The sequence below is a fragment of the Trichomycterus rosablanca genome, chromosome 17 (genome assembly GCF_030014385.1).
Source record: "Trichomycterus rosablanca isolate fTriRos1 chromosome 17, fTriRos1.hap1, whole genome shotgun sequence".
Classification (NCBI taxonomy): Eukaryota; Metazoa; Chordata; class Actinopteri; order Siluriformes; family Trichomycteridae; genus Trichomycterus; species Trichomycterus rosablanca.
Genome location: NC_086004.1, coordinates 29,622,338 through 29,694,426, shown reverse-complemented (window position 1 = coordinate 29,694,426; position 72,089 = coordinate 29,622,338). Strand labels below are relative to the sequence as shown.

General features: G+C 44.1%; 1 protein-coding gene and 1 pseudogene across 3 annotated transcripts in view; one reads left to right on the top strand and one right to left on the bottom strand.

Moving 5' to 3' along the window:
• LOC134331328 (AP-2 complex subunit alpha-2-like) overlaps positions 1-5,412 on the bottom strand; it is a 26,200-nt gene extending 20,788 nt beyond the window's left edge. For all 3 annotated transcript variants that reach the window (XM_063012689.1, XM_063012687.1, XM_063012688.1), the window contains exons 1-3: positions 5,053-5,412; positions 1,579-1,647; positions 1,247-1,389 (exon numbers count right to left, since the gene is read on the bottom strand). In XM_063012689.1, the coding sequence (XP_062868759.1) occupies positions 1,247-1,389; positions 1,579-1,647; positions 5,053-5,119 (279 nt within the window). In that variant the 5' untranslated portion in view covers positions 5,120-5,412. The remainder of the gene's footprint in view (positions 1-1,246; positions 1,390-1,578; positions 1,648-5,052) is intronic.
• Positions 5,413-13,470: 8,058 nt separating this feature from the next.
• Positions 13,471-61,756, top strand: LOC134331204 (mucin-5AC-like; annotated as a pseudogene).
• The last annotated feature ends 10,333 nt before the right edge of the window (positions 61,757-72,089 follow it).

The following is a 72,089-nucleotide window of genomic DNA, read 5'->3' as shown; positions in this document are numbered from 1 at the left end:
CCACCGTGCCACCTTAAACACAATTTAAAGCTAAAAACAAAGAGAAAAACTACAGGGCAGCAGTGGCTCAGCAGTTAAGGCCCTGAACTGGTAATCAGAAGGTCTCTGGTTTAAACCCCACCACTAACAGACTGACCCTATTGGGCTCTTGAGAAAAGCCCTTAAAACACCCACAAAGCTGCATTTGAACTCTTAAAACGTGTCTTAAAACATGCTATCCTGCTAGTGCTGAGATCTCAAACTCTGAAGCTTGAATCTGAGTTGTGCTATCAGCCAGCCGGGCGCCTGCACGCTGACTGCTGATTGGCTGGGAGTCTGTAGGGGGGAGGGGGGATGGCTCAAACAGGGATCCTCATCCTCGCTGGTCATTAAGCATCATTAAGTCGATACGCAGGTATACAGGCGTTCCTAATAAAGTGGCCAGTCAGGGTTAAACGCGGTATGCTTCATTAAAAGTCGCTTCATTACGTGTATCAGACTGTAGCCTGTGGGAATTTGTGCCCGTTCAGTCAAAACATGGCAGCATTTGTACGACTGAGCTCTGATCGACAGCTGGAACAGTTGGTGTTCCAGTTCATCCCAGAGCTGTGGAGTGAGGCTGAGGCCAAATTCATACACTGGAACAGAACAGAACAGAATAAGGACCTTCCCTTAACTGTTGCTGTCCTTAATATGATTGATTTATTACACCTGTTAGCTATTTCGTCCATATAGTGTAAAAATAACGCCAAACAATTTCAAAATAAAGGAAGTCGAGCACAAAAAAATATAATATTCATGTATTCATATGAATATTTGTGGAAGAACAGATGAAGGAAGCAGAAGTTCATCTGAACACTTCCACATTTCTACTCTCATGCTGAACTCTGATCTAAAATAAACCCTGTTTTAATTTTCTTCTATTTATAATAAATCTTCTATTTATAATCGGCGCTTATAGAACACTCTGTATAGCGGGTTTCAGCCTCGTCTCGCATCCACGCCCATATTTACCCAGTCATTTTTAAGCATGGCGCTATTTCTGCCTGGCAACACCCGCCCGACAGGCTGAAAATAAAGTTCATCACCACCTTCACAGGGTCGTTTACTGTCTGCACTGCTAACAGATCGATTCAGTGAATCTGCAACCGCTTCCTATCACCTGTCACTGTTGGGCTCCCACATAGAGCCGTATCGCGTACAGAGAGCCGCTCTAAGCTCCTAAACACCTAAACTGTGTTAAAACTCTGGGAGTGAAAGCACGTACGATCTGTTTCTCGGTGTACTTGTTGGAGCTGAGCAGGTTGACGGCCTCCATGTGGCCGAAATCGATGTCGTGACCCAGCAGGAAGATGAAGAGCAGCTTACACACGTATTTCTTCTTACTGTAACCGTCCAGAGCTTTATCTCCTGTAACACCACAACAAACAAAACAACACACGTTAATGCGCCTGTGTGTGTGTGTGTGTGTGTGTGTGCGTGTGAGAGTTCTTTTCTAATCATTACACAAATGAAAACACACTTCACACACTTCACACACTTCACACACTTCACACACTTCACACACTTCACACACTTCACACACTTCACACGCGTTACCTTTAAATTTGGAGCGAATGTTGGCCAGCTCTTTGTTTATTCGTTTGATCTCGGCCTCTTTACTTTTACCTGGTAAAAAAAAAAAGAGAAAAAAAGCACAATTAGGACCCAAAACAATCCAAGCAGAGTTAGGGGCCTTGCTCAAGGGTCCCTATCACAGTTTTACTGTCTGATGATAAAAAAATAATAATAACAAGAATTATAATAATGGTAATATTACCAATAACAATAATAATAATAATGTTTTATTAATATAGCACCTTTCACACTTTCAAGGTCACTTTAAAAGTAAAAAATAATAATAATAAAATTTTGTAAAAACTACAAAAAGCAAGGAAATACTAATTTAAAAAAGATAATAATAACAACAAAAATTATAATAATAATATTAACAATAATAATAACAAAAAGAATTATAATAATAACAAAAAGAATAATATAAATAATATTATTGTTAATAATAAGAACTAATAAGAACTATAATAATAATATTAACAATAATAATAATAATAATAATAATAATAATACTTTCAATTTATATAGCGCCTTTCAAGATACCCAAGGTCGCTTTACATCAAACAATAAACAGTTCAGTGAGGTACAAAAAGAAAGCATAGTTAATTGAAGAGATGGGTTTTTAACAGAGATTTAAATTGTGGAAGTGAAGAGACAGAAGAGTAAATAATAATAATATTAACAATAATGTAATAAGAAAAATTATTATAATAATAATAATAACAAAAATAATAATAATAATAAAAATAATAATAATATTAACAATAATAATAATAATAACAATAAAAATAATAATAATGATAATAATAATAACAAAAATAATAATAATAATAACAATAAAAATAATAATAATAATAAAAATAATAATAATATTAACAATAATAATAATAATAACAATAATAATAATGATAATAATAATAACAATAAAAATAATAATAATAATGATAATAATAATAACAAAAATAATAATAATATTAACAATAAAAAAAAAAATAATAAAAAAATAATTAGTTTAATTAATATAAAGCCTTTTACAATTTTAAGGTCACTTTAAAAGTAAAGATATAAATAAAAACTAATAATGCAAATTTAAAAAAAAATTAAATAAAGAAGCAAAGAAATAGTGATTAAAAAGGAGTGTCATCAATAGAGACTTAAGAGAGGAAATGTATCATCTTATTAAATCATTTTACTTTATTTTTTATGTCTTCCTGCACTTGATTTATTTAACCTGGACCAGATTATTCAAGAACAATCTCTGAAATCCAGCAGCGTACCAGTGGAGTCCATTCAGTACTGGTTGGTCTTTTCTCCACATGGATATTTAACATGATGCTATTTTTATTGCTCACTCGGTTTACGCTCACGTTACAGCAGCGGCGAGCAAGCGAGCACAGATTCTCAGACCGAGGAGATACACGGTGTGCAGATCGTGGTACTGACTGATAAGAAGCTTCTAGAAGAGTGGATGATATTAAAACCACAAAGGAAAGAGGGAGCAAATCGATATGAATGCAGACGGTTTGGAATGAGAAGCTCATGGTCAGACGTCCCTATACTTTTGACCGTATAGTGTACGGCCTTGTTTCAGAACTGGGCTGTTTAAGCCTGTGTGGCTCGGAATAGACGGTTTGAAGAATTAGGATAAAGTATGACAGTGATTTTTTTTTTACATGGTCAGGGTGGCAGCAAGTCCTTCTCCCTGGGGGCAAGAACGAAAACACCTTGGAGAGGGTACCGACCCCCCCCCCCCCCCCCCCCCTTTCCAGAAATGACCAATCGTGTGTATGTAAACATGAATTTAATAATTAGAAGGGGTGATCCAATACTTTAGTCTATTAATGTATTGTAAAACCAATTTTAGAGACTTTTCTGGAACATTCCGGGTTCATTCAGTTTTACACTGTTTTTAAATTCCATCAGGTTATTTATGACCGTTCGCTCCTGGATCCGAGCTGCTTCTTACCCTGCAACCACCGGAGCCAAAATTCTGCCCCTATTTACCGTTAAACAGTCCTGGTATTTATTCCACCACACTGCACAAACCTCCAACAACTCGGAACAGACTGCTTTGGCACAGAGCAACAGATTATGTGGGTGCCACACAACACATGGACCTGGGTAGGGTACGAAACAAGCCTGTGGTCACGGTCTGTGAGGAGTTCCTATTGCCCCTAGGTGTGAACGAGTGAAGGGGCAAATTTAAAGTGCCCTGCAATGCACTGGCGCTGGGTGTATTACAGCTTGAACATAAGAGTTGAGAAGGTGAAAACAGGCCCTTCCTAATCATGTTGAAGCAGGATGACAGGGTTGCTCAGGGGTCCAAGAGTGAGATCACTAGTCCAGTAGATGCAGTACAGTAACTGCCCTCCAGTGCCCTCCCTCAGACACAGCCAATCAATATAATGTCTGTTTAGATGAGCAGACAACCAATCCAATCCGGATTTGAATCTCAAAAGTGGAACTACTCGCTTAACCGACCGCTGTGCCATCTCCGGGGGTGACTTTGCATGAATAACTAGTCCTGGTCTCTACGTTTACACCTCCCACAGGGGTTAACAGTGTACGTGTTTCAAAAAAAGAAGCCAATAAATATAAATAGTATTAAAATCCTAACAACACTGCTGCACCTGATACACTCGGTACCTTTTTATTACTATTTTAGTGCCTTGCAGTGCTGATTATGGTCGATCGATCACCCAAACATCATCTGGTCAGTATGGGTCCTGGCAAAGTGTACAGGGCAACAGCTGTGCTACAGTCAGTAATTGTATACCCAGAAGGTTTATCTATATCAAGTACTTGATATTAAGACCTTAAAGATTGTAATAAATGTAGGAACAATGTTAAAATAGAAGCAGATTTGAGGTCTGAGACTTTTGATCCTCGTTGTAATTTATACTGCACAATTACACTGCACAGATTTAGTTTTTTGATGAGGTCACTTGCACCCCCAGTTCTTATTTATCAGTTATTCATTGTATATCTTTTAATAAATGTGACATTTCTGTGTGTTGCTTTAAAATCTCAGGAACTTGAACCTCTAAACGTCTGAGATCTCAGACATGTGCCACACCCATCAGATCCGCTCCACTATCACACCCAGCTAACAGCACAGCCAAAAGTATTCACACCCTCATTAATACACACTTCTGCTCCAGCACTCCAACACCATCCCATTATTCAGCTGGAACTGAAACACTACCGTGTTCCAAACTCATGATCAACAACAGCAGCGAAAAACACAACCGACTAACCAGACTGAATCACTTCAACCTTAAATCCAACCCTGTTTAAAAGAGTGACATGTTTATGTTTGTATTTGTATCTGTGCTGTTGTTATTACAGAACTGTACTGTACTGAACTTCTGCAGTTAGCAGGAATGCTAACCGACAACCAAGTTCCCTCATTAGTTAAGCCGAAGCTAATGAACAGTTAGTTCCACTCAATAAACTCACAGTTTCTGATATCGGAGATAAAAACAGCCAGTCCCCGCATCCCGTCTCCTTTAGAAACCGCCGGCATCTTCCTCTTTTATTACTTCTTTTATTAGTTCAGTCCGTTTATGTATATTTAAATATGTATAAAAACAAGCTAAGCTAACTTAGCTCCGGTCTGTGCTCTTCTCTCCCTACTGCTTTCCGGTGCTGCATAGTAAACTGTAGTTCAATCAGTCACCCAGCGGGGGCGCTGCTGTAACCGCTACAAATCACAACAACGAGCTTTATTTCTCTTTTCTTTTGTTTTCTTTAATTTGTTTTGTCTTTCTTTCTTTTTTCTTTTGTTTATTCTTTCTTTGTATTCATAAATTCATTCATTCCCCCTTCCTTCCTGCCTTTTTTCTCTTTTCTCTCTTTCATAGTTTTCTTTCTTTCTTTCTTTCTTTCTTTCTTTCTTTCTTTCTTTCTTTCTTTCTTTCTTTCTTTCTTTCTTTCTTTCTTTCTTTCTTTAATTCTTTCTTTCTTTCTCTTTTCTCTCTTTCACTCTTTTATTTAATTATTTTCTTCTTTTATTTCCCCCTTTTTAGTTATTCCTTTCTTTTGTTCTTTTTTCTTCCTTCTTTTCTTTTTTTCTTTTGTTCTTTCTTTCTATTTTTTTTATTCTTTCTTTTTTTCTTTCTTTCTTTCTGTCTGGCTGTCTGTCTTTTTTCCTATCTGTCTTTTTTTGCTTTTATTTTTTATGTTTTATTTGATTTATTTTTCTCTTTATTTTCTTACTTTTTCATTTCATTTGTTTCTTCTTTTTCTTCTTTCTATTTTTTCAATTTTTACATTAAATTTTTTTCTTTTCTTCCTCTCTTGTTTTTTTTATTTTAAAAAAATATTATTTGATTTATTTTCCAATTAAAAAAAAAAAAAATAGGTTCTTTAATTATTTCTTTTTTCATTTTTCTTTTTCTTTCTTTCTGTTTATTCTTTCTCTCTTTTCTTTATTTCTTTATTTTTTTCTCTCTTTAATTTTTTCTGTAATTCTTCCTTTTTTATATTATTTTCCCCTCTTTCTTTCTTTATTTCTTTTTTATTCTTTCTTTCTGACTTGTTTGCTTTTTCTTTTGTTTTTTACTTCTTTCTTTTTATTCCTCATTGTACTTGTTCCCTATTTTTTCTATTCTTCTATTTCTATTTTTTATTCTTATACAATTCACCTTTCTCTTCTCTTTTCTTTACTTTTGTTTATTTTTGTAATATTTACTTGATTTATTTACAATTTTTCCTTTTTAAAATAGGTTCTTATTACATGTGTTGAACTGCTGGGTTGAGTAATGAAGCTGTGTTGACATTATTACAGGGTGATTTGTGTTAAAGCAGCTGAATTGATGTTTTACAGGTCAGCAGTTACCGATGTTTGATAATTATTGATTGATTCATTTATAAATGTACTGAAGGGATTAAACCCGAGCGGCGTGAGAGGTCACCTGTGGATGCCCTGATATTGATTTTTGGTGTATTTGCTCAGGTCCAGCCCAGTGGCCGAATTCTTCTCTGAGTCATAGCCGCTCCCTTTTACCAAACACCAAAAATCCTTCGTACAATCAGCTCTGCTGCGCTGCTATCAGCTCCTGATAGGCGTGAAAAGCTTCCAATTAACTTTATTCATGAGGGAGAGAAAGATAAAACGAGAAATAATGAAACACTGTTTTCCTTATTACACCAGTAGTGTGACATCATTATGATTGTACATGCACTTCTTTATCTTTAAAGATCAGGGTCACAGTGGGTTCAGTGCCACTTAAACACCATAGATGTGAAGACCAAAGAAATCTTTATTAACCGGTTCATGTAGTGTTGGTAGGTCCAGAGTACACAGCGCTAGAACATCTCAGCAGATCACACAATCACCCGTCAATATTTCTAATTCTTAAAACAATAACTTTTCATTCTAAAGGTGACGTTAGATCGATTTTTTACTTGGTTCAGGAGCTGGTACTGGAACTGAGTGTTACCAACGCCTGCTCTTTAAAATCAGGATGTAGTAAGCCTGTGTTTCCTGCTTTTTGGCTAAAGGGTAAGAATTACACCCCAAACAGGGTGCCAGTCCATCACAGGGAATCACACACTCACTTCTTAACCGCTTATCAGATCAGGGTCATGGTGTGTTTGTGTGTGTGTGTGGGGGGGGGAAGGGGTGGACTGTGGGAGGAAACCGGAGCTCCTGGAGGAAACCCATGCAAACTCCACACAGAAAGGACCCGGACCGCCCCGCCTGGGGATTGAACACAGGACCTTCTTGCTGTGAGGCGACAGTGCTACCCACTTAGCCACTGTGCCATCCATCACACATTTGTGGACAAACTGGAGATCCTCTAATCATCTTTGCTTATCAGAGACTCCCAGCCTTTCCTGGATGCTGCTTTTGTACCAAACCATGATTACAATCACCTGTTGAAGTCACATCATTATTTAGTTTCTTCACCTCATTACTAGCCCTAAATTGCCCCCGTCACAACTTTTTTTGGAATGTGTTGCAGGCCTGAAATGCAGGAATGGATGTTTATTAATAAAGGAAATGAATAAAGCATGAAATATCTCAGGTTCATCCTGTCTGACATCAAATAAAAGTCAAAGTAAATGTAAGAAACTCTGGGTTTTATTTTATTTGCATTTTCCATACTGCACCAACTTTTTCTGATTTGGGGTTGTAGTTTCTCATTTTTATTGTCATTGCTCAAATGTTGCAAAGCAAAATGCGTAAATAAGCTAAAGAAAGATGTTTTGTAAGGATGAAAAAACTGAGTGATTTTAAAGAAGTCTAAAGGTTTTAATTTCAGTTGAATCGACGACTCTAAATATTTGTTTCTTCGAAGGATTCAATGTGAACGGAGGCAGAAACAACAATCCAACCTGCTGTTATCAAAATAAAAGTTACAGTCTGATAAATAAAGAGGACGTTCTGTTTGGTTTTCTCTGTTGGATTTGGAGCTATGGAGATATGTGCGCAGCTCTAATATTTGCTGTGTGTAAATATTATGCCGTTGGCAGCCACAAGCAAGCTGGCACAGTGTGAATGCCAGACTTTAAGTGGGCACGGCTAGCCGATGCAAACTGACGATGCTTTTTCTGCTTATTTTACAGAATGCATTTTATTGTTATGTACACATGCACACGTTTATTCATCACCCAGGTGGGAAAACACTGGGCACTGGGTGCCAATCCATCAACCATCGCAGGGCTTCGGCCATCGCAGACATAGCCAGTCGTGACTGTGGCCGTCCGAAAGCACAGCTGAGATTCGAACCCGGGTCTCAGTAATGCTTAAGGACTGCTCAGTGCTGGGTGTCATAACTGTTTATAGAAAATACATTAAAATAAGTAATTGACCATGTTGGCATGAACATGGGTGAGAAATGTGTGTGTGTGTGTGTGTGTGTGTACTCAGTAATGGGTGAGAGTGTGTACTCAGGCATGTTTGCCCACGCATCTTCGTAATATCACCACGCTTGGTTCCCACAGTGGGTGCAGTAATTATGTTCCCAGACCTTTTGATGCTTTAAATCATAATGGACCTAGTACAGAACCTTGTGGCACACCGATCAGCCATAACATTAAAACCACCTCCTTGTTTCTACACTCACTGTCCATTTTATCAGCTCCACTCACCATATAGAAGCACTTTGTAGTTCTACAATTACTGACTGTAGTCCATCTGTTTCTCTACATGCTTTGTTACCTCCTTTCATGCTGTTCTTCAATGGTCAGGACCCCCACAGGACCACCACAGAGCAGGTATTATTTAGGTGGTGGATGATTCTCAGCACTGCAGTGACACTGACATGGTGGTGGTGTGTTAGTGTGTGTTGTGCTGGTATGAGTGGATCAGACACAGCAGCGCTGCTGGAGTTTTTAAATACCGTGTCCACTCACTGTCCACTTTATTAGACACTCCTACCTAGTCGGTCCACCTTGTAGATGTAAAGTCAGAGACGATCGCTCATCTATTGCTGAGTCGCTCATCTTCTAGACCTTCATCAGTGGTCACAGGACGCTGCCCACAGGGCGCTGTTGGCTGAATATTTTTGGTTGGTGGACTATTCTCAGTCCAGCAGTGACAGTGAGGTGTTTAAAAACTCCAGCAGCACTGCTGTGTCTGATCCACTTATACCAGCACAACACACACTAACACACCACCACCATGTCAGTGCAGTGCTGAGAATCATCCACCACCTTAATAATAGCTGCTCTGTGGGGGTCCTGTGAGGGTCCTGACCATTGAAGAACAGCATGAAAGCGGACTAACAAAGCATGTAGAGAAACAGATGGACTACAGTCAGTAATTGTAGAGCTACAAAGTGCTTCTATACGGTAAGTGGAGCTGATAAAATGGACAGTGAGTGTAGAAACAAGGAGGTGACAGAGAAAAAGATTCTGAATCATTTTAAAAATAAATTCTACTGTTTTTAATCTTAAACCAATAAATGAAAGCTGGAAAACCCATAATGACATTATAATGTGATTATCTGTAGGCCGGGCGTGAGTGTGTGCGTGTGCGTGTGTGTGTGCGTGTTAGATATTAAATGTGTAACTGGTGACAAATATTGGAACACGCCCTGATCTAACGTGTGCCAGTGTGCTATGATTCAACAAACAAACAATTTAATTCAAATTAAATCACCGTATAAATAATATCAGACTGATATAATACGACATGGTCGAAAGTATGTGGACGCCTGACCGTGAGCTTGCCGCACGTCCTTAGCCTAGTGGTTAAGGTCCTGGACTAGTAATTAGAAGGTCGCTGGTTCAAGCCCCACCACTACCCTTAACCCTCATTTGCTCAGACTGTATACTGTAACAGTACTGTAAGTCGCTTTGGATGAAGGCATCTGCTAAATGCCAAGAATGTATGTCTGTGTATGGGAATTTGTGCCCATTCAGTTACACAGAAGGCCTCATTTGATGTCCAACCATAGCAAGACCCTTAACCCCTAATTGCTTGGATACTGTTTGGTCACAGTTGTAATTTGCTTTGGATACAAATTGCTGGTGCTCTCATGTTGTCGGATTTGCTGGCACTGCCCCCGGGTTCTGACCTCTAGGACCGGAGCTGCCCGCTCTGCCCATTCTGGGTGATAGAAACTCATGGTGATCAGGGATGTTGGGTTGCTGTCTTTCTGCCTCTCTCGTCCGATCACTCAGGTTTGTTGACTGTGAGGGAGGTGGATGCTGACGTCCTGTGAAAGCCCTCATGACCGTGTTACCTGCTCGCTCTCCCTTTTAGTTATGATGTCATAATTAGGGGTTCTGACTCTTAATGATTTCACATCGCAGTTTAACTCACCCGAGGTTCAAACCTGCAGGTCGAGACTGCCGTGCCAACGATGCTGCTCCCGCTAGATGTGTCACTATGGACCCTATCACAGACTAGAGTGAATAATAAAAAACTCACATTATTTTTGTGTGTGTTTGATTTAATCGTGTGTGTGTGTGTGTGTGTGTGTGTGTGTAATATGTGTAAATTTTATTCCATTTAAAGTATCCTCCCGGCCACCTGAGGAGGACGGAGCTTCCTGCTGAGTCTGGTTCCTCTCAAGGTTCCTTCCTGTATTTTTAAGGGAGTTTTTCCTGCCTCTGTCACCCTTGGCTGCTCAGCAGGGGTTTTTGGGATTCTATAAAGCTGCTTTGAGATGATGTGTATTGTAAAAAGTCCTATAAATAAACATGACTTGACTTAAGGAAGTATAAAGTTGTTCTTTATGTACACTATATGGACAAAAGTCTTGGGATGTCCCTTATAATGACTGAATTCATGTGTTCATGTGAATTCAAGCACAATGATCACTAAAAGGAGTTATAAATCAATTATATAAAGGAAATATATGCTTTTAACCTTGCATTAACAGTTTAGGGAAGGTCCTTTCCTGTTCCAGCATGAGCGAGCTTTATGAACTCATGAAGAGAAGCTCGATTTAAATGAAAGAGCCCTGACCTTAGCCTGAATCAACAGCTCTGGAATGAACCAGAACATCGACTGAGCATCAGTGCCCAGTCATACAAATACATGTGCTGTCATCTTTTTAATAAATGGGCACAAATTCCCATACATAGACACGCCGTACTTTATAGTCTTGTGAGAAGCTTCTCATTCGTTTTTGAAATGGGACGTCCGAGCAAACTCAGGGTCAGGTGTCCAAATACTTTTGGCCACATAGCATATGCTCTCATACTGTATATAAAATATAATTAATTTCAGGCCAGCACTGTCGCCTCACATCGGGTTTGATCCCTAGGCGGGACACACACACACACACACACACACTCACACACACACACACACACACAAATTAGAACAATTGGGTTTCAATCATTTAATCCAGGGCGGCACGGTGGCTCGGTGGGTAGCACTGTCGCCTCACAGCAAGAAAGTCCTGTGTTCGATCCCCAGGTGGGGCGGTCCGGGTCCTATCTGTGTGGAGTTTGCATGTACTCCCCGTGTCTGTGTGGGTTTCCTCCGGGAGCTCCGGTTTCCTCCCACAGTCCAAAAACATGCAGTCAGGTTAATTGGAGACATTGAATTGCCCTATAGGTGAATGTGTGTGTGTGTGTGTCTGCCCTGCGATGGACTGGCGGCCCGCCCAGGGTGTTACTGTGTGCCTTGCGCCCATTGAAAGATGGGATACCCCAGCTGGCACCCCCACCCGGGACCCTAATTGGATAAGTGCTTAAGAAAGTGAGTGAGTAACTTCAGGTTAAATAAGAGTCCCGTCCACTCTGTGCGGTTCCTCTCAGCTCTGGACGGCTGTACCCTTCCCTTGGTGGAGCCGTCCTGTTAAAATCATCTCAATAACGGTCCTGACAAGTTCCTGATAGCCGAATACTTTCAGTGTGACGGAGCGAGGACCTGCGCTTCGGTTCGCTGGTTTTACCTTTGTGTGCCTTTACTGTTCACAGATAAGAAACACAAAAGCGATCGGGAGCTGATTAGTGATTAATGTGGTGCGCAAACGTCCACGCCTGCAAGAGGCTTTACACTCAGAGTGAGTCAAAATGAGATAAAGTTCTCATACACGCCAAAACCTGCGAATATGGAAATTATAGCATGTTAATATTATTAAATTTTAGTAATTTTTATAATGTCCAAGCTGAATTAAACAGCAATCTGGGAACATGATCAAATCCTGTAAGCAGATGATGGTATCAGCGTTTGTTAATAATATTATATTAATAAATAATAAGCATGGTTGTGATTTCTAACAGCTCTAAATTCATTAATTAATTCATTTCCTCATTCTAATCACAAACCCTGAACCCTGGAGTAAAATAAATCAGAATTCAGAATCCAATGAATCAAAATGAGAATCCCGTCAGGACCAGGCTGTCCGGCGTATCCCTGAATGGGCCGGGTTTGGCCCCTCCTTGACCTCTATACAATATCAGCTGGTATAAAAGCTAAACCTGAGATAAGGACCTTCACTTACACCACTGTGGTTCTTCAAGGAAGCTACAGATCCACCATGGGGAGTTACGGAGACCCTTGGAGGTGGCCGTTCGCCTGGATCCTACTGGCTGTCGGAATAATCTGCACATCCACAGGTACCATTACAAAATAATGATCACTAATGTAAGGTACAGGACTAGTAATCAGAAGGTTGCTGGTTTAAGACACACTAACGCTTCCCTTGTCCTTGACGCTCGCTCTGGCTGCACGCTTTCTGTCTGCTCTCCGCTTGCTTTTAGTTTTTAGTTATTTTAGTTACTTTTTATCTTTTATTTCTAAAATATAGAGCTCAATCAGCAGACACTGACAATAGATTGACAAAAAAGGCACAGAATTACAGAACTACATTAAACTAGACGCTTAGTTAACAGAGTTTTCCACCAGCCGTCAGACTGAACTCGGGCACAGTTATCAGGACTACCATGGCTCCTATCACTACAGCGGGTTCTTCGTGCTGCTCCAACTGCTACAGACTCCTACGGAAAATCGCTGTACTGGAGACAAAAATGCTCACAATCCTACCTGGAATGGATAGGAGAAATGGTTCCAGATCACTCGAGGGTGAGTCAAAATCTAATACAGAACAACCAGCTAAGCTAAGACTAGAAAGCTTAACAGATTTCCCGAAGCTTGACAGAATTCAGTCAAAACAGGGGAACAGAAATGAGCCATGTGAGAGAACAAGTCGGTGGCACAAACTTGGAGCAAAACCAAAACAAAAAGCACAAAAGCAGCAGGTGGCTGTTTTAATGTCTTCCACACCAGACTGTTCATCATGGGCTCGGAAAGCTAAGATTACTCCAAAAGCTAGCAAAATTGCACCCCGTGGGAAAATAGCAGAGTCGCAACAAAAACCGATCCCTTTGCTGAATCGTTTTGAACCACTCAGAAATTTCATCGAGGTTACCCCCAGTGGTAATGGTAATGAAACAAAACCAGTGAAGATGACTTTAAAAGGGGACTCAAAGCGGGCTAGCAAAAACAGGAGGCTGAACAAGCAGAGGCCCTTGCCTGATGCAGAGACCACTACGAAAACCCTGATCGTCGGTGACTCGGCCATCAAGAATATAGGCAGCAGATCAATCCTAACATGCTGTCTCCCGAACGTGACTGTCTCAGAATTAAATGAGGAACTTCCCAACATTCTCTCCCAGCATGGAGTGATCGACCGAATTATTCTGCATGTGGGCAGAAATGACATTCGCAAAGAGGAGTCAGAAATCTTAAAGAACAACTTCACTGAACTGTTCAATACACTTGAGAAGCTGAATGCTCAGAAGTTCATCAGTGGGCCTCTCCCTCAACACATGGCTAAGCAGAACCTGCAGTTTGAAAGGTATGGATTATATTGACAATTTTAATCTATTCTGGGGGCGCAAAGAATTATTTTACCCAGATGGCACCCACCTAAGCAGGACTGGAGTAAAGGCACTAAAGGACAACCTCCATTTTGCTCTTCGACACCCATCTGCTCCTTGGACTGACTCGGTACAATACGTGCCTTCTCAACCTCCCTCACCTGCTTTGAACCATGAAGGACCATCAAACATACAATCCCCATCACTAGAAAACACAGCTCAGGCTGAGTTTCTGACTCTTGATGAAAGCTATTACGACCTTCATCATCAGACAGTGACACAGCAGTCAACAGCAGCGACATCACAGTCATCCTCCAACTTCTCTATCTCATCAACATCACCCCCACATATGGATTTCACAGAGAAAATGGAGAAACTGGTGTGTGCTGGGACTAAATTCTCACACTCCATCTCAGCCAGTCCACAGGTTTCACCCAAAAAATCCAGGGCACCCCCTCCCCCCATTCCCCCCCGCGCTCTGAGGCCACTTCAACATCGTCAACAGCAGCCTTGTACTTCATCTCCTCTGGCTGTACAGAGTTCAGAATGTTCAGCGAGTGCTACTGATAGCGGCTTCAGAATACAAAACAATAATAACACGTTGTGATGTGTTCAGGGTCCTTGCTATAGCAGATATGATACTGACAACAGTTCGGAGAGTAAGCTTGGACCCAGTATGCCTGAAATGTTTTCTATTCCTGTGTTGATTAGAAATAGAAAGAATAGAACGCATTCAGCATATCAAGTCAACCAGTCTAACCTCTTACCTGTACCACCACAACCTCGGGCTGCCCCAGGGGCTCCTGTGGTTCCTTTAAAACTAGCTCTGCTTAATATTAGATCTCTAGCCAACAAATCATTTTTAGTGAATGACATAATTCTATCCTGTGGTTTAGATTTTCTGTTTCTAACTGAAACATGGTTAGCAGAAGGCAGCAGTGCTACTGTTCTTAATGAAACAGCACCAGCAAACTTCAGTTCTATGAATGTGTGTCGAAGTGGTAGGAAAGGTGGAGGAGTAGCTGCCTTATTTAAAGATGTATTCCAGTGCAAAAAGACTGTACTTGGCAATTTTATGTCGTTTGAATACCTCTGTTTTATTTTAAAGGGTACTCCCAAAATTTTATTTTTAACCATTTATAAACCTCCAAGATACTCTGCACATTTTATAGATGAATTTGCTGAACTACTGTCACTTATCTCCACTGAGTACAGCTTCTTCATCATAACTGGGGATTTTAACATCCACTTAGATAATAACAAGGACAACAACACCAAAGAACTTTTTGGACTTTTTGACACATTTGGTCTATTGCAACATGTGAAAGGGCCTACACATACTCGAGGGCACACTCTGGATCTAGTTATTTCTAAAGGTCTTAACATTTCCTCTGTTTTGGTCAAGGACCTGGCCCTCTCTGATCATTTTTGTGTCTTCTTTGAAATGCTGATCACTCCAGATGCTCAAACTAGCTCTGTTTCTGTTAAGAAAAGGAATATAAATGAAAGTACAAGTTCTCGGTTTATGGAGGCCATAGCTATATCACCAACTTTAATTGCAGAGTCAGTTGATGAACTCCTGGATAACTTTAACGTGAAAATATTGACTGTCATGGACGTGGTTGCTCCGGTAAAAGTCATGAAAACGTTGAGCAAACAGAAAGCACCATGGCGTAACACAATGATGGTAATGGCTATGAAAAAAGATTGCAGGAGAGCTGAACGTAAGTGGAGGAAAACTAAACTTCAAATCCACTATGATCTCTATAAGCAAAGCCTTTGTAGTTTTAACTCAGAGTTATGCAGGGCTAGACAGCTGCACTTCTCTAAGATCATTAACAGGAACATCAACAACACCCACACTCTATTCAACGTGGTCGACAAGCTTACAAATCCTTCAAAACAGATCACGCCAGAACTTCTGTCCACAGAGAAATGTAATGAGTTTGCTCATTTCTTCTGTGAAAAAATCTAAACTATTAGACTGACCATTAACGCCACTCAGTCAAACAATAAAACCATGCTGCCCCTACAGACACCTAAAAATAACATGACTATTATGTCACAATTTAATACAATAGACCAAAAAACTCTGGAGAAAACAGTTCAGCATCTTAAATCATCGACATGTTGTCTCGACATGCTGCCATCTGAATTTTTTTAAACTATTTTTAACTCTGTAAAAACTGATTTGCAACAAATAGTTAATGGCTCACTATCATCAGGCGTTTTCCCAAAATCACTTAAAACAGCTGCCATTAAACCACTCCTAAAAAAGAGAACTCTGGATGCGTCTGTGTTAAACAACTACAGGCCGATCTCAAATCTTCCTTTCACAGCTAAGATCATTGAGAAAGTTGTTTACAATCAAGTCAGCAGTTTTTTGAATTCCAGTGGTTCTTTTGACAAATTTCAGTCAGGCTTTCGAGCTCACCACAGCACTGAAACGGCTCTCATAAAAGTGGTAAATGATCTACGGCTGAATAGTGACTCAGGTAAAATATCAGTTCTGGTTTTACTGGATCTTAGTGCAGCCTTCGACACTGTAGATCATAGAATATTGCTGGATAGGTTGGAAAACTGGGTTGGACTTTCCGGAACAGTCCTTAATTGGTTCAGGTCTTACTTAAAAGACCGCAGTTACTTTGTCACTATTGGCAGCTATGAATCTGACAGAATGGCTATGACATGTGGAATCCCCCAGGGATCAGTTCTTGGACCTCTCCTGTTCAATCTTTATATGCTGCCATTAGGCCAAATGCTACAGGCTAACAACATTAATTACCATAGTTATGCAGATGACACACAGATATATCTGGCTCTCTCACCAGATGATTACAGCCCAATAGATTCACTGTGTCAGTGTCTGGAGGACATCAATAACTGGATGAGCCAGAATTTTTTACAGTTAAATAAGGACAAAACAGAGATTGTCGTGTTTGGCAACAAAGAAAAGAGGTCTAGTGTCATTGAACACCTCAGTTCCCGGGCTCTAAAAACCAAAGACCAAGTCCGAAATCTTGGCGTTCTAATAGACTCAGATCTTACATTCACCAGCCATATTAAAACCATCACCAAAACAGCCTTCTACCATCTTAGAAATATAGCCAAAATCAAGGGTCTAGTGTGCCAACAAGACCTAGAGAAGCTGATCCATGCTTTTATCTCCAGTAGGGTGGACTATTGTAATGGTCTCTTAACTGGACTTCCCAAAAAGACCATTAAACAGTTACAGCTCATTCAGAACGCTGCTGCTAGAGTTTTAACCAAGACAAAGAGAACTGAGCACATCACTCCAGTTCTAAAATCTCTACACTGGCTTCCGGTTAGTTACAGAATAGAATTTAAGGTGCTGCTACTGGTCTACAAATCACTGAATGGGTTCGGCCCAGAATACATCTCAGAAATGTTTAGAGAATATAAACCCAGTAGATCTCTTAGATCCATGGACTCAGGTCAGCTAGTAGAGCCCAGAGTCCAAACTAAACATGGTGAAGCAGCATTTAGTTGTTGGGCTGCATATAACTGGAACAGACTGCCAGAATATATTAGATGTTCCTCAAACATAGAAATCTTTAAATCCAGGTTAAAAACTTTTCTTTTTTCTTGTGCCTATGATTGAGCTCGATATTTTTACTATCATCCTCATTTTACCATATTTCTTTTAGTCTTGTTTTAATTCCATATTCTCTAAACTGTAAGGTATATTTTACTATATTTTCTTTTCGTTTTTATGTTTTAATTGCTTATTTCTCTTGTTTTAATTTCGTATTTAGCAAATTGTAGGGTATATTTTACAATATTTTCTTTTAATTTTTCATGTTCTTAATTTTTATCTCTCTTGTTTGAATTTCATGTTTTTAATTGTAACTAAATGTTTGCAAGAAGTCTTTCTGAGGTTCTAGATCTCAGGAATGTTTTAATGCTTTTAATTTTTAATTTTTCCTTATGTAAAGCACTTTGAATTGCCACTGTGTATGAAAGGTGCTATACAAATAAACTTGCCTTGCCTTGCCTTGCCTAACACCAGGTTGGCACTGTTGGGCCCCTGAGCAAGGCCTTTAAACCTCAGATTTTAGGATTTATAGGATTAAAGCGTTTGTTAAATGCTGCAAATGTAAATATTCAACAGGTTCTGAATATTCTGAACCGATTCCACTCTAACCTTTAAATAACATTCCTACTACATTCAAAAAACGTTTTCATTAATTATCGTTTGCTCCTGGTTACCAGTTGGGGTTAAAATTTGACATCCGCTCGTTTTTGGACTGAATTACTCACTTACTCACTTTCTTACTTACGTTCTTAACCGCTTATCCAGTCAGGGTCGCGGGGGTGCTGGAGCCTATCCCAGCTTACACAGTAACACCCTGGACGGGGCGCCAGTCCATCGCAGGGCACGCACACACACATTCACCTATAAGGCAATTCAGTGTCTCCAGTTAACCTGACTGCATGTTTTTGGACTGTGGGAGGAAACCGGAGTTCCCGGAGGAAACCCACACAGACACGGGGAGAACATGCAAATTCCACACAGAAAGGACCCGGACCGCCCCGCCTGGGGATCGAACCCAGGACTTTCTTGCTGTGAGGCGACAGTGCTACCCACCGAGCCACTGTGCCACCCTGGATTAAATGATTGAAATCCAATTGTTCTAATTTGTGTGTGTGTGTGTGTGTGTGTGTGTGTGTGAGTGTGAGTGTGTGAGTGTGTGTGTGAGTGTGTCTGAGTGTGTGTGTGAGTGTGTGTGTGAGTGTGTGTGTGTGTGATGATTGATTTAATGCTGCAGAAAGTTCTAGAATATCATCAGACTTTGTGTCATTCATTCATCATCTGTTTTACCACCGTTTTATCCTGGTCAGGGTCTCAGTGGGTCTGATACATTGGACAGAAAAAACACTGGACAGGTCACTAGTCTATCACAGGGCACACACACACACTTAGGGTAATTTCCAGTAGCTCCAGTTGACCTGATGAGTCTTTGGACTGTGGGAGGAAACCGGAGCACCCGGAGGAAACCCACATGGACAAGGAGAACATGCAAATGTTGTGAGGCATTAGCGCTATGCATAACTCCACTGTACCGTCCCTGACTTTGTGTCATGACATCATAATTCCACATTAGTAATGATGATTAACCAGAGCTGGTGACTTCTCTGTGTTCATATAAATAGAGATAGTTCAGCTCGACCCGTTACATGTACATGGAGCAGTGCTGTCTGTTTAGTCCTGCTGGACGTATTTCTAACCAAAGAACCACCAAAACCAAACGTACCATGAATGAGAAGCTGCTAAAACACTGACCCTGTCCACAGTCAAGCAAGCTTCACATCTCGATGGGTTTGGAGGCATGAGAGGATGTTTCTTTCTCCCTGTGATCAGCCTCACACTTCAGCTGAGCTCATGAGTGCTGAATCCTGTGTGCTAGTCTCTCAGCCTGTGATAATAAAGCTTGCTTGACTGCGGACGGTGACACTCATGCTCCAGCAGTGGGCACAAATTCCCACAGACGTCTTGTAAGAATGATAGAAATGACCTTTTATTAATACGATACAGAGGATCAAACAGCCGTGCGATGGGTTGCAGTTCTGTCCAGGGTTTTCCTTCCTCGCGGCCAGTGTCGCCACACTGAAACCGGACCCGCTGAGACCCTGACCAGGATGAAGCGATACATTTGTGTGAAATTACTGCTAACAATAGCTAATGGTTTTATTTCTTCTCTGCAGCAGCAGAACCAGGAAAAGCTGCTTCACCTCTGACCAAAACTGTATCAGGTGAGTTTCAGCAACACCCACACCTACATCCACATCCACCACAGTACAGCCGTGCTATCCACCGGTCAGGCACCCGCATGGACATGATTAGCTGTGTCCAAACAGACTAGACATTGAGAGGTGTGCTTGTCAGTGCACTGGTCCCACGCCCGGTTAGAAATGGGAAGGTTGAGGACCAGATCTGATGTGGTGACGCCTAAATACGGGAGCAGCCAAAAGAAAAAGTCCAAAAAGAGTCTTTAATTCGAGGCTTATTCTATTTATTATTTATTTGATTTTTTATTAATTTTTATTTAATAAATTATTAAGATTTTTTCGATATTTTTACATTTTTAATATACATATATTTAAATGTATTAATATTTTTTTTATTAATTATTATTATTAATTTATTTTTCTATTTATTTTTATTCTACTTCTATAATTCAGCTCCTAAATCCACCCACAAGTCCTGGTCAGGGTCACAGTGGGTACAATTCACTGGGTAAACACTTTGATCAGGTCGCCAGTCCATCACAGGGCACACACACACACACAGACACACACACACACTTATTAACCTGACTGCATGTTTTTGGACTGTGGGAGGAAACCGGAGCTCCCGGAGGAAACCCACACAGACACGGGGAGAACATGCAAACTCCACACAGGTGTTCCATCTGGGATTTGAACCCAGGCCCTTCTCGCTGTGAAGGGACAGTGCTACCCACCTAGACCCCCCCCCCACACACACACACATAAACCATCAGACAATAAAGCTGCTTTGATGCTGCTGAAGCTGCCGAGGTTAAACAGTAGAAATAAGCAGTTCACTCTGGAGCTGGTATCAAACGGTGCCTCCATGATGCGTCTAATAATAATATTCACGTTATTTATTGCTGTGTTATTATATATGTAGATTAATATAGCAGATATACAATCTTCACTGATCCCAGCCCTGCACCTACATCCACACCGCGGTATCGTATTTATTTATCTTCTCCCGTATGTTCCACCGACAGAACCGAACCCGGTCCATAACGAACGAGTCTGTAGCACGTGGGGGAATTTCAACTTCAAGACCTTCGATGGCGACGTCTTCAGTCTCCCGTCCACCTGCAACTACATCCTGACGTCTCAGTGCAGGAGCGCCTACGAGGATTTTAACATCCAGCTGAGGCGAGAGGTCCTGAACGGCGAACCCACCATCGGCAGGATCGTCATGAAGCTCGACGGCACGGAGGTGGAGCTCGACGGCGGGGTCGTCACCGTGGACGGACAGCGGTGAGTAAAGCCTGACCTATGCTTGTGTGTTCTAAATTAACCACTGGACAGGACAACAATCCATCACAGGGCCTCAGAGATCCCCCCCTCAGGCACATGATATACGGCCACAAGTATTTGGACGCCTGACCGTATGTTTGCTGGACGTCCCTAGAACAACAACTGCTCTTCTGAGAAGCTTCTCACAAGACTTTGAAGACTTCTGTGTATGGGAATTTATCCCCGTTTAGTCAAAAGAGCATTAATATGCTCAAAGAAAGTCTCAGTTGACGTTCCAGTTCATTCCAAACCTGTTTATGCTACTGGGGTGTATCATGACACATTAGCACAGTCATGCTGGAACAGAACAGGATAGGACCTTCCCTAAACTGTTGCTGCAGTTGGAAGCATATCTTTTCTTTTATATGATTGTGGCTGAAACACAAGAAATCAAAAATTATAAAAGGCGTCCTGATACTTTTGGGTTCTCACACAGAGAGCCGTATAGCGTACGGACAGCCACGCTAAGCTCCAGAGGTAGGTGTATATAGATGCCCAATCGGCCTTCAACACTGCTGGAGCTTGGCATGGCTCTCCGTACGCTATACGGCTCTCTGTGTCGGAACCCAAAACTAACAAGTGGCCACTGAGAAGTGTAGTGAGAAGTGGAAACGACTAAATCCAGAATAATCCAGTAAACAGTGCAATACTAAGTAGTAAATGTTTGTTTTTTTGGCAGGGCGACTCTCCCGTTCAGCCACTCTGGGATCCTGATCGAAAGCAGCACGGTTTACATTAAAGTCACCGCCAAACTGGGACTGGTGGCCATGTGGAACAGGAAGGATGCCTTCATGGTGAGTTTGCCTTTATAATTCGACATTTTATGCCCCCTTTTAAATCCACGTACAAGTCAAAAGTTTATGGTCATGGAAGGACAGTTCATATTTTATCGGAGGGTGGCACGGTGGCTCGGTGGGTAGCACTGTCACCTCACAGTGAGAAGGTCCTGGGTTTGCTTTCCAGGTTGTTTTAGAAGATTCAAAGCCAGTATTCAAGATTTAGGTAACATCAATGCACTAGGTCAACCAAGTGGCTTAATACTACAATCGGGCAGTGGTGGCTTAATGGTAAGGTTAATGGTTCAAGCCCTAATACAGCCAAGTTGCCACTGTTGGGCTCCGGTCAGCTGGGCGCCCACTACTCTGCAGGATGGGAAAAGACGTGACTAAAAACTGGGCGGGGTCTTGGGCGCTGTGTAAGGACCCTGGTTAGTAGCTCGAGGCGCTCGAGGTGACTCTCCATGAGCGAGACCGACCTCTCGCGTTCGGAGGGAGGGCGTGTCTGGAGAATCTACCCTCCTCGTACGCCATCTGGGTCTCCAGCAGAGGAAAAGGAACTGGCTACGACTAAACTGAGAGAAAACAGGAGAAACAGCAGAAATAAAATAGAAACGTGTCTGAAAGTGATGTTAATGTATGTAATGGCAGTAGGTACAGGATTGTTAGGATTAAATGCCTCACATTTTTACACTTCTACACTTTTTGGCGCTAATCTCAATTTGTTTTTTTGTTGTTGTTTTTAGGTGGGACTGGATGGAAAATACCAGAATCAGACCTGCGGACTGTGCGGAGACTTCAACGGAATCCAGCTGTACGACGAGTTCATCCAGAACGGTCAGAGATTCATACATTTATAAACAATTCATGTATTTATTTTAGTTAAACCAAATTTAATCCATTTAATCGCTTTCTGTCTTTTCCTTCTTTAATGCAGGACATGAAATTTCTGCAGCTGATTACGGACAGTTTGCTAAGATGAACGATCCCACCGAGAGCTGCAGTGAGTTACCGACTCCATCAGACCAGACCTGCACCAAACAGGTACAAATAATAAAAAAAAATAAAGAAACAAATCAATAAATCTGTTTATAAATACTTTATAGTGTTTAAAAGTGCTTTTATTTAACATCATTTGGGTAAAAACACAAGTTTGTTTATACCTACAGTATTTTTTACTTCTTATTTACCTTTTACCCTCGCTTGATCCTGGTCAGGATCACAGTGGGTCTGGTTTTCACACACTGGGTGAATGCAATAACACGCCCCCGGACTGGACATGGTCTGTTTGTAGATGCCCGACTGGCAGATAGCAACACAGGGGATTCGAACCCTGGATCCCAGCAGGAGTGGGAAAGCGTAATTTACCACTGTACCACCCGAGCACCGTATATACAAATTCTTATATAATTTTAATTTTTTATTACTTATATAAATTAAATGTTAGTTCTTTAAATGTGGATATTAATGTGGGTGGCTAAGTGGGTAGCACTGTCACCTCACAGCAAGAAGGTCCTGCGTTCGATCCCCAGGCACGGCGGTCCGGGTCCTTTCTGTGCAGAGTTTGCATGTTCTGTCTGTGTGGGTTTCCTCCGGGAGCTCCGGTTTCCTCTCACAGTCCAAAAACATGCAGTCAGGTTAATTGGAGACACTGAATTGCCCTACAGGTCATTGGGTGTGTGCCCTGTGATAAACTGGCGCCCCATCCAGGGTGTTACTGCGTGCCTTGTGGCCATTGAAAAGCTGGGATAGGCTCCAGCAAGGCACTTGTAGTTTGGCCAGAAGTCAAAAGTATTGGGACACACCTGACCGTGAGCTTGTCGAACATCAAATTCCAAACCGGCTGCATTTATACTCAATCGTTCCGTCCTTCCTTCATAGCTTTAATATCATCCACTCCTCTGGGAAGCCTTTCTACAAGACCTGGGAATTTGTGCTCATTCAGTCAATAGAGACAGTCAGGTCAGGCACTGATGTAGAACAAGGTGGCTTTCCAACATCCATAGAGCAACTGGAGCTCCTTTACACACGACTAGTTAAACCGCGTCTTTATGGAGTTCGCTGTGTGCTCGGGGTGTAATCATGCTGAAAGAGAAAGAATGAGGACTTCCCTAAAGTGTTGCCCCAATGTTAAAAGCATTTTTATATGATGATTTTTTGGCTGATTTTGTGTGTGTGTGTGTGTGTGTGTGTGTGTGTCCTGCACAGACGACAGTGTGTGAGGAGAAGCTCACGGCTCCAGAGTTCAGCAGCTGTCTGAACCTCGTCTCCTTGGATGATTTTATTAAAACCTGCGAGGCGGATCTGTGCCACTGCGCCGCCAACTCCACCGAATTCTGCCTGTGCAGCACCGTCTCCGAATTCTCCCGCCAGTGCACTCACGCCGGGGGCAAACCGGGCCAGTGGAGGACTCCGAGCTTCTGCCGTGAGTCTAATTAAAATCAATCGACCCCACCGAACCCCTCCTGTGTTCATGTCTGACGTTCTACTGTCTTGTCCTCTATAGCTAAAACCTGCCCGACCAGCATGGTGTACCAGGAGTGTGGGAACCCCTGCATCAACACCTGCTCGAACCCGGACCGAACTCACGTCTGTGAGGAACACTGCATCGACGGCTGCTTCTGCCCTCCAGGTACCTTTTATTATTGATTCTGATCACGCAACACGGTCTCACGTCTGTCTAATTAAACAGCAATAAGATGGTGCTGGAGCCTGTCCCAGCTTTTCAATGGGCGTAAGGCACACAGTAACACCCTGGACGGGGCGCCAGTTCATCGCAGAGCACACACATACACACACACACATTCACCTACAGGGCAATTCAGTGTCTCCAATTAACCTGACTGCATGTTTTTGGACTGTGGGAGGAAAATATATTTACTAATTTATTTCTATATATTTTTATTATCGCAGGGACGATGTGGGACGATCTGACCGGACGAGGGTGCATCGTACAGGACGAGTGCTCCTGCATCCACGACGGCAAAGTCTACCAGGCTGGTCAGAACTTCTCCACCAACTGCAAAGAATGGTGAGAAGAACCGGCTTCCTAAAATCTGGACACACTAGAACAAAGAACGAAGAGGAACGTTAGCCAATCACAAACGTCTACGAGACAGACGGGGGCAGCTGGTTCCCTCCTCCAAAAGTCTTGACCTGCTCAACTTGGGTGAAAACTGGACACATGTTCTCAGTTATGTGGGCAAAAGTGTTGGGACACCCGACCATAAGCTTGTCCATGAGCATTTATACTGAATCGCTGCATCTTTCCTCTGTAGCTTTACTATCATCCACACTTTTGGAGTGTGGCTGTGGGAATCTGTGCCCATTTAGTCAATACAGTTAGTGAGGTCAGGCAATGATGTTGGAAGAGAAGTGTTGAGTTGGGTTGAGCGTTTACCTTTGGGAACTCCTTTGGACACAACTAGTCAAACCGTGTCTTCATGGAGCTCAGTTTGTGCTCGGGGTGTACTCATGCCGAAAGTGTTAAGAGCTCCTCCTGAGCTGCTGTTCTCTGTGGCCGCTCCTCTGGTGGTTTTGGTGACATCTAGCGGTGGCTGAAGGTACTTCTCCTCCCATTCCAGCCAATAGATCTCTCCCCTGCCTAATTTGACTCACCTGGCCCTAATTACCTTCTCATCAGCCTCCTGGTTATAAGCCCATGCCTTCCTCTCAGTCAGGACCAGATTGTCAGTTGTTGTTTGCTATGCACACTGTCTGGTTTCCCTTGCGCCTGCTATCTGTTCCTGTGTTCCTGACTTCTCTGCCTGGTTCCTGGATCCCTCGCCGGCTCTCTGTTCCTGTGTTCCTGCCTTCTCTGCCTGGTACCTGGATCCCTCGCCGGCTCTCTGTTCCTGTGTTCCTGCCTTCTCTGCCTGGTACCTGGATCCCTCGCCGGCTCTCTGTTCCTGTGTTCCTGACTTCTCTGCCTAGGTACCTGGATCCCTCGCCGACTCTCAGTTCCTGTGTTCCTGCCTTCTCTGCCTGGTTCCTGGATCCCTCACCGGCTCTCTGTTCCTGTGTTCCTGCCTTCCCTGCCTGGTCCCTGGATCTCTCATCCACCTGCCACCTGCGGTTCCTGTCAGCCTCCTACCCCCAAGCATAGCCACTCGTACCCTCGCCTTCACCCTCGTTCCCTGGTTCTCTTTCTGGACTATTATTCTTAATAAATCACTTAAACCCTGCTCCTGTCTCTGTGGTTGTGTTCGCATCGTGGTTCCAATTCCAAACCCCTCTTAACAGTACAATCTGGTCATCACTATGGAACCCGCGAACCCTTCCACAGATGGACAGGGAACCCTGGAGTCCCTGCTGAGCCACCAGGCCACTCAGCTGGTTCAGCACGACCAATTGCTCAGGTCTCTCATTGAGAGCAACCGCCAGCTTGTGCAGCAATTAGGGCAGGTCTCCCGGCAGGTTGAAGCCCTTACCTCCGCCCAACCTATCTCGTCCCTGAACCCCAGCACCGCGCCACACGTACCTGTTTCCGAGTTTGGTTCCCCAGCCCCGTCCCTGGCTGAGGGTCTCACCACCCATCCGGAGCCTTACCATGGTGAGTTGGATAAATGCCGGGGTTTCCTGTACCAGTGCGGCCTGGTCTTTAGCCAGCGACCCACCACCTTCTCCAACGACGCTAGCAAGATAGCCTATGTGATTGGACTCCTCAGGGGAAGAGCCCTAACTTGGGCCGAGGCCGCCCAGTCATCTGTGGGTCCACATGTGGGTTCTTATGAAGATTTCCTCTGTCGGTTTCAGGCGGTGTTCGATCACCCGAATCATGCCGGAGATGCGGCCAGTCGTCTTTTGGGGCTACACCAGGGCTCCCGGTCTGTTGCTGATTATGCCGTTGAGTTCTGGACGCTTGCGGCTGATGCCGGCTGGAATGACGCCGCCCTCCGGGGAGCTTTCCGCCGTGGCCTAGAAGAGCGTCTTAAAGATGAGTTGGCAGCCCGGGATGAGCCTTCTAGTCTTCAGGGTCTCATTGACCTGGCTATTCGTCTGGACGGCCGGCTCCGGGAGCGCCGCCGGGAGCGGTCGTCACGTCCTGCTCTGACCCCGAGGCCAGTTCTTCCTAGATCCTCCCTTCATGAAACGCCTGTTCCTTTTCCAGCTTCCCCCACTGCTGAGGGGGACGAACCCATGCAGCTTGGACGAGCCCGGCTCGCCCCAGAGGAACGTCTAAAAAGATTGCGTTCGGGCGAATGCCTCTATTGTGGCCAAACCGGGCACCTTCTCGCTTCGTGCCCCATACGCCCAAAAGGGGGAGCTCGCCAGTAGGAGTGGGGATTCTGACGAGCTCAAGAACCACAACCCCACCTCTTCGTCCTCGCCTCCAGGTCCCTGCTACCCTATGCTTCCCCGGGAATCCAGTGTCCCTCCTTGCACTCGTCGACTCCGGATCGGAGGACAATCTTATCGATGAAAGTCTTGTTACCCAGAAAGGGTGCGTCTTGGAGGTTCTCGACACCCCTGTAACCGCTTTTGCTCTGGATGGGCGCATGCTCGCTCGTATTACTCACCGTACGGCCCCGGTAACCCTAGTCCTTTCGGGCAATCATCGCGAGTCCATCCGTTTCTCGGTAGTCAAGACTCCCAAGTCCCCTCTGGTTTTGGGATTCCCATGGCTCTCAACACATAATCCTCAACTTGATTGGCAGCAGGGTAAGATCACTGCTTGGAGCGATCTCTGCCACTCCCGGTGTTTACAGTCAGCAGTCCATCCTTCTAGCCCTCGTACCGACCCCCCTCCTTTCATCGATGATGTTGACCTCTCCCAGGTCCCCTCCAAGTATCATGATCTTCGGGAAGTATTTAGTAAGGACCGAGCTCGATCTCTTCCTCCCCACCGGCCCTACGACTGCGCTATCGATCTCCTCTCCGGAGCCACACTTCCCACCAGTCGTCTTTACCACCTGTCTCATCCGGAGCGTGAAGCCATGGAGAATTACATCTCTGAGTGTCTCGAAACTGGTCTCATCCGTCCTTCCTCCTCTCCCCTCGGTGCAGGGTTCTTCTTTGTGGAGAAGAAGGATAAGTCATTGAGGCCTTGCATAGACTATCGGGCGCTGAACCAGATCACGGTCAGGAACAAGTATCCCCTTCCACTTTCATCCTCTGTTTTCGAATCTCTGCAGGGTGCTGTCATTTTTAGTAAACTTGACCTCCGGAACGCCTACCACCTGGTGCGTATTCGGGAAGGTGATGAGTGGAAGACGGCCTTTAACACCCCCCTCGGCCATTTCGAATACTTGGTGATGCCCTTTGGACTGACCAACGCCCCCGCGGTTTTCCAGGCCCTGGTAAATGACGTCCTACGCGATTTCCTGTACCGGTTCGTGTTTGTTTATTTGGACGACATATTGATTTTTTCCCGGTCCCCTGAGGAGCACATCATTCACGTCCGGCGGGTCCTGTCTCGCCTGTTGGAGAACAGGTTATTCATCAAGGCTGAGAAATGCGAGTTCCACACGAATTCCATCGCCTTCCTCGGCTTTGTCATCCAGCCAGGACGAATTAGGGCTGACCCCGAAAAGATCCGTGCCGTTACTGAGTGGCCTGTTCCTTCCTGCCGTAAGGCCTTGCAACGCTTCCTAGGATTCGCAAACTTTTATAGGAGGTTCATCCGCGACTACAGCAGGGTAGCGGCCCCCCTAACTCGCTTGACCTCCACCAAAGTCCCCTTCTCCTGGCCCCTGGAAGCTCAGGCCGCCTTTGACCGTCTCAAGGTTCTGTTCACCTCTGCTCCCGTTCTTTCTCAACCAGATCCCTCGAAGCAATTCCTTGTGGAGGTTGACGCATCTTCTTGTGGAGTTGGAGCGGTCCTTTCCCAACGCTCTAGCCCGGACAACAAGTTTCATCCCTGTGCATTCTTCTCCAAACGGCTCACCCCCTCGGAGGTCAATTACGATGTGGGTAATCGCGAGCTCCTGGCAGTCAAACTCGCCCTGGAAGAGTGGAGGCACTTGCTGGAGGGAGCAAGACAGCCTTTTGTGGTCTGCACGGATCATAAGAATCTTTCTTATGTCCAGACAGCAAAACGGCTGAACTCCCGCCAAGCCAGATGGGCTCTATTCTTTAGTCGTTTCGACTTTACCCTGACTTACCGCCCAGGCTCCCGCAACACCAAACCTGACGCGCTCTCGCGCCAGTTCATTTCCGAGGACACTCCACCCTCCGACGACTCCATCTTGCCTCCCAATTGCGTCCTAGCCGGTGTCACCTGGGATATCCAGGAAGCTATTAAAGAGGCCCTAGAACAGGAACCCGACCCTGGAGATGGGCCTTCCAACCGCCTGTTTGTCCCGACTGCTGTACGACCGGCTGTCCTCAGATGGGGCCACGGCTCCAATTTCGCCAGCCATCCTGGAGCTAATCGCACTGAGTCCCTCCTTAAGTGCCATTTCTGGTGGCCTTCCCTGGAAGCAGACACCAGGCAGTTTGTGGCTGCCTGCGCCACCTGCGCCCGCAGTAAGTCCTCCCACACACCCCCTGCGGGTCTGCTCCAGCCTCTTTCTGTCCCTGGACGTCCCTGGTCTCACATCGCCCTGGATTTCGTCACTGGCCTTCCGGAGTCTCAGGGAATGACGACCATTTTGACGGTAGTGGACCGTTTCTCCAAGGCGGTTCGGCTGGTAGCCTTACCCAAGCTCCCTTCAGCCCTTGAAATGGCTCAGCTCTTATTTGACCAAGTCTTCAAGATCCACGGTATTCCCCTGGACATTGTATCCGACCGGGGTCCCCAATTCGTGTCCCAGGTCTGGCGTGCTTTTTGTAAAGCCCTGGGAGCCACAGTCAGCCTCTCGTCCGGTTTCCACCCCCAATCCAACGGGCAAGCGGAAAGAGCTAACCAGGAGGTGGAAGCCGCCCTGCGTTGTATGTCGGCCAACAGCCCCTCTCTCTGGAGCACCCACCTCGCCTGGGCCGAATATGCCCATAATACCCTCATCTGCTCTGCCACCGGCCGATCCCCGTTTGAGGCCTCCCTTGGCTACCAGCCACCACTATTCTCTGAACAAGAGGCAGAGGTGGCAGTTCCCTCAGTTGAGCACCACTTACGGCGCTGCAGGAAGATCTGGAGGTCCGTACGAGCTACCCTGCTTAAGTCCCAGACCGTCACCCAGCGTTCGGCCAACCGCCACAGAAGACCCAGTCCGCAGTATCTCCCGGGCCAGTCTGTTTGGTTGTCCTCCAGAAACATACCCCTACACTCTGAGTCCAGGAAGCTGGCGCCTCGTTTTATTGGACCTTATACCATCCAAAGGATCATTAACCCCACTGCTGTCCGGCTCACGTTGCCCAAACATATGCGGATTCATCCTACTTTCCACGTCTCGCAGTTGAAACCGGTCAAACAGTCCAATCTGTGCCCTCCGTCCAAACCCCCTCCACCCGCCCGACTTATTGATGGGCACCCGGCCTACACAGTCCGCCGCCTCCTGGATTCCAGACGCCGCGGCCGGGGCCTCCAATATCTGGTGGACTGGGAAGGCTATGGTCCAGAGGAACGCTCCTGGATTCCCCGCTCTGCCATTTTGGACCCTCACCTTATTCGGGAATTTCACCGGGACAACCCCGACAAGCCTGGTAGGTCGCCTAGAGGCGCCGTTAAAGGGGAGGGTACTGTTAAGAGCTCCTCCTGAGCTGCTGTTCTCTGTGGCCGCTCCTCTGGTGGTTTTGGTGACATCTAGCGGTGGCTGAAGGTACTTCTCCTCCCATTCCAGCCAATAGATCTCTCCCCTGCCTAATTTGACTCACCTGGCCCTAATTACCTTCTCATCAGCCTCCTGGTTATAAGCCCATGCCTTCCTCTCAGTCAGGACCAGATTGTCAGTTGTTGTTTGCTATGCACACTGTCTGGTTTCCCTTGCGCCTGCTATCTGTTCCTGTGTTCCTGACTTCTCTGCCTGGTTCCTGGATCCCTCGCCGGCTCTCTGTTCCTGTGTTCCTGCCTTCTCTGCCTGGTACCTGGATCCCTCGCCGGCTCTCTGTTCCTGTGTTCCTGCCTTCTCTGCCTGGTACCTGGATCCCTCGCCGGCTCTCTGTTCCTGTGTTCCTGACTTCTCTGCCTAGGTACCTGGATCCCTCGCCGACTCTCAGTTCCTGTGTTCCTGCCTTCTCTGCCTGGTTCCTGGATCCCTCACCGGCTCTCTGTTCCTGTGTTCCTGCCTTCCCTGCCTGGTCCCTGGATCTCTCATCCACCTGCCACCTGCGGTTCCTGTCAGCCTCCTACCCCCAAGCATAGCCACTCGTACCCTCGCCTTCACCCTCGTTCCCTGGTTCTCTTTCTGGACTATTATTCTTAATAAATCACTTAAACCCTGCTCCTGTCTCTGTGGTTGTGTTCGCATCGTGGTTCCAATTCCAAACCCCTCTTAACAGAAAGAGAAGGAAAGAGGACTTCCCCAAACTGTTGGCAAAATGTTAAAATCATATCACTTACCTTATATCAGTTTTATATATTCAGAGGAGCGTCTACATACTTTTGTCCATACAGTCTATGTAACGATGCTCTTCGTCCTCTGTGTTTTTAGCACCTGTACGTCCAGCCGGTGGAGCTGCGTGCAGAAGGACTGCCCGAGTACCTGCTCCGTGGAGGGGGGGTCTCACATCACCACCTTCGACGCAAAGTCGTACGACTTCCATGGCGACTGTACCTACATTCTCACTGAGGTCAGGAGACATTATCACAGCACCATCTCTATCTAATTCTGTTCCATTCTACCGCTTTACACCATCACACATCAGCTTCAACTCATGGACAGATGACCTTACACCTTCCCAGAGCTTAGCGTTTCTTATAACGGCAAGTCATTAAAACTGGTTATGTGAATTTTATTCATGTTTTTATTTTTATTCACAGCAAACTGGAGGAGCAGATTTTGTGGTTGTGGGAGAACTGGTACGATGTGGTTTAACCACCACTGAGACGTGCCTGAAGGCCGTAACGCTGTCTCTGCACGCCGGAACCACCGTACGTACCAACCACACCACACCATCACAATACATCACGTCGACTTAACACATTTATAAACATCTGTATTAGACTTCCACACACGTTAAATAAAGCATAACGTTTGTGTTTAGGTCTTTAACATCCTGCCTGATGGGAAGGTCTTCATCAACAGAATCTTTTCTCAGCTGCCGCTTTCCACAGGTGGGTCGTCATTAACGTACAACATCCAGACTGACCGAGGAGAGCCGTGACTACCACGTGCATGTGCACTACAGACCGCTTTTATTCACCTGCTCCAGGCGGGTTCATACAGAGGGTCACACACCAATCTTCATTATCCCCAGTCTGTGTAGTGCCATCAATCAGCCAGCAGAGGGAGTAACTGCAGCAGTTGTTGAGGAACCCATACAGGCGTTCCTCCCTCCCTCAGACGAGTCAGTTGTTGTCCTTGTCCTTGCAAGCTGAGATTCAAACTCGCAAGCTCAAGATGTCGCACCTGAGAAAATGATCCACATAGTCTCTGCTGTAAAGATTCTCTGGCTTTAATGAATACGGCATTAACAAACGTGTTTATATACAGTAGAGTGATATGCGAGATGTGGTAATCAGATCGAGGGTTGTGCAGCCTGCAGCCGATTCACAATAGGGAACTGGAAATGACTCGGAGAGAAAATCCAGAAAAAAATGCAGATAAAAATCACTTACTTTCTTTACCGCTTATCCAATAACGGTCGCGGGAACGGGTGCTGGAGCCTGTCCCAGCTTTTCAATGGGTGCAAAGCACACAGTAACACCCTGGATGGGGCACACACACACATACTCATTCACCTATAGGGTAATTCAGTGTCTCCAATTAACCTGACTGCATGTTTTTGGACTGTGGGAGGAAACCAGAGCTCCCGGAGGAAACCCAGGAGAGAACATCAGGATAAAAATGATGTTGTGTTTAATGAAAACAAAAAGCATGTTGTTAATGTTGTCAGTATCACATAAAGTAAATAAAACCGTGTGTTTCTCCTCGTCCAGCGGGCGTGAATATTTTCAGACCGACCACTTTTTACATCATCGTCCAGACGTCTTTCGGACTTCAGATGGAGATCCAGCTGGTGCCCATAATGCAGGTCTATATAACTGTGGATGTGACGCACAAGCAGAAATTACTGGGTGAGTTCCTCAGGGTTCCTGAACGTATAACGAGTCTTCCTGACCGTCCACTAAATTACGTGGTGTTTTATCATCCGTGGTCAGCCTGGGTTACGTCAGATGATCTAACGAAGAGTCTTTAATGACTCTGGAATCTTCTGTGATCAGGTCTGTGTGGGAACTTCAACGACGTCCAGAACGACGACTTCACCACCATGAGCGGGTCGCACGAGGGAACCGGCGTCGGGTTTGCGAACAGCTGGAGGACCAGAGCGAACTGTCCAGAGGTGAAGAACACCTTCGAGAACCCCTGCAGTCTCAGCTCGGAGAACGGTACGTGTGCTTCTGGCCCACCGTAAACCTGATCGGTCTATATACCGTACAAACACTCCATGTGGACAGAGGTTAATGAATTTATGCATTACATTTGCTAACAGAAGGAAATGATATGCTTCTGAACTTGCAGCAACAGTTTAGGGAAGGGCCTTTAAAGCTCTTTAAAGACATGAATCGAATAGAACGCCCTTATCTGTCATATATACATATACAGGTGTGAGAACAGGGTCAGCCATTGTACGGCGCCCCGGAGCAGAGAGGGTTAAGGGCCTTGATCAAGGGCCCGACAGTGACTCTCAGCCTTTCAGTTGGTAGCCCAAAGCTCAACCCACTGGGCTCCCACCGTCCCAAGAAGCCCAACTGAACATCAAATCAATCAGTGCTCAGCTACACAAGTGCTCCTCTGACTGAACGTGCACAAATTCCCACAGACACACTTCAAAGTCTTGTGAGAAGCCGTCGCAGGTCACACCGAAGTCACTCTGTTTTAACACCATTTGCTTTCGAAACAGGATGTCCAACAAGCTCAGGATCAGACGTCCAAATATTTGTGGTCATATTTGTGTATCTATATAAACTTTACAGTTTATATAGACTTTATAGATATACTGTATAGACATATACAGTGTATCACAAAAGTGAGTACACCCCTCACATTTCTGCAGATATTTAAGTATATCTTTTCATGGGACAACACTGACAAAATGACACTTTAACACAATGAAAAGTAGTCTGTGTGCAGCTTATATAACAGTGTAAATTTATTCTTCCCTAAAAACAACTCAATATACAGCCATTAATGTCTAAACCACCAGCAACAAAAGTGAGTACACCCCTAAGAGACTACACCCCTAAATGTCCAAACTGAGCACTGCTTGTCATTTTCCCTCCAAAATGTCATGTGACTCGTTAGTGTTACTAGGTCTCAGGTGTGCATAGGGAGCAGGTGTGTTCAATTTAGTAGTACAGCTCTCACACTCTCTCATACTGGTCACTGAAAGTTCCAACATGGCACCTCATGGCAAAGAACTCTCTGAGGATCTTAAAAGACGAATTGTTGCGCTACATGAAGATGGCCAAGGCTAAAAGAAGATTGCCAACACCCTGAAACTGAGCTGCAGCACAGTGGCCAAGATCATCCAGCGTTTTAAAAGAGCAGGGTCCACTCAGAACAGACCTCGCGTTGGTCGTCCAAAGAAGCTGAGTGCACGTGCTCAGCGTCACATCCAACTGCTGTCTTTGAAAGATAGGCGCAGGAGTGCTGTCAGCATTGCTGCAGAGATTGAAAAGGTGGGGGGTCAGCCTGTCAGTGCTCAGACCATACGCCGAACACTACATCAAATTGGTCTGCATGGCTGTCACCCCAGAAGGAAGCCTCTTCTGAAGTCTCTACACAAGAAAGCCCGCAAACAGTTTGCTGAAGACATGTCAACAAAGGACATGGATTACTGGAACCATGTCCTATGGTCTGATGAGACCAAGATTAATTTGTTTGGTTCAGATGGTCTCAAGCATGTGTGGCGGCAATCAGGTGAGGAGTACAAAGATAAGTGTGTCATGCCTACAGTCAAGCATGGTGGTGGGAATGCCATGTTCTGGGGCTGCATGAGTGCAGCAGGTGTTGGGGAGTTACATTTCATTGAGGGACACATGAACTCCAATATGTACTGTGAAATACTGAAGCAGAGCATGATCCCCTCCCTCCGGAAACTGGGTCGCAGGGCAGTGTTCCAGCATGATAATGACCCCAAACACACCTCTAAGACGACCACTGCTTTATTGAAGAGGCTGAGGGTAAAGGTGATGGACTGGCCAAGCATGTCTCCAGACCTAAACCCAATAGAACATCTTTGGGGCATCCTCAAGCGGAAGGTGGAGGAGCGCAAAGTCTCGAATATCCGCCAGCTCCGTGATGTCGTCATGGAGGAGTGGAAAAGCATTCCAGTGGCAACCTGTGAAGCTCTGGTAAACTCCATGCCCAGGAGAGTTAAGGCAGTTCTGGGAAATAATGGTGGCCACTCAAAATATTGACACTTCAGGAACTTTCACTAAGGGGTGTACTCACTTTTGTTGTCGGTGGTTTAGACATTAATGGCTGTATATTGAGTTATTTTGAGGGAAGAATAAATTTACACTGTTATATAAGCTGCACACAGACTACTTTTCATTGTGTCAAAGTGTCATTTTGTCAGTGTTGTCCCATGAAAAGATATACTTAAATATCTGCAGAAATGTGAGGGGTGTACTCACTTTTGTGATACACTGTATATTTATATAGTTATATAGACAACTTTAAAGTCAACACGAGATATTATCCGAACATTACGGCTAGTCGTCAAAGAAATATCCACTATTTACGATTCTGTTCCTTGTCCCTACAGAGAAGTACGCTCAGCGCTGGTGCTCCCTGCTGATGGATCCCCACGGCGTCTTCGCTCCGTGCCACTCCGTCATCAGTCCGGATATTTATGAGAAGGTAGAGCGCTCTGCACCACCACGATTCTGTTCTCATATCGAAGCTAAAGCTGAAGGTTTTAACCCGAGCGTGTGTGTTTATCCGGACAGAACTGCATGTACGACACGTGTAACTGTGAGAACAGCGAGAGCTGCATGTGTGCTGCGCTGTCGGCGTACGTCCACGCCTGCGCGTCGAGAGGAATCAACCTCGGCGGCTGGAGGAACCAAACCTGCAGTAAGTTTCCGTCCCAGTTCAGTGACGCCAGATTTATAATCATATTTAACTCACTAGCTCTGTGTAATGTTAGGATCCAGCAGTTCATCCCAGATGTGTTTAACGGGGCTGGGATCAGGGACACAGATGTTAGCAGTGGGTGTAGCTGAAACATCTAAACTTAATAACAGAACAGAAGGGCGTCTACATACTTTTGTCTATATGGTGTATCTCACTAATATAACATGCACCTGTTATGCTCTGTTACTGACAGGTATATACAGCAGCAGCTGCCCGAGCACCATGGTTTATTCCTACGACGTTCGTACCAGCGCTCAGTCCTGCCGCTGCCACAGTGACCCTGACTTCACCTGCGCCGTGACCTTTGAACCGGTGGATGGTTGCGTCTGCGCCGAGGGGGCGTATCTCGACGACGACGGGAAATGCGTCACGGCGGATCAGTGTTCCTGCCACTACAAAGGATCGGTGATACTTCCTGCAGAGGTCGTCAGCAAGGACGGCACCGTGTGGTGCGTTTACTACAAACATAAAGATTTATTTACATTTATTTACATTTATTTACATTTATTGTAAACAAACATAACATGTTAACATTTGAACTTTTTCAGCACCTGTAAGAACGGCAAACTGAGCTGCATTGGAACCCCCAGTGACGAGCCCTGTGAGTCCATCGTTTATTATTAATAATTCAAATTAAATGTGTTTTAAAAGGTTTTACACTGGGCACTCGGGTGGAACAGTGGTCTAACGCACTAGTGCACAGAGGAGAGTTCACACTCTCAGGTTCGAATCTCGGCAGAGCTGCCTGATTTGGGCATCTGTGTGGGAACCCATCACTGCCGGGTGAAAAGAAGCGGTTGCAGATTGGACGCATGTTGAAAGGGATGTCTGGTGATCAAGCTTTATCCATCCTTACAATCCATCATCCATCCATTCCTTTAATCATCCATCTTTACAATCATCCATCCATCCCCACATTTATCCATTCCTACAATCATCAATTAGTCTGTCCCTCCATCATCCACCCATCTTACAGTCATCCATCCATTTTTACAGTCTTCCATCCATTTTTACAGTCATCCATTCATCTGTCTCTCCACTTATCCGTCAATCGGTCCTTGCAATCATCCATCCATCCGTCCTTACAGTCATCCATCCATCCCTACATTTATCCATTATCATTTCTACAATCATCCATTATTCTGTCCCTCCATCCATCCATCCTCACAGTCATCCATCCATCCTTACAGTCATCCATCCATCCATTCTTTTATTCACCCACCTTTACAACCATCCATCCATCCATCCATCCTTATAGTCATCCATTCATTCCTACAACCACCCCTCCATCCTTACATCCATCCTTCCTTACATCCATCCATCCTGTCATCCACCCATCCTTACAATCATCCATTTATTTCTACAACCACCCATCCATCCTTACAATCATCCATCCATCCATCCATCCATTCTTACAATCATCCATCCTTACAATCATCCATCCTTACAATCATCCATCCTTACAATCATCCATCCTTACAGTCATCCATTCATTCATCCTTATAATCACCCATCCATCCATCCTTACATTCATTCATCCATCTGTCTCGAGGGGACGTCAACGGTGCAAGCGGCAGTGGATTCACGATGGGGAGTAGGAAATGACTAAATTGGAAGACAGTGTGGGAAAATGGGAATTGGGACTATATTTATGTATTTTCTATTTATTTAAGAAGTGTATCTGTTCTAATAATGCTCCAGAGTTTGTACCAGGAGACTAAAACATGTTCCGCTTGGGTTTTCAGCGTGTACTTCACCAATGACGTTCTTTAACTGCTCCAGCGCCACAGCAGGATCCTCCGGATCAGAATGTCAGAAGAGCTGTAACACCCTCGACATGAGCTGTGTACGTAACCCAAATAATACCAGTCTGATCTTATAGCTTAATAAAACAGACGTGTTAATACCACGCTCATTACTGTGTATAACAGATCAGTACCGAGTGCATCTCGGGCTGCGTGTGCCCCTCCGGACTGGTGTCTGATGGGAAGGGCGGCTGTATCAAGGAGGATCTCTGTCCTTGTGTCCATAACAGTAAAATGTACCAACCAGGAGAGAAAATCAAGGTCGACTGCAACGACTGGTAACCACATATCACCTCTTTATCCTAATGTTGGTATGGACACGGTGTGTGTGTGTGAGTGTGTGGTCTGTGATGGCCTGCTGACCCATCCAGAGTGTTTTCTACCTTTCGGCAAATGAAATGGACCCACTGCAACCCTGTTTCTGTTCTCTCTTCTTTCAAAACAGCGTCTGCAAGGACAGGAAGTGGCAGTGTAGCGCCGACCTGTGCCACGGGACCTGCACGGTTTACGGTGACGGTCACTACATCACGTTCGACGGGAGGAGATACACTTTCGACGGAGACTGTGCTTACACTCTGGTCAGGGTACGTATCAAAAAACTGCTCCTCGATGCAACAAGTAGTCCAACTGATACTGGATTTTATAAGAATAAGAAGAATTTGAGAATTATTGGGACGATCATGGGTTCTTACAGCAGCGTATTAGCTGAAGAACAAGGAACAGAACTGTGGGCCTTCCTTTATACTGCTCTAGTCACGTTACAGGTTCAGCACTTCCTCTAAAGCTTGGGTGTGAGCCGTTCTGTTGTAACCTGTTGTTCCTTATCTGCTTACAACATCCTGCAACCTTTGTACTTCCCACTCCAGCCGTGCTTCCTCAAGAAATTTAGGAGCCTATTTATGCTAATAGGCAAAGCAAGGTCGCCTTCCCATAATTCCTTTAACAACAGGAGAATATCTGCACGTGACTTCAGGAGCGAATCCTGAACGTTTCTGTGTCTCTCTGATGGTTTTCAGGATAACTGCGGCCACAGCGGCACCAACGGCACCTTCCAGGTCATCACCGAGAACATTCCCTGTGGAACGACCGGCACCACCTGCTCCAAGGGCATCAAACTCTTCCTCGGGGTACGAGATCCTATTTCCTCTGATCAGAAGTGTTTGGGTTCTTTCTATTTACTGTACGTTGTGTACACAAGAGTTCAGGTTCAGCATGGAACAGTGGGGGGCAATTACATGACAAACTGGGACTGTTGTGGAGGGTCCAGACCAACAGGCTGAAGTTCATTGTGCTAAATATTAATTGTAATTCTTTATAAATAAGAGTTTATTGCACCGTTAGCTTTGTTCTAGTTTGATATTCTTGTTGGATACTTGTTGGTCTTGACTGCTCCAGTCCTGGACGTATAAAAGTTTATAATAAAAGTCCTTGTTGGACGCTAGCACACCAGAGCTGGGATCTTGAATACATTGCATCGTATCTCAGTTGTAGCCTAGTGGTTAAGGTACTGAACTAGTAAGCAGAAGGTTGCCGGTTCAAACCCCACCACTGCAAGGTTGCCACTGTTTAGCCCTAGACCAAGACCCTTAACCCTCAGTTGCTTAAACTGTATACTGTCACAGTACTGAAAGTTGCTTTGGATAAAAGCGTCTGCTATATGCCAAAAATGTAAATGTAAATCTCAGCTCTGCCATCCGGCTGGACTGGGCAGCCACATGAACAACGATTGGCTGTTGTTCAGGGTGGTTCCTCATAACTGGTGCAATTATGGCCTCATGCAGGTGAAAAGAGGCAGTTGGTACTGAGCACGTGTCGGAGGGGGGCGTGTCAGTTGCGAAGCTCTTCAGTCGGCCGTGGAGGGTTGTATCGGTAGAGGTGAAGCGTCTGCATTTATTCTGAATCGCTGAATCATCCACTCTTCTGAGACTTCTTCTGGAGTGTGTCTGTGGGAATTTGTGCCTATTAAGTCAATAGAGACAGTGAATTCAGGCAATCATGTTGGGAGAGAAGTGTTGAGTTGGGTTGAGTGTTCACCAAGAATCATTTTTATACACCTGTCAGGAACGGATGTCATAACGAGGGGCGTCCAGATACTTTTGACAATACAGTGTATTAAACCCCCTGATTGATTTGTTTGTTTGTTTGTTGTTCAGAATAACGAGCTGGTTTTAAGTGATGGAGGATACGAGGTCATCCAGAGAGACTCAGGAGAGGAAATCCCTTACCAGATCAGAATCATGGGTCTGTACATGGTGGTGGAGGCTAAAAACGGCCTGATTCTCATGTGGGACCAGAGGACCAGCATCTTCATCAAGCTCAGTCCAGACTTCAAGGTGATCAAAGCACGTCCATCACTCCTTTGATCATGAAATCGAACAGACTTGATAAGGTATGATCATAACGTCGTACCTCTGTGTGATCTTCTCGGACAGGGCGACGTCTGCGGTCTGTGTGGAAACTACGACGGCAACACCAACAACGACTTCACTCTGAGGAACCAGGCGGTGGTGAACAACCCTCTGGATTTCGGGAACAGCTGGAAGGACTCGTCCAGCTGCCCCAACGCTGGACAGATCAAGAACCCCTGCGTGTTAAACCCCTACCGACAAGCCTGGGCTCAGAAACACTGTTCCATCATCATGAGCGAGACCTTCACGACCTGTCACGTATACGTACGTTACAACTTTACTACCACTCATTTATTTATTTTCCCCAGATTTTCCTCCCAATTCAGTCATATCCAATTACCCAGCTTACGTTGCAGACCTCCACTCTTTTCACTTGCACCAGGCGGGGTCATATGGAGATCCGTATTGCGCATGAAGAGTCACGCACTGATCCCTGTTATCACCCGTCTCTGTGCAGCACCCATTGATCAGCCAGCAGAAGGCGTAATTGCAGCAGTTATGAGGAATCCCTATAGTGCTCCCTCCTAGATTTACCCCTGCACCAATCAAGCGCCTTGACAGAAGGGCCTGGGTTCGATTCCCTGGCCAGGCAGTCAGTGTCCTTTCTGTATGTAGTTTGCATCTTTTCTCCGTGTCCGTGTGGGTTTCCTGCAGACGCTCCGGTTTCAAAGTCCAAAGTGTGTGTGTGTGTGTTTATGATGGACCGGCGACCTGTCTAGGATGTTTCAAGCCTTTCCCCCAATAAATCAGACCCACCGCAACTCTGACCAGGATGAAGCGGTGGCAAAACAGATAATAAATAAATGAATGAATGATCTGGTGCCCCCTCTGGCCGAAATATGTAAGTGCACGCAGGTCAATCTCAATGTCAGTGTCCTTCCTGTATGTAGTTTGCATGTTCCCCCTGAGTATGTGTGGGTTTCCTACGGGCGCTCCGGTTTACAAGTTCAAAGACGTGTGTGTTTATAAATCAGACCCACTGCAACCCTGACCAGGATAAAGCTGTGGTAAAACAGATAATAAATAAATGAATGAATGAATGATCTGGCGCCCCCTCTGGTCGAAATATGTTATTGCATGCAGGCTCATGTTGCAATACAGCTTCGTGTTTGTTTTATATATCAGTCCGCATGATGCCACAATTTTAGCCTTTAAAAGTCACGTGTAGCAGCGTTGTTGGCATTTTTAAACCAGTGTTGACGTTTTGTATGACTGTGTTGGTATACTGTAGGTGGACCCCATGCCATACTACACGGCCTGCGTTCGAGACGCCTGCGCTTGTGATAGCGGAGGAGACTGTGAGTGTTTCTGTACGGCCGTCGCCGCCTACACCCAGGCCTGTAACGAGGACGGAGTGTTCGTCTCATGGAGGATGCCCAAAATCTGCCGTGAGTCACCCGCCATACCTCTGCCTTGTGATCTATAACTATAAGTGTCTTCTTCATGCTCAAACCGTGTCCTTGTTGTTGTTGCAGCGGTGTTCTGTGATTACTACAACCCTCCCGACGAGTGTGAGTGGCACTACAAACCTCACGGATCCTCCTGCATGAAGACCTGCACGAACCCGGACGGAAAGTGTTCCCCTCAGATCCCACCACTGGAAGGTACGAAAAATGACTGGCATGAGATAGTAGGACGTACCATTTCAAAAATATGAGGACAGCACAGCCAAGGCAATAAAGGCAAATGTATCTCTATAGTGCTTTTTACAGTAGACATCGTCTCAAAGAACCACTCACTTTCTTAACCGCTTATCCAATCAGGAGCCTATCCCAGCTTTTCAATGGCCGCAAGGCACACATTAACACCCTGGAATGGGGCGCCAGTCCATTGAAGGACACACACACACATACAGTGTATCACAAAAGTGAGTACACCCCTCACATTTCTGCAAATATTTTATTATATCTTTTCATGGGACAACACTATAGACATGAAACTTGGATATAACTTAGAGTAGTCAGTGTACAACTTGTATAGCAGTGTAGATTTACTGTCTTCTGAAAATAACTCAACACACAGCCATTAATGTCTAAATGGCTGGCAACATAAGTGAGTACACCCCACAGTGAACATGTCCAAATTGTGTCCAAAGTGTCAATATTTTGTGTGACCACCATTATTATCCAGCACTGCCTTAACCCTCCTGGGCATGGAATTCACCAGAGCTGCACAGGTCGCTACTGGAATCCTCTTCCACTCCTCCATGATGACATCACGGAGCTGGTGGATGTTAGACACCTTGAACTCCTCCACCTTCCACTTGAGGATGCGCCACAGGTGCTCAATTGGGTTTAGTCCATCACCTTTACCTTCAGCTTCCTCAGCAAGGCAGTTGTCATCTTGGAGGTTGTGTTTGGGGTCGTTATCCTGTTGGAAAACTGCCATGAGGCCCAGTTTTCGAAGGGAGGGGATCATGCTCTGTTTCAGAATGTCACAGTACATGTTGGAATTCATGTTTCCCTCAATGAACTGCGGCTCCCCAGTGCCAGCAACACTCATGCAGCCCAAGACCATGATGCTACCACCACCATGCTTGACTGTAGGCAAGATACAGTTGTCTTGGTACTTCTCACCAGGGCGCCGCCACACATGCTGGACACCATCTGAGCCTAACAAGTTTATCTTGGTCTCGTCAGACCACAGGGCATTCCAGTAATCCATGTTCTTGGACTGCTTGTCTTCAGCAAACTGTTTGCGGGCTTTCTTGTGCGTCAGCTTCCTTCTGGGATGACGACCATGCAGACCGAGTTGATGCAGTGTGCGGCGTATGGTCTGAGCACTGACAGGCTGACCTCCCACGTCTTCAACCTCTGCAGCAATGCTGGCAGCACTCATGTGTCTATTTTTTAAAGCCAACCTCTGGATATGACGCCGAACACGTGGACTCAACTTCTTTGGTCGACCCTGGCGAAGCCTGTTCCGAGTGGAACCTGTCCTGGAAAACCGCTGTATGACCTTGGCCACCATGCTGTAGCTCAGTTTCAGGGTGTTAGCAATCTTCTTATAGCCCAGGCCATCTTTGTGGAGAGCAATAATTCTATTTCTCACATCCTCAGAGAGGTCTTTGCCATGAGGTGCCATGTTGAATATCCAGTGTCCAGTATGAGAGAATTGTACCCAAAACACCAAATTTAACAGCCCTGCTCCCCATTTACACCTGGGACCTTGACACATGACACCAGGGAGGGACAACGACACATTTGGGCACAATTTGGACATGTTCACTGTGGGGTGTACTCACTTATGTTGCCAGCCATTTAGACATTAATGGCTGTGTGTTGAGTTATTTTCAGAAGACAGTAAATCTACACTGCTATACAAGCTGTACACTGACTACTCTAAGTTATATCCAAGTTTCATGTCTATAGTGTTGTCCCATGAAAAGATATAATGAAATATTTGCAGAAATGTGAGGGGTGTACTCACTTTTGTGATACACTGTACATACACACCTATTCACCTATAGGGCAATTCAGTCTCCAATTAACCTGACTGAATGTTTTTGGACTGTGGGAGGAAACCAAACTCCACACAGAAAGGACCCGGACCGCCCCGCCTGGGAATCAAATCCAGGATCTTCTTGCTGTGAGGCGACTGCTACCCACCGAGCCACCGTGCCGCCCAGAATCTAGAACCAACAGACCAAAAACACCTGTGGAGTGGCCGAGGGCGACAGCGTTGAGGAATAAAAACTCTCTTGTTAATGCTGCAGATTTGCTGGCTTCAGTTGGCGATACGAAAAATACAACGTCTTAATTATTGTGATAAAAAATCAACGGTACGACATTCGCTGAGTTGAACGATCCATGTTTTTTTTAGGATGCTACCCGAACTGTCCCCCCGATCGTCCGTACTTCGACGAGGACACGATGAAGTGTGTGAAGAAGGAAAACTGCGGCTGCTACTACAGATGGAAGCATTACAGCAACGGGCAGGAAGTTCCCAGCACGGAAAACTGTCAGATATGGTAACGACACCTCCGCTGGATTACAGCTTTCGACTGTACTGCGATATTTTACCGTTATTAAATGTGTGTGTTTATTTTTACAGCCGGTGTGATGCTTCAGAAATCAAATGCCAGCATGATGAAACCGGTAAGCAGTCTTGTTCTGTGTACTCACTGAGCACTTTATTAGGTACACCTGTCTGGTACATACTTCAATTCAATACAGATGAATTTTGGGGTATACAACTACTGACTGGGGTATACAACTACAACCCGCAGCCCTGACTGACTTTGTCTCGTTTCTTCCTCCAGCGTGCTCCTGTACGTACAATAACCAAACATATAAACCCAACGAGATCATCTACCACAGCAGTAATGAGCACGGCATGTGCATCACGCTCACCTGTGGGGCGAACGGTAATATAGAGCGGAACCATTACGTGTGCTCTACAACCGCGCCCATGACGACGACAACACCACCTTCATCTACAACAGAAACCACCACATCTACAACATCTACAACAGAAACCACAAGACCTCCTCCAACAACACCACCACCTTCATCTACAACAGTAACCACAACACCTACTCCAACATCTACAACAGTAACCACAACACCTACTCCAACATCTACAACAGTAACCACAACACCTACTCCAACACCAGCACCAACACATTCATCTACAACTGTGCCCACGACCGTCTTCAACTACACGACGACGACGACACCAGGTTAGTCTCAAAAAACGAAATATACGTCATTAATGAAAAATGATGCCAATCTGGTCCCACTGTGGTTTACAAGATGTATCGTAAAACCTCCACAAGGGGGCGTTTGTGTACAAGTTAATTTCATGTTCATGCATCTGCTTGTTGAAAGTCGTTTATTTACTAATAAATAATTGTCTCTGTGACCCATTTTTCTTGGGTCGCGACCAAAACCGAACATTTATAAACATGTAGCGTATTCAGTAGAGCACTGACTTGCTATTAGCACGTCGATACGTGCCAAAAAGAGCTAAAGGCTTCTAGAAATTGCACAAATGGAAGAACTTGAATCGGAACAACCACCGACTGTAATGAAAGTGAAAACTCTGGTCTGGAACGCCCACTGGATATAGATCAGAGCAGTTGAATTTGAGAAGGGCTACTGGCCAGTCGGACGTCTTTACAGACATGATTGGCTATGTCTGAGGGGGGGAGTGACGTCGGGTGGCGTGACGTTGGGTCACCGAACAGCCTAGCCATCGGTCCTATTGGGACGTGCACTTATCAGTGCCAGTCCCAAGCCTGAATAAATAGGAGGGTTGCATGGCCGGAAGTCCCAGAGAACATAAACCGATCAGGCATAACATTATGACCACCTTCCTAATATTGTGTTGGTCCCGCTTTTGCTGCCAAAACAGCCCTGCGACTGTGATGCACCTTTCTATCAGAACCAGCATGAACTTCTTCAGCCTTCGCTCCCCACGTGCATCAATTCACTTGTCAGTGGTCATAATGTTATGCCTCGTGGTGTTAGTGCCCCTCATGTTTATATGAACATGATTCCATTTCTGTCAAGTGACGTGACGGTCTTTGATTATTATTAATATAATTGTATATGATGTTATAATATTTATTTTCTATTACAGTGAAAACTCCCCACACAGCAACATTCACAACATGGACGACGACTCAACCACCACATCAGTGTGAAGTCTGTACCTGGACACCCTGGATGAACGTGGATTATCCTAAATACGGACCAAATGGAGGCGACAACGAAACGATAAAGAATATTATCAAGTCTGGGAAGTATAAAGTCTGTGAGAAACCGGTTGAAGTTAAGTGCCAGGCGGTGCTCTACCCCGACGTCCCCCTCAGAGAGCTACACCAGAACGTTACGTGTAATGACCAGGGCCTGCTATGTGAAAACAAATATCAAGAGCTGGTTTGTCTGGATTATGAGGTGAAAGCTAATTGTTGTGAGCTTGTAGACTGTTCAACAACAACGCCAAAACCAGAGACTCCAAAACCCTCAACTAAAACTCTACCACCATCACCTACAACAGAAACCACCAAATCTCCCACAACACCAGTAATACCTTCAACTACAACAGTAACCACTACACTTCCTCCAACATCTACAACAGTAACCACTACACCTCCTCCAACAACAACACCTTCAACTACAACAGAAACCACCACATCTCCCACACCACCACCTTCAACTACAACAGTAACACCTACACCTCCTCCAACAACAACACCTTCAACTACAACAGTAACCACTACACCTCCTCCAACAACAACACCTTCAACTACAACAGAAACCACCACATCTCCCACACCACCACCTTCAACTACAACAGTAACACCTACACCTCCTCAAACAACAACACCTTCAACTACAACAGTAACTACTACACCTCCTCCAACAACAACACCTTCAACTACAACAGTAACCCCTACACCTCCTCCAACAACGTCAAGTCACTGTAACTGGTCTGACTGGCTGGACTTTGGCCCCCCTACACAAGGTCCTAATGGTGGTGAATTTGTACCAATAAGCAGGATCCATGCCAGTATCTGTTCTGAACCATTAGAGGTGCAATGCAGAGCCAAAACCTACCCTGAATTTCCTCTCTCACAGCTGGGACAGGAAGTGACCTGTAACATCCAACACGGGCTGATGTGCTTCAACAAGGACCAAGGTCTTCCGCAGCTCTGCTTAGATTATGAGATCAGAGTGTTTTGTTGTGAGATCCCGATATCTCCATCTACTACACCAACACCACCTTCATCTACAACAGTAACCCCTACACCTCCTCCAACAACAACACCTTCAACTACAACAGTAACCCCTACACCTCTTCCAACAACAACACCTTCAACTACAACAGTAACCCCTACACCTCCCCCAACAACAACACCTTCAACTACAACAGTAACCCCTACACCTCCTCCAACAACACCTTCATCTACAACAGTAACCGCTACACCTCCTCCAACAACAACACCTTCAACTACAACAGTAACCCCTACACCTCTTCCAACAACAACACCTTCAACTACAACAGTAACCCCTACACCTCCTCCAACAACACCTTCAACTACAACAGAAACCACCACATCTCCTACAGCACCAACACCTTCATCTACAACAGTAACCCCTACACCTCTCCCAACATCTACAACAGTAACCCCTACACCTCCTCCAACAACACCTTCAACTACAACAGTAACCACTACACCTCCTCCAACAACGACACCTTCAACTACAACAGAAACCACCACGTCTCCCACACCACCACCTTCAACTACAACAGTAACCCCTACACCTCCTTCAACAACACCACCTTCAACTACAACAGTAACCCCTACACCTGCTCCAACAACGTCAAGTCACTGTAACTGGTCTGACTGGCTGGACTTTGGCCCCCCTACACAAGGTCCTAATGGTGGTGAATTTGTACCAATAAGCAGGATCCATGCCAGTATCTGTTCTGAACCATTAGAGGTGCAATGCAGAGCCAAAATCCACCCTGAATTTCCTCTCTCACAGCTGGGACAGGAAGTGACCTGTAACACCCAACACGGGCTGATGTGCTTCAACAAGGACCAAGGTCTTCAGCAGCTCTGCTTAGATTATGAGATCAGAGTGTTTTGTTGTGAGATCCCGATATCTCCATCTACTACACCAACACCACCTTCAACTACAACAGTAACCCCTACACCTGCTCCAACAACACCAACACCTTCAACTACAACAGTAACCCCTACACCTCCTCCAACAACACCAACACCTTCAACTACAACAGTAACCCCTACACCTCCTCCAACACCACCACCTTCAACTACAACAGTAACCCCTACACCTGCTCAAACAACACCAACACCTTCATCTACAACAGTAACCCCTACACCTCCTCCAACAACAACACCTTCATCTACAACAGTAACCCCTACACCTCCTCCAACAACACCTTTAACTACAACAGTAACCACTACACCTCCTCCAACAACAACACCTTCAACTACAACAGAAACCACCACATCTCCCACACCACCACCTTCAACTACAACAGTAACCCCTACACCTCCTCCAACAACAACACCTTCAACTACAACAGTAACCCCTACACCTCCTCTAACAACGTCAAGTCACTGTAACTGGTCTGACTGGCTGGACTTTGGCCCCCCTACACAAGGTCCTAATGGTGGTGAATTTGTACCAATAAGCAGGATCCATGCCAGTATCTGTTCTGAACCATTAGAGGTGCAATGCAGAGCCAAAACCTACCCTGAATTTCCTCTCTCACAGCTGGGACAGGAAGTGACCTGTAACACCCAACACGGGCTGATGTGCTTCAACAAGGACCAAGGTCTTCCGCAGCTCTGCTTAGATTATGAGATCAGAGTGTTTTGTTGTAACATGCCGATATCTACAAGTACTACACCAACACCACCTTCAACTACAACAGTAACCCCTACACCTCCTCCAACAACAACACCTTCAACTACAACAGTAGCCCCTACACCTCCCCCAACAACAACACCTTCAACTACAACAGTAACCCCTACACCTCCTCCAACAACACCTTCATCTACAACAGTAACCCCTACACCTCCTCCAACAACAACACCTTCAACTACAACAGTAACCCCTACACCTCCTCCAACAACAACACCTTCAACTAAAACAGTAACCCCTACACCTCCTCCAACAACAACACCTTCAACTACAACAGTAACCCCTACACCTCCTCCAACAACAACACCTTCAACTACAACAGTAACCACTACACCTCCTCCAACAACAACACCTTCAACTACAACAGTAACCCCTACACCTCCTCCAACAACAACACCTTCAACTACAACAGTAATCACTACACGTCCTCCAACAACAACACCTTCAACTACAACAGAAACCACCACGTCTCCCACACCACCACCTTCAATCACAACAGTAACCCCTACACCTCCTCCAACAACGTCAAGTTACTGTAACTGGTCTGACTGGCTGGACTTTGGTCCCCCTACACAAGGTCCTAATGGTGGTGAATTTGTACCAATAAGCAGGATCCATGCCAGTATCTGTTCTGAACCATTAGAGGTGCAATGCAGAGCCAAAACCTACCCTGAATTTCCTCTCTCACAGCTGGGACAGGAAGTGACCTGTAACACCCAACAAGGGCTGATGTGCTTCAACAAGGACCAAGGTCTTCAGCAGCTCTGCTTAGATTATGAGATCAGAGTGTTTTGTTGTGAGATCCCGATATCTCCATCTACTACACCAACACCACCTTCAACTACAACAGTAACCCCTACATCTGCTCCAACAACACCAACACCTTCAACTACAACAGTAACCCCTACACCTCCTCCAACAACACCAACACCTTCAACTACAACAGTAACCCCTACACCTCCTCCAACACCACCACCTTCAACTACAACAGTAACCCCTACACCTGCTCCAACAACACCAACACCTTCATCTACAACAGTAACTCCTACACCTCCTCCAACAACAACACCTTCATCTACAACAGTAACCCCTACACCTCCTCCAACAACACCTTCAACTACAACAGTAACCCCTACACCTCCCCCAACAACAACACCTTCAACTACAACAGTAACCCCTACACCTCCTCCAACATCTACAACAGTAACCCCTACACCTCCTCCAACAACACCTTTAACTACAACAGTAACCACTACACCTCCTCCAACAACAACACCTTCAACTACAACAGAAACCACCACATCTCCCACACCACCACCTTCAACTACAACAGTAACCCCTACACCTCCTCCAACAACAACACCTTCAACTACAACAGTAACCACTACACCTCCTCTAACAACGTCAAGTCACTGTAACTGGTCTGACTGGCTGGACTTTGGCCCCCCTACACAAGGTCCTAATGGTGGTGAATTTGTACCAATAAGCAGGATCCATGCCAGTATCTGTTCTGAACCATTAGAGGTGCAATGCAGAGCCAAAACCTACCCTGAATTTCCTCTCTCACAGCTGGGACAGGAAGTGACCTGTAACACCCAACACGGGCTGATGTGCTTCAACAAGGACCAAGGTCTTCAGCAGCTCTGCTTAGATTATGAGATCAGAGTGTTTTGTTGTGAGATTACGATATCTCCAAGTACTACACCAACACCAACCTCTACTGAAACATCACCAACTACACCAGTAGCCACAACAGAAACAGAAACCACAACATCTACAACTCCAGCACCAACACATTCATCTTCAACTGAACCAACAACACCAAGATCAACACCTTTATCTACAACAGAACCAACTACATCTCCACCACCTTCCTCAACAAAAACTACTATAATCACCTCACCAGCCACAACACAAAGGCCAGAGACGCCCTCTCATCCAACCACTCAAAGTTCTACTCATTTTGTCGTTGTGACTTCTTCTACAACGACTCCATCCACCGATAATCAGAACTGTAAATGTGAGAGTAATGGGGTTTCATACGAACCAGGTAACTTCAAGTTTTATACTTTGGCACAAATATTTCAGCCTACAGTTGTATGCAAAAGTTTGCGCACCCCGGCCAACCTATAACAAAATCAAACACAAGGTCACACAACCCTGAAGCGATACTGATCCACCCTCATGCTTATCAGCTCGCACGGTGTTCGCATTAAGTCCTAGTCTCCGTCGGCTTCCAAATTCCACATGCCTCCAGCTTATGAAGATCCTGGCCATCCTTGAACCCTCCTGTTAATTCTTGGCTTCCGTTTACCTGCTGCTAGCTGGAGGCACTTTTATTTTATCTTCTGATCTAAAAAGCTTTATTTCAAATTCTCAGCAGCTGCTTGTTAAGTGTTAGGAGAAGAACGAAGCGATTACAGAATTTATAACGCTTTAGAATTAATCTAGAGCTTTATTTTGGAAATTCTTGACCTTCCTAACAAGTCCTAAAGTGTTGCAATTACTATTTTATTATTAATTATTTATACAGAGATGAAGGCAATATAAGCACTGACAGGTGGAGTGAATAACACTAATCATCTCTTCATCACGACACCTGTTAGTGGGGGGGTATATCAGGCAGTGAGTGAACATTTTATCCTCACAGTTGATGTTAGAAGCAGGAAAAATGGGCGAGCGTGAGGATCTGAGGCCCAAATCTCCAAAACTGCAGCTCTTGTGGGGTGTGTCCCGGTCTGCAGTGGTCAGTATCTATCAAAAGTGGTCCAAGGAAGGAACAGTGGTAAACCGGCGACAGGGTCATGGGCAGCCAAGGCTCATTGATGCCCGTGTGGTCCGATCCAACAGACGAGCTCCTGTAGCGCAAACTGCTGAAGAAGTTCATGCTGGTTCTGATTACAAGGTGTCAGAATACACACAACATAGTTGCAGGGCTGTTATACACAATATTAGGAAGGTGGTCATAATGTTATGCGTGATCAGTGCTCAAACTTCGCGTACAACCGCAGGGAACCATCAGGGCCCTCGACTCCCTCAGAGAGAGCCTAAGTTATCAAATATTAACTAGTATTTTTAAATTCTAATTTTATTTTATCTACTCACAGTTTGACAATTATGATTTACAGAACTACAGATATAACAAACAAATCCTTCATACCTGTGTGTTCAATTTGTGTTGGAATGTGAAGGGTTAAGGGAGCCCCTTTGTGTCCTTCTACTAGGGCTAAAAAGAATGACTTTATGATGAGTTCCGCCCACTGTGGGGACACCGGTGTATTTCCTTAAAAATGCACGAAAAAAGAACATAAAATAATTTCTGCCCTATTAAACCAGGTTCTGTTATTTACAACACGAGTGACCATGAAGGATACTGCTACGTATCAACATGCTACAAGACTGAAGATGGGTGTGAACTTAAAGCTGAAAAACCAATTTTGTGCAGTACAACAGCACCAACAGCACCGCCCACAACCAAGTCGCCCAACTGTGACCAGCACAATCCACCGATAAAGGTACCCGCTTCCACAAACCAGTTAAGAGTAACAATGCCAACCAGGATTTTAGCTTCTTATTATACACCGATAAGCCATAACATTAAAACCACCTCCTTGTTTCTACACTCACTGTCCATTATCAGCTCTACTTTGTGGTTCTACAATTACTGACTGTAGTCCATCTGTTTTTCTACATACTTTGTTCGCCCCCTTTCATGCTGTTCTTCAATGGTCAGGACCCCCACAGGACCCCCATAGAGCAGGTATTATTTAGGTGGTGGATGATTCTCAGCACTGCAGTGACACTGACATGGTGGTGGTGTGTTAGTTACAAACACCTCACTGTCACTGCTGGACTGAGAATAGTCCACCAACCAAAAATATCCAGCCAACAGCGCCCCGTGGGCAGCGTCCTGTGACCACTGATGGTCTAGAAGATGAGCGACTCAAACAGCAGCAATAGATGAGCGATCGTCTCTGACTTTACATCTACAAGGTGAACCGACTAGGTAGGAGTGTCTAATAGATTGGACAGTGAGTGGACACGGTATTTAAAAACTCCAGCAGCGCTGCTGTGTCTGATCCACTCATACCAGCACAACACACACTAACACACCACCACCATGTCAGTGTCACTGCAGTGCTGAGAATCATCCACCACCTTAATAATACCTGCTCTGTGGTGGTCCTGTGGGGGCTAACAAAGCATGTAGAGAAACAGATGGACTACAGTCAGTGATTGTAGAACTACAGAGTGCTTCTATATGGTAAGTGGAGCTGATAAAATGGACAGTGAGTGTAGAAACAAGGAGGTGGTTTTAATGTTATGGCTGATCGGTGTATGTGTGTAATTGTGAATGTGAATGTGCGAGTGTGTGTGTGTGTGTGTGTGTGTGTATGACACCAGCGTTCCGTTCTGTTCTAATGCATTAAAACACTAAATGCATTTTATTTTCAGCTCTGCACGTGTCCACATATTTCCAAGGTTCCAAAAACGTTTCCTTTTTGTTTATTTTGCAGAACGGTAAAACTATTTTAGCCAACTGCTCCATGATTACGTGCAACGATGGAGAAATCGTGTCGGTACCGGTGGAGTGTAAGAAACCACCCGTGTGTGTCAACAAGTATCCACCAGTGCAGAGCAAGGACCAGTCCGGCTGCTGTGTCACTGAGGAATGCCAGTGTGAGTATACGACCCATTTTACAAAATTATTCTTTTATTTATTATCATTTGTTCTAACATGTACATGGTGCAGAATCATTTATCTTCTGTGTAAATATTAATGTGGACTACGATGTTCTTTACACCCTTACAAACCCTATGAAATAAAACCCACAACCATTTTGCCAGTCCAGTAAGCTGGCAGTGAATGATAATGGAGGCCCAGAAATGCCATGCATGTTCCAGCAGCTCCTTCTTTACATAATATGAACTAAAGTATTGGGACGCCCCTTCTAATTTTTTAATTCATGTTTCAGCCACAACAATTGTATTAAATCAATCATATAAAGGAAATTATATGCTTTCAACTTTGCAGCAGCAGTTTAGGGAAGGCCCTTTCCTGTTTGCAGTGTCCTGCACAGAGCCCTGACCTCAGCCTCACTCAAGAGCTTTGGAATGAACCGGAACACCAACCAAAATCAGTGTCCAGCCATACCCTGAATAGGCACAAATTCCAACAGACATACAGACTCACAAGTCTTGTAAGAGGCTTCTCACAGACCTGAAGATCACGTAGAATCTTATTCTAATAAGTCAGGCGTCCAAATACTTTTGGCCATACAGTTTAGATAAGAATTGAATATTTAATTGTGTACTCTTCCACACGTTCTGTTTTGATTATTGCTCTTAATATAACGCTGTGATAACGGACCGGCTGTTCTGTACCCCGTGCAGGTGTGTGTACTGGATTTGGAGACCCGCACTACATCACCTTTGACGGAACGTACTACCCGTTTCAAGGAAACTGCTCCTACGTCCTGGTCAAGGAGATACATCCAAAATATCACTTCTCCGTCATCATCGACAACGTCTTCTGCGATGCTCAGGATGGTCTGTCCTGCCCGAAGTCGCTCCACGTGTTCTACCAGTCCTATGAAATCGACATGGGACAGGAGATCTCGGATGGCATCATTACCAATCTGGTAAATCCTGTCATTGTTTTTAACCGAAGGGGCTCAGACCACTAGGGAGACTTACTGAGCTACTGGGATGGCGTGATGTTGAAGGGTACTGATGATTTATTTATTAATCAAAGCGCCTCACAGTAGGTTGACAGTGTACAATCTATGAATTAAGGGTCTGGCTCAAGGGCACAGTACTGGCAACCTGGCAGTGGTGGGGCTTGAACCAGCGACCTTTCCATTACTCCTCCAGTACCCTAACCGCTAGATAATAAGATCTAAGCATATTGAATCTACAGGCAAGCCGTAGCCTAGTGGTTAAGGTACTGAACTAGTAATGGTTCAGTGATAGGTCACTGGTTCAAGCCTCATCATTGCCAGGCTGCTGCTGTTGGGCCCTTGAGCAAGGCCCTTAACCCTCAGTTGCTCCGACTATATACTGAAACTGTAATGTAAGTCGCTATGGATAAAGGTGTTGGTGAAATTGAAACGCTTTATGTTAGCTGTGGCCACTACGCCCAGCCTTACTAATTTGTGGCTGTGTCTTATTGCACATTATTATTATTTATACAATGTCACAGGCAGGGCTCTATAATTTTTCCCTTTAAAGTAAAAACAATGACATATTACACAGTTACACAGCGGCTGAGGGGTCGATGCCAAACAGAAACAGTTCCTTCACGATCTGCATTCGAAATCAGTTCCGATGACACTCGACTCCTTAGCCGCTTGGCACCGAGCAAACCTAAACTAATGATGAGGATGATCAGAACGTGCTATAAGAAAATAAACCTTAAAACTTCCTGAAATCTGACATTTCTTACAGGTCGACGTGAACAAACAGCGAGTCAGTCTGCCATACGGAAACAGAGACTTCCAGATCACCGACAACGGCATTGCGACACTGATGGTGATCCCAGAGATTAATGCCAGGGTCACGTTTACGGGCATGATGTTCTTCATCGACCTGCCGTGGAGCAAATTCAATGGGAACACGGAAGGACAGTGCGGTAAGTTTTAAATCCAGTTTTTTGGCTGCTGGATTGTGTTTTGGCATAATTTTTTTATTTTTTATTAATGTGAATAAATAAATGAGGCGCCTGTACAGACTCTCATCTTTCGGGTAGGGGTTGTCGGACTGCACTTACGCCCTCTGTTGGCTGATCAATGGCACCGCACAGAGACAGGGGATAATGGGGATCAGTGTGCCCACAGACAGCATAAATAATTAGAGACGCCACATCAGCAATGAAAACAAAACTTTTTAACGGGTGTTATTGTCTCCAATCACCACTAGGTGGGAGCAGCGTCTCGTTGCAGCAAAAAAAAAAAGCTTATTTGTGAGTAGTATTGTTATTCTATTTTAAATCCCCCCGCCTCTGCCAGTCCATGACATTATATCTTATATTAAGCTGGTCCGTAGAGCAAAAAAGGTTGGGGACCGCTGGTCTACATGATACGGATCTCTGTATGAACCTGTCTGGTGCAGGGGAAAAGAAGTGGTGCTGCACACTTGTCGGAGTGGTATATTAGTCACAAACCTCCTCGGTCAGAAGTGGAAATCAGCAGCAGTGGAAGTGAAATATGATCGGGGAATTGGATATCTGGATATACTGAGAGCTAATAATGCATTTTTATTAAGTCCTGGTGGAACAGTGAAACTGTGAAGGGAATGACCCTGAGTAAGTCCCTGGTCAGGAGCTGATAGGATTGTTGACAGACTGTTTTCTTTTTCTTCAGGAACCTGCAGTAACAACCGCAACGACGACTGTCGCTTACCGAATGGCACCGTCATTTTATCCTGTGAAAAAATGGCCAATCACTGGAAAGTCGGCGACAACAACACCTACTGTCCAGAACCCAAACCTGTACCCACACCTAAACCGTGCACCAACTCGCCAATCTGTGACATTCTCATCAAGTAAGTACGCTCAAGCATTCTCACGCTACGTTACGTTATCTTTGGGGATGTGATGAGGCGCCCACGTGAGAGCATTGTGAGAGGGACTCATAGACCAAAAATTGGCTACATGAGACCGAGGGCATTGGAGAAAGCTGACCCATCTGTGCAGCCAACCATCACAAAGCAATGTCTATGTAGTGAGGGGATTTTCTGAAATGCAAGGACTCGCACCACCTGTAGCTCATCTTCTAGACCTTCATCAGTGGGCACAGGACGCTGCCCACGGGGCGCTGTTGGCTGGATATTTTTGGTTGGTGGACTATTCTCAGTCCAGCAGTGACAGTGAGGTGTTTAAAAACTCCAGCAGCGCTGCTGTGTCTGATCCACTCATACCAGCACAACACACACTAACACACCAGCACCATGTCAGTGTCACTGCAGTGCTGAGAATGATCCACCACCTAAATAATACCTGCTCTGTGCTGGTCCTGTGGGGGTCCTGACCATTGAAGAACAGCAGGAAAAGAGGTAACAAAGCATGTAGATGGACTACAGTCAGTAATTGTAGAACTACAAAGTGCTTCTATATGGTAAGTGGAGCTGATAAAATGGACTGAGTGTAGAAACAAGGAGGTGGTTCTAATGTTATGGCTGATCGGTGTACATGCTAGTATGATCTTGTCCTGTACGTGGATAGATTTAATCGATACCCGGTTACCCGGTTCACGTTCTGCCCTCTGATCTGTTAAAGAGACTTTAAGGAGTGCCACCCGTTCGTCCCGTACGAGAGCTTCTACGAGGGCTGCAACTTCGACGTGTGTCACATCGGTAACGAGTCCATCGGCTGCTCCAGCCTGCAGAAGTACGCGGAACAGTGCGCCCTGGCCGGAATCTGCGTGGACTGGAGGAACTCTACGGACGGAGTGTGTGGTGAGTGCGCTGGTGCTCTGGTGTGTCTTAACCGAACCGTAAAACCCGAATCCTTGCTAACGAATTTTCTTTCTGTGCAGAATACAAGTGCAAACAGCCCAAGCAGTACCGGGCATGTGCCCAGCAGGTTGCACCGACGTGTGATACCCAGTAAGCTGCACGGCAAAACACAGTAAAATTAAAGTATATGTTAATTACTGTGTATTAATTTGTGTTGTTACTCGTCACAGCTACAATCTGAAGTTTATAGAGCAGGCCAGCGCGTTCAGTGCGATGGAGGGCGTCTTCTGGGAGGGTTGCTACTGCCCCGAGGGCACCACGCAGTACATGCCCGATGTAGACCTGTGTATCCCGTCCTGCGGTAGGTCCTAAATTTGGGGTGACGTTTAAACCTAGAGCTGCTGTGTGACCTCTTTTGGCTTTGTAATAATTCTGCTTTTATTTCTTTGCCATCAGACGTCTGCTTCATCAACAACACATTCATACCGGTGAGCACAATGCTAAAAATATGTGTCTTCATACTGAATAAATGTTATTTACACTCATTTTGCACTGCATGATACTACGTGTGCAGTAGATGCACCTAAGGTTGCCAGTTTTCTCCCGAGTAAAGCTTCTAGACGAGCGCTTACATTAATCCTTGGACATCAGATCGAATTTTCGATGTCCTGGAGCTGCATTAGTCCAGGAGGATCCATAGCACGAACACCACCATCTAGGAGCTCCCACAGATGCTCAATTGGGTTCAAGTCTAGGGAATTTAGGGGGCCAGGGTGGTACTTGGAAGTCTTGGAAGTCAGGCTCTTCCAACCAATGTGGGACATTTCTAGCCGTGTTGCTTCGTCTTGCTGGAAGATCCCATCCGCCCCAGGGAAGATAATCAGCATGTATGGTTGAGGGTGCCTTACATATGGATGCCACAGCCGTCGGGTCAAGTAGGACGTGGTCATAATAATGTGACTCGACAGCGTAATATGGCATCCTATTTCTGGCTGACAGAAGCACACAATGATGGGATTTGGTATACTGGGAATGCAGAGGACATTGTCCCAGTGTTGATAACTCCACTCTCAGTAACATTCCTACTTTTGATCAGGTCAACTCAGAGTGGACCGAGGGCTGTCAGAAATGCATGTGTGAAGAAAAGACCAAGAGAATCACATGTGCACCAGTAACATGTTCACAAGAACCTGTTACCTGTAAGGAACTGGGTCAGCAGATGATCACCCAGACGGTGGGTTGCTGCCAGAATTTCACATGCGGTGAGTAAATGCGCCGATAATTCTGCAGCTCTTCATTATTATCTGTTATTGATCACATGGTGCATATGTTTATACTAACTGTGATGATTCTCTCAGTGTGTAACATCAGTCTCTGTCCCAACGACAAGCCGGACTGTCCGGCCGGATTCAGACTCCATGCTGAGATAGACGGCTGCTGCACCGTGTATAGCTGCGGTGAGTTTGGAATCGTCTGCATGAACACATTTCTATTCTGAGTTGGAAATGAATTAAACGTGACTTTTTTTTACTGTTCACAGAGCCGCGTCATGTCTGTGTGTTCAATAACACCGAATATCAGGTAAGATCATCATCAGCATCATAGCGGATAAAATATAATTAATAATAAAACATTATACAAATGTGCAAATTAAGTTTAAGGACTCTGGTCTAGCAGTGCTGACATCTCAGGCTCGTGGGTTAGATATTGTTAAAGGGATTCCGCATAACTGCTGCAATTACGACCTCTACTGGTTGGTCAGTGATGCTACACAGAGACGAAGGATAACAGAGATCAGTGCGTGACACTCCGTGTGCGATACGGATCTCTGCATGAACCCTCCTGGTGAAGCAGTCGGTACTGCACACATGTCGGAGGGGAGAGTATTAGTCACAACCCTCCTCGGTCAGGAGTGGACGTCTGAGGCCGTACAGGAATTGGATATGGCTAGATTGAGATAAGACGCGTCAGGTTAGAGCATGTTGGTAATCGTGTTTCCGTGTTTGTATCGCAGCCTGGTGTGAGTGTCCCCGAGCGGAGCTGTGAGCATTGTGTTTGTGTTGATGTGGTCAATTCTGCAACTAAACTGCTCACAACGAAGTGCAGTCCAGTACCATGTGACACAAACTGCCCAATGGTGAGTACAGGGAAACGAGGATGCTATACACACACACACACGGATGACCCAAAACATTAGAACCACTCACATAATATGTTGCCAAAACAGCTTGGGTCCCACAAAGACTCCACAAGGTGTCCTGTCATATCTGGTACCAGGACAAGCAGGTCCTTCAACTTCCGTGAGTAATCCATAAACACTGTCCTGGTCAACCATATGATCTTGACCATATGAAACAGGACGCATCCTATTGTAGTTGCCTTTGATGGTGGTCAAGAGTTGGCATGACCACTCTACAAAGAAGGGTTCAATGCCCTGTGTAGTGACACATCAATCTCATCACCAGGATTAAAATGAGCTTCTGCTGGTCCAGTAGTTCAGGTCCTCTGGCATCATTGAGTCTTGGCCGCCCAGCAACCTGACAGCGGTTGGTGGCCTGTCCCTCCTCGGATCACTGCCAGTGGGCTCCATCAGCCCAACATCTAACAGATCCCTCACCCTCACATGTGCCATTGCTTTACCATTGCCCTGCACACTTTGGAGGGTGGTTTTGATCTTTTAGGTCATCTGTGTATAAACGTAGATGCTAACAACAATGCTAACTGTGTGTTACTCAGGGTTACGAGTACCAGGCTGTAGACGGACAGTGTTGCGGAAAATGTGTGCAGACGAAATGTGTGTATACGCATGATAACATCACTGTAACCATCGCGGTAAGATTTTACACCACACTACTGATCAGTGTACCAGGTGGTACCATATACGACCTGTCTCACGTGTGTTTTTACTGCAATAACATTCTCTCTGTACATGTGTACCTCAACAGCCCGGTCAGGTCTGGACTCCGCCCGACAACAACTGCACCACGGTCCACTGCGTGAAGAACGGAAACAACTTCAATCCAAAGATCGTCCAGCAAACGTGTCCACCGTTCTACGAATCCGACTGTGTTCCTGTAAGTCAAACATACATGTAAAGAAAATGTGGAGCAGCAAGTGTGAACATTTTTATTCTTTAATTATTCAGATTTTGGAAGGTTGGCATTAGATTATTATATAAGATTTATTCAATTATAAAATGTTCATTATTTGTTATTTAAGTAAATAAGATTCAAAACAATGTTACTATAGTTTATAGGAGCCTAAAGTGTCAAAAACCTTTAGCATTAGCTTTTTATAAATTGTCTTAATCCTAAAACCTATTAAATAAAATTTGTATTCCATTTTTATTTAGAAACATGTAGGCATGTTATTAACTTTATTACATTTAATGAGGTAACTTCTGCACAACATGTAAAAGCAGATTCAGTTGTGATGTGATATACTGTAGATACATGAATCTTATTCATGTTTTCCAGCTAGGTCTTCATTAATAGACACTAGATACACTATGTGGCCAAAAGTATTTTGTACACCTGACCGGGAGCTTGACACTTCATTTAAAAAACAAACATTATTAAAACGGAGTAAAACAGACCCTCTGTGTGATCTTATCAGCTAGAACAGCAGCCACTCCTCTGAGAAAACTTCTCACAAGCAGTTGTCATAGCTGACACTCAATAATTAGAAGGGGCGTCCCAATACTTTTGTCTATTTATAGTTCCATTAGTTTTATACCCTTTTAAAGTTGGGATTCAGCCTGTGCAGGTTACTATTACAAAATTCAACACGAAAAGCCTGGACACCTTTCCAGATCAAAGCGACCATTCAGTTTTTATTCACACTTCATATTTGTGTTTATTTGCAGGGAACGATTGTAAATAAGGACTGCTGCCCAACCTGTAAGTTATTTATACATTAATACATTTATAAAAATGCTAGAATGTTACCCTGTTATTCACACTGAATTAGACACTAATAGGATTTGAATTATTGTTTTTGGTAGGTGTACTGAAGAATAAACCCTGTAACGTGACCAAGATCTCCAAACATCTGGAAAGCAACGGCTGCAGGACTAAATATCCGGTGGAGACGAGCACATGTGAGGGATCGTGTGTAACATCTTCTCTGTAAGTCACTACGTAAAGCATTATATATACAATAAATCCTCCCAAGTGGCTTCACAGGACTTTAATTAAATAAAACTACACCGTATGGCCAAAAATTTGTGGACACCAGAACCACAAGCTTGTTGGACATCCTAGTCTAGAACCATATTCATAAATATGGAGGCTATAACAGTCTCAGCTCTTTTGTTATTATATTTATTATAATATATAATACATACATATACAGGTAATTCCAGAATTCAGCGTGTCCACATACCTTTGATATACTATTCAGTTTATATATAGAAAAATGAACCATCATATAATTCTGACCCTCGTTTTTTAGCTACTCCCTGGCGGCGAACGCGTTCCAGCACGAGTGCTCATGCTGCTCAGAAACCGGCACCAGCGAGAAGAAAGTAGAACTGATCTGTCCGGATGGAACGACGGTCACTCACACCTACTTTTACATCGAGAGGTGTGACTGCAACAAGACGGACTGTTCGGCTCAGGGAACATCACCGGCCAAAAAGCAGCGCAGACGCAGATAATCAGAACGCTCACCAGCTAATCTTCAACGCTTATCAAGATTACATGTTTTATATTTAACAAGCTGACAGGAATCAAGCATAGAATGTAAAGCTTAAACCAGCTGTACCAGACATACTTTTTGTTTCTAATCTAAATCTTGTGCTTTAAATAAAATATAAGTGAGCGGTCAGCATGTCGTCTCGTCTCATGTTATGATTCTGCTTTTGTTTAAATAGTAACAGAAACCAGTACAATTATCACATATAAAGGATTTTAGTGGGTTGAGGTCACACTAAACTCTCCAAACCATTTCTTTACACTGGAGGAACAATGAGCTTTTCCCAATGTGTTGTTTCATGGAATATTATTAGCAAATTTGCACAAGTAATTGTCTGGAATCAGTGGGTGTTGGAATCAGCAGGGGTGTCCACATACTTTTGGCCTTGAATTATAGCACATTATTTTGGGTTTGTCATTTGAAGATGCACTACAAGTACCGACTGACTGATCAGGATGCAGCGGGTTCAAGTTCCGGGTTAAAATCTCAGTGGTGATCAGTCTATAGGTGGGGGCATAGTGGTCGAAGCCCTGTGTTAGTTTGCCACTCTGTCCAGGGTATTCCTGCCCTGCACCCAGTGTTTCCCAGTAAAACCAGTCTTGGTGTTCCACTGACCAGAATAAAGGCTCTAGAATCAGAAAACCATGAAAACAGCTCAACTTATTATTTATTTTATTTCGGCTGCTTTAAGTTTAGGCATCACCACAGCGGATATGGTCCATATGCCAGACAACCCACCTATTTTTATCCAGGCTTGGGACCAGTATTAAGAGTGCACTACCTGAGTGTTACCTCCCAATGAAGTCAAAAGTCAAAGTCTGATTTAATTATAGCACTTTTTACAACAGACATCGTCTCAAGGCAACTTTACAGAACCTAGGACTGACAGACCAAAAACCCCTTGACCGCCCACCCTCTCACACATAGCCAATAATGTCTGTGTAGACACCGACCAGCCGGTAGCACCGCTGAGATTCGAACCCCAGATTCCTGGATCTCAGTGGTAGTGGGCTAGAGTCTTTCCACAGTGGTTCCACTCATACAATTCCTTCACCAAACCAAGTGCAAACCTAATATTGTTTCCTTATAAAATTGGCCACAATCAAATGTTTATGTTCCTCTGTTAATCCAGTTAATTCCCTAGTTTTATCAGAGACAAGGTCACTTGGAAGTCGTTCGAAATAAAACACAACTTTAAAAAAGGCATTGAAAACAAAATACATATTTGATAAAGGTTTGAGATTCACATTAACACTTCAGTCAAATCTCTACACCACATGCCTCACTGAAATTTGTGGTAGAACGTAAACAAACAAGCTGTTTGAGAGACCTATACAGAAAGATGCCCAAAACCCAAGCATACAGTAAAGCTCATGGGTACGATGAGGGAATCTACAGAGCAAATACTGGACGTTCCACAATGATGCTACACAGTTCTGTTCAAACAAAGATGATAATCAGAGGTATTATGGCACAAAAGGTTTCGATCTGTGTTTTAGGAAGGTCAGGCAGGAGTGAAACATCAACCTTATTTAGTTTGTTTAAACACAAATGAACCACATGGTAGAACAATCACTAGGTTCTAGTACCATGCACTCAACCACTTATACAACAAACAACTGGACAATGAACCATTAGCCTGCTGGACATTGTATTCCATAATCATGCATATTAATATGAAGCACCCACCCCCTTCCTGAGAAGGCTTTCCACAATATTTTAGAGCGTGTCTGTTAGAATTTGTGCCCATGTATTCATGAGCATTTGTACGGTCAGACAGAGAAGCCCTGGCTCCATGTCTTTTTATACCTTTTTGCTCTGGGGACACTCATGCTAGAACAGGAAATTTACTTTATGCACTTGTCAGAAATGGGTGTGGCTGGAACACTTAATAATAATTACTAGCGGTGTCTACAAACATTTGGCAATATAGTGTATTGCCAGTCTGATTAGACACCATTAGGGTTTGTAGTTTCAAGTGAAAAATGTTTGAATCATGCAGGTTTATCATCTTAATCACAGACAACAAAGCTTTCCTTTATCATTCATTCATTCATTCACTTGTGTCTACGTTATCCTGGCTAGGTTGTGATGAAACTGCAACCTATACCAGTAACACTATGTGTCAGGACCAGTGCATTAAAAAGGTTTTAGTCTCTCTCCCATGAGAAACCAATCCATGTACTAGCATGCTTTTTAGAAAGTGACAGAAAGAGAAGTTCCCACAAATGGTGGCTGTAGGCAAGGTTCAAACCCAGATCAGAAAAAAGTTTTCACTGGATGACCGACCCAGCCCCAAAAAAGCCCATTTATTATTAATAAGCACTTTATCCTGATCAGGGTCGCTGTTCAAAGCAGAAATGCACCCTGGACTGTATGACTGTATAATAAAATTAATAATAATAAATAATAAGCTAATGACAAAAATAATGTTAAAAATTAATAATTATAATGTTTTCTTCATTTTTATCAATCACTTTATCCAGCAAAGCCAGTTTCATAAAAAAAAAACAATGGGTGCAAGGCTGAAATACCCTGGACGGGGCACCAATCCATCAAGGATCCATTAGGGCTTCAGCGCCTAATAATCCTTACAGTTGGCATAATAATCCTATAAGATATTTATCTAAATAATAATAATAATAATAATAATTTGGATCAGTTCATTAGAAATGACTTTTGAAATGGTGCTTATTCTTAGAAATGCTTGGATGATTTATGATCCTCGTTAAGAACAATGTAAATACGTTAAACACACATCTTAAAGCCTTTGCGCAGAGACCGAACCTTCAACATATCAAAAATCCCCAGCGTCACGAGACAGTTCACATGTAAGACAAATGAGTCCTGTGCAGGCGTTCCCCTGGGCCTCATCCCTCAGTACATATTTATCTAATACTCCATGTTTCAAAGGTGGCCTTTACATAAAAGTTTGGCTGCTCTCCTGCTTTCTGTGGAATAAGTATTAGCACCTGTCATCGTAGAGGATCAGTCGTCAGCAATTGTTTGAGTTACGCAGCTTCAGCCTTTTGGGTTGTTCCTGCATACGTACTGTAAGATATTATAACATATTTGACCAAATACAACAACCGGACCTGCACACCCAGACAAACAGGTTTTTTTTAATCAAACTCCGGCAACACAAAGCTCTTCAATCTGTTTAAAGGTCTTACCATTGTATTACCTTCCAATATCAACTAGTAACGACTAATATTTCATTTTTATCTACATCAGTGTTTATACGCTGAGTGTTTTCAGTATTATGAGCAAAATTAATGCCCAGACAGCAAATAAAAGCACATTATAAGCAAATACGTGCTATTTGAGAATTGACGCAATTAAATTGTGCTTTAGAGCCTCAAAACCTTTTTTTTTTTAAATATTTATTAAAGTAAATATGAAAGCATTTGGCCAGTTTTTTTTACATTTAGGCTACACGTATTCCCTCCTAAATAAAACATACCAGTATATGAATTGGCCCTCTTTCCAATTCCAGTTAGTACCCAAAAAAGTCTTTCCAGTGTTCAGGCTTTTAGGGTGGCACTGGACCAACTTCATTCCCAGAATGAATGCATGAATGAAAATAAATAAATGAATTTATTAATGAATTTATGGATAAAACGGTTTATTCTGGAGCAGATGGAGTGTGTGGTAATTCAGCCTGAGGTGAGGGGCGTTAGCTGAGTGGCTAATGGTTAGCGGACAGTAGTGGTGCTGCGTCTAAATAAACAAATAAATAAATAAAAGTGCTTTATTTTAATAAACAAAAGCTGTTGGTCAGGGGAAAACGTTTCTAAACCCAATTCGCCTCTCTGACTGAATTTTATACACTTATAAGCAGGACTGACTAACATTGCTAAAGTGCGTTTATTCATTGGTGGCGGGCTAGGGGAGTTATGCTGCCTTCAAGTGCTCCTCAATAGTTTGTATATTTCGTGTTAGAAGTCTAAATTCTTGTGTTCTATCGACTCGAAAGGAAGTGTAATTTCGCAAAATAAAAATCTACGTTTATTTTTAATTGTTCTGGCACATTTAATTAACGCTATTTTGATTAAATACGATCATAAATGTGCTCTTACCACAGACATGCTACTACGCAACACTACACTGTTCACTCTAAACATTTATTTATTTGCACTCATTTTATAAAACTAATATAATGTTGATATGCTTTATGATCAGGTTTTATTTCAGTGATTCTCAAACTGTTGGACCAGTACCACTGGTGGCACCTTAACCCTTTAATAGTCTGCTTGAACCAGTTGGCTAAGCTTACTTTAAGTCTAAATACTTGGGTAAAAATAAGCTATATTTAAATAATCTTGTTTAAGCCGTATCTACTGTACTTCTTGGTTGACATGTGTTAAACTCAATAATAATGGTAGATGGTTTTAAGAAAACAGTCTTTCTAACCTATATGTCAACTTGAAGCTGGTGAGACCATTAAAGGTTTAAGCTCTATGGGTACTTAGTATTTGCGCAGAGGAACGTCAGGAGTGTAATCAGTTGGTACCTTAAAAAACCCAATTTTACAAACTGAAGAACCATCCAAACAGCTGATGTGGACAGTCCACCTTTCAGGAACCCTCCTGGAACATGTAGGAACAATCTGATCACTTCAGACTGGACTGCAGCCCTGTGATCAGATATTGATTCTTATTCAAAATATAGTTCTGATTCACAGTCCGGTTTCTGTTAATTTAAATCAACAGAAGCTTCAGTGATGATTCGCAGTACAGATCTACACGTAGCACAGATATTTGAACAAGATCTGTACTAACAGACACATTTCCTAATACTTAATATATAAATACTGTATATTGGTTGTTATAATGTATATATATTAATTATATTATATTAAGGTTTGTGGACACCCAGCTGTAAGCTAAGTTGGACAATCCATTCCAAACCCCTCCTTTGCATCCACAACAGCCTCCACTCTTCTGGGAGGACAGTGTGTCTGCTGGAATTTCAGTTTACTTATGATATCAGGCGCTGATGTTTTAAGACAGGCCTAGATTACAATCCCAAAGCTGTTCAGTAAGGTTGAGATCAGGGTTCTGTGCAGGCCACCAGAGTTCCTCTGTGCTAAACTCATCACACCGCAGTCACACTGGGAAAAAAAATTACCTTATATCATTTATTTCATATAATAAACATATAAATAAATGTTAGTAATGGATGGGGCTGTAATACCTGAACTGGATAATTAGGAGGGGTCGTCACATGATTTACCATGTTTTCTGTGCTATAAAGAGAATTTTGGAATAGACTTCAAGTCCGGAAGAGGTGTGACTGAAACTGTAGATTGACAACATGTCTGTGTCTGTGTTTAAATCTTCAGTGTAAACACTGTTTGGTAACGAACCACACTGAGTGTTTAACATGCTGACTCAGCCTTATTTAACAAGGTGGCACTGATATTTATATTTCAGTCGTTAATAAAACAAATGGGTGACATGTATTCTCAATCAACTGAGATGTTTACCTGCGCACATTTCATTATCTGTTTGTACATCTGACAGGGCACACAAGAAATCAGCATTAAATTTGACATCAATACATTTATTCAGTATAAAAGATATTCTAAAGTCCCAACAACTACAAACATACATGCTATGGTCCTGTTTATCTCGATTTATCATTAGGGTTGTTACCTACGTCTGACAATAAATGGGACATTGTCTTACTGATGACCGACAGACCAGTTTGGCGGTTTTGGCCTCATGTTTAATCAAAATCCAGTCATTATTGAAGTAAAATAAACGTTCTATTGGTTTGACTGGCCCGTCAGATTCAGTAGATCCAGATTAAATGCCTTAAACACATTCGAAATGCAGGAAGGTGAATGAACAAGTGAACTGGTAACATGTGAGGGTCTGTAGATGCAAACTTTGTCAATCAGTTCAAAAAGAACAATCATCAAAGCAAGACTGAGCATATTTTCACCATCTACCATACATAGTATTGTAAAAGGATTCAGGAATCTGGAGAAATTGTGGTCCATGTAGGTCAGGGATTGAAACCACTGTTGAATGTGTGTGACCTTTGAGTCCTTGGACGGCATTTTATGAGATACAATCATGCTCCTGAAACCAAACTTAGTCTATGGAAAAACATTGTCGCTTAACACAGTCCACCACTGCATCGAGAAACACAGCCTGAAACTCTTTAATGCAAGAGAAAACCGTACATCGGTTCTACACAGAAAGAGTTGGGCTTTATCTCAGATTTATCTCATTATCTGTCTACTGATGAGTCCATAGTTGAGATTATTTTAAGGATAGATGTGCGGAAGATGAAAAGGACCATCAGCCAATGGTATGGTATCATATTGGATCAATGTCGAAGTGCCCCACCCTATTATAAAAGCAACAAACATTATGATTCTTCTCTTCTCAAGAAAGATCCTTTTTGTGTTCGCATTTTATACACTATATGACCAAAAAGTATGTGGACATGTGATTATTAGCTTGCCGGACATCCTGTTCCAAAGTTATGGTCATTAAAATGAAGTTTACGGCTGTACCATTCTCCACTCTTCTGGTGAGGCTTTCCACGAGATCTTGTGGCAATTCATTCAAAAAAGCGTGTGTGTGGTCAGGCCTGGTTTACAGTCAACGTTCCATCTTATCCTAAACGTGTTCAGTGGGTTTAGGGTCAGGGGTTTGTGCACAGTGGCACAGAAACAAAGCTGGTGGAATATAACGAGTTTGATCTAATTGATTTTAATTTGCCTGTTACTGATGGTTGTGGCTGAAACAACTTTGGCCACATAGTGTTTAATCAGTTTGATCAATATAAATATTTGTATATTTTTATAGAGCCATAATTCACTTCATGTAAACATTGTTAGAGTGATCATGCCATTACACAGACATTCAGTCAACGATGAGTGAATAATTCCTTAGAAAAATAATTCCTCATGTTAGGCGTCGCCACAGCGGATCATTCGACTACATATTTGATTTGGCTCAGTCTCTAAACCGGATGCCCTTCCTGACTCAATTTTCATATTAATCCGGGCTTGGGACCTGCACCGAGAGCACACTAATACACCCAAACGGCTGGGTTCACAAAATGTCATTCACCTTTGCTATTTGTAAGTCCAGACCAGGATTCAAACCCCCGAAACTCAGACACTTTACTTTACTTTGGAATTTATTCGATTGCAGACAGGATGAACCTGAGATATTTCATGTTTTGTCCGGTTTACTTCATTTCATTTGTTAATATAAATACATTCCTGCATTTCATGCTGGCAACACATTCCAAAAAAAGTTGGGACGGGGGCAATTTAGGGCTAGTAATGAGGTAAAAAAACTAAATAATGATGTGATTCCAGACAAGTGATTGTAATCATGGTTTGATACAAAAGCAGCATCCAGGAAAGGCTAAGAGTCTCTGATGAGTAAAGATGATGATCTTCCATCCCTCAGACGGCGCTGCATCAAGAACCGCCACTCAACACTAGCTGATATAACCACATGGGTGAGGGATTAGTTTATCAACCTTTATCAATTTACAATACAGAGTTACTGCACAAATGATACTTAAATCTTTACTGTGCAAAAAAGAAGCCTTATGTTAATCATGTCCAGAAGCGGCACCGACTTCTCTGGGCTATGAGGCATCTGAATGGACCTTCAAACAATGGAAACGTGTATTGTGGTCAGATGAATCAGCATTCCAGGTCGGAAAAAAAGTACGCTGTGTGCTCCGGAACAAAGACAAAAGGGATCATCCAGACTGTTATCAGCAACAGGTCCAAAAGCCACGGTCTGTCATGGTATGGGGCTGTGTCAGTACCAGGGTCTGTCATGGTATGGGGCTGTGTCAGTACCAGGGTCTGTCATGGTATGGGGCTGTGTCAGTACCAGGGTCTGTCATGGTATGGGGGGGTGTCAGTGCCAGGGTCTGTCATGGTATGGGGGTGTGTCAGTACCAGGGTCTGTCATGGTATGGGGGTGTGTCAGTACCAGAGTCTGTCATGGTATGGGGGTGTGTCAGTGCCAGGGTCTGTCATGGTATGGGGGTGTGTCAGTACCAGAGTCTGTCAAGGTATGGGGGTGTGTCAGTACCAGGGTCTGTCATGGTATGAGGGTGTGTCAGTGCCAGGGTCTGTCATGGTATGGCGGTGTGTCAGTACCAGGGTGTGTCATGGTATGGGGGTGTGTCAGTACCAGGGTCTGTCATGGTATGGGGGTGTGTCAGTACCAGGGTCTGTCATGGTATGGGGGGGTGTCAGTGCCAGGGTCTGTCATGGTATGGGGGTGTGTCAGTACCAGAGTCTGTCAAGGTATGGGGGTGTGTCAGTGCCAGGGTCTGTCATGGTATGGGGGTTGGTATGGGGGTGTGTCAGTACCAGGGTCTGTCATGGTATGGGGGGGTGTCAGTGCCAGGGTCTGTCATGGTATGGGGGTGTGTCAGTACCAGGGTCTGTCATGCAAAAAAGTACATTGAGATCTTAGAGCAACATGTGCTGCCTTCAAGACGTCGTCTTTTCCAGGGACGTCCAGCATTTTTTTAACAAGAAGATGCAAAACCACCTGCTGCACACATTACAAAGTCATGGCTGTGGTGAAAGAGGGTACAGGTACTGGACTGGCCTGCCTGCAGTCCTGACCCGTCCCCAATAGAGAATGTGTGGAGAATTTCAAATCCTGTACTGTTTCACACATTGCAGGAAGAACGGGACAAAATAACAGAAACATAAATATCATGAGAAGGAACTACAACATTACAAAGTGGTAAATGCTTTACCGTCCCAACTTTTTCTGGAATGTGTTGCAGGTCTAAAATGCAAAAATAGATTTATATTAACAAATGAAATTAAGTTGACCGGACAAAATATGAAATATCTTGGTTTTATTCTGCAATCAAATAAAAGTCAAAATTAATAAATAAGACGTGTTTGCAGGAAGAATGGGACAAAATAATGGAAACAATTTATCACTTGGTGTCCTTAATGCCAAATCATCTTTTAATTGTTGTGAGATGAAATGGCATCATTACAAAGTAGTAAATGCTTTACAGTCCCAACTTTTTTGGAATGTGTTGCAGGTTTGAAATGCAGAAATGGATTTATATTAACAAATGAAATTAAGTTGAGGACGAAACATGAAATATCTCGGGTTTATTCTGTCTGCAATCAAATTAAAGTCAAAATAAATACATCTTTATACAATATTTATAATATAAAATAAATTAAAATTGCAGTTTTTATACTGTCCCAGCTTTTTCTGATTTAAGGTTGTAATTTAAAGATCTTTATTGCTTCACATCATTGCGAGTTTAAATATACTAAGGTGGTATTCAGGTTGAACTAAGGTGAGCATACCTCAGTGATTAATGACATTAAAAAAAAAAAAATTTTACCACTAAAACTGAATTAAAAAAATAGTTTTTTTTTCTTGAAGCCTGGGTGATGTGTATTCTGAGCCACACCATGTACTAGCACAATGAGTGAAGGTATTTATCCAGGGAAGGTTAAGCTAACAGCACCCCTCCTTCACTAAACCTCTCCAATCTGACGTAAACACAGGTGATATAAAATTCTGATCCAACTGTCAGTACCACACAACTGTACCTGTGGAGCGTCCTTCACTCCACTCCGCTGACATGGGGACTTTTCATTTACCACCCAAAATATGGCTGGCATGGATAACACTGGCATCAGGACTGGCAGCGGCATCAGCACAGAGTGAGTGAAGTTTTATATTAACAACTAATAAAATATCTGTATTTTATAATAAATGTCTAGCATTAAATATGTACAGTGTTGTGAAAAAGTATTTGCTTATAATTGCTTATTGTATATTTGCTGCACTGGATGATCATTTACATCAATAAACGAGTCAATATTAATCACTTAAATAACAACCCTATCACACTTGTTAAAAAAAACAAAAAAAAAACACAACTGGTTAAACACAACCAGGCTTAATTCCAGCATCTCTGTAGAATCTCCACCTTGTATTTAACATACAGAAATCGATTTAAAGGTTCTACAGAAAAACCACAACATTCCAAAAACAGTTCTTGGAATCGATTAGACTAAATGTTTAAGGCTTTAGAGCTCTATGGAACCACAGTAAGAGCCATTATTCCCAAATAGCAAAAGGATGGATTGGAGGGCAAATGTTTTATGAGCCCTTTAATGGACCAAAAAGTAAAAACATGACGCTCCTCGCCTGTGCTGTTTAATCTGATAGTTCACGTCCCAGTTTGTACTTCATACAATAAATATGCTGTCGATTGAAAAAGTAACACTGCTTTAACACTATTTAGGTTTTTTATTGCTGTAGATTATGGTTTATGATGCTCAAATCACTTTTTTGCTGCACGGCTGTGGAATAAGAAGGTACGGGTACTGGACTGGCCTGCCTGCAGTCCTGGTATT